At 44.8% G+C, this 72,089-nt stretch overlaps 2 protein-coding genes and 2 pseudogenes across 4 annotated transcripts; 1 reads left to right on the top strand and 3 right to left on the bottom strand.

Moving 5' to 3' along the window:
* Positions 1-24,081: 24,081 nt before the first annotated feature.
* Positions 24,082-28,354, bottom strand: LOC140215867 (uncharacterized; annotated as a pseudogene).
* Positions 28,355-41,194: 12,840 nt separating this feature from the next.
* On the bottom strand, positions 41,195-43,489 carry LOC129387196 (uncharacterized; annotated as a pseudogene).
* Positions 43,489-48,146, top strand: LOC129387197 (uncharacterized). 3 transcript variants are annotated; one of them, XM_055075938.2, is made up of 6 exons: positions 43,489-44,276; positions 44,379-45,044; positions 45,107-45,215; positions 45,489-45,591; positions 45,989-46,152; positions 46,615-48,146. In XM_055075938.2, the coding sequence occupies exons 2-6, from the start codon at positions 44,773-44,775 to the stop codon at positions 46,774-46,776; spliced, it is 810 nt and encodes a 269-aa protein (XP_054931913.1). In that variant the 5' UTR covers positions 43,489-44,276; positions 44,379-44,772; the 3' UTR covers positions 46,777-48,146. The 3 variants fall into 3 exon arrangements, with proteins under 3 accessions (XP_054931913.1, XP_054931914.1, XP_054931912.1); XM_055075939.2 differs by having other exon boundaries at positions 43,489-45,044; positions 45,492-45,591; XM_055075937.2 differs by having other exon boundaries at positions 43,489-45,044.
* Positions 48,147-48,768: 622 nt separating this feature from the next.
* On the bottom strand, positions 48,769-51,366 carry LOC126540792 (putative nuclease HARBI1). Its single transcript, XM_072286571.1, has 4 exons — positions 51,357-51,366; positions 49,932-50,344; positions 49,717-49,858; positions 48,769-49,250 (listed from the first exon to the last, which is right to left on the bottom strand). Exons 1-4 carry the CDS (start codon positions 51,364-51,366, stop codon positions 48,769-48,771), a joined length of 1,047 nt encoding a protein of 348 aa, XP_072142672.1.
* Between the last annotated feature and the right edge of the window lie 20,723 nt (positions 51,367-72,089).

Raw genomic sequence — 72,089 nt, 5'->3', positions numbered from 1 at the left:
ACGTTCGTAGGATGCAAAGTTGAACGTGGCACCGAAATATACACAGATCGAATACTCACTCGTGCATTTTCACTGGGTTGGTAGTTCTTCCTATTCACTGCAGCTATCCACCGGTGGCGCAGCTTGTCATTCTTCGTTGCGGATGGAAATCGGTGCAGGCTGAAAACACCGCACCGGCACGATTTCCTACGTGTGTTGTGCTCCTCGCAAACAGCGCTAAGTCCTTTTGCGCTGGTTGTTTTGTCATCCAAACACGACGCAATGATGCCCAGATGACTTCTTGTACTTTGGATCCGCGTGAACGGGCACATTGCCGCACTTTGGAGTCCTAGAGCTGGCGCTTGCCATGTCTACTGGTCGCCGGCGAACACACTTTGGCAGCCCAATACAAAATGGCGCTGATCGACCGGGCAATCCGGGTGCGAGAGTATGCGTTCGGTTAGTCTGGGTGCGAGGCTAGCGTGTTCTGGTCTATACGAGACGGTAAGTAGTGGCACGTGGGTCACGTGCGCAGCGAGTTTCGCGAACCAAGACAGTCCAAGCCAAGACACAGCTCACACTGCGAAATGGTGTCCACCATGGCATGCGCACCGTGTCTGCCCGTTTCTCGCGTGCGGTTTACGCGGACAGACGATTTGATATTACTTCAAGTCGTCAACGAGTTTCAGCCAGTGTGCGACCCGATGAGGTGGCAAAAAGTCGCCAAAGTCGTCCAGGAAAAAACGGGCAAGCCGTGCACATCTCGCCGCGTTAAAGAGAGGTTCGACCTCCCCCTCATCCAATTTCGCCGCAAGGACAGTAAGAACCGTGGCAAGTGAGTATATTCTATGCACGTTACTTCAAAGTCATTGCTTTGCCCCGGACCTTCGATCCTGAAAGTGTGTGTTTCGGCGTAGGTCGGGTGTGGAAGAAGTAGTTGACGAATTTGATCAACTACTACAGTACATCTCCGACTTGGCCAGAGAGTGGGGATACAAGCCGCGCGCAGTGGACCGCCAGAGCAGGCAGCGAAAAGCCTGTCAAAGCGCCGCAGAAAGCGACGCACCGACTGCAGCGCACACGCAGCCTGCTGCAGCCCAGTCGGTGCGTACTTCAGCTGCAGCAGAACGCAAAGCCAAGGCTGTGCGAGCCTACTCTGCTACTCCGGAATCCGCCGGCGGCGGCCAGTCCAGCTTCGGTAAGGATCTAAGCACACATTTGGTGTTGCGTTTTTTCCGATTTGCCCGAGTTGTCATATATGCTATGCTAAACTTTAAGCCTCGAAATGCTAATGTAAGAGCTGGAAACTTAAACGTGAAGTCCATAGTTCCGGTATTGATAGGGAGCAGGAAAATGTCAGTTGTAGATAGTTCAACCGAAGTGGTGACGTTTTAACTGGAATAAAATTTTCCTGTTTTTAGTACAAATGTACTCGCTATGGCCAGAAATAAAGTTCAACAAGTTGCTACACATTTATTCATTGTGATACTTTGTTTGCACATTTCAGGGCTAAGAACAGCTCGCAGCAGAGCAATGAACAATGATGCGACTTCAGTCATGCTGTCACTTGAGTAGAACTGTAGTCGTAATGAGTGCAAATACACCGGATGATCACAAACCTAGATAGTTATCAGCAGAATAGGACTGTAGGTATAGCGTGAGGTGAAGATAGACAGAAGAAACCCACAGCACTTTAATTTCACCTGCCTTTAATACCAGTATTTAAGCTGTTGTATCAACAAATCCCCTGAAAAGCATGCAATCTGCTTGTGCCAGCCTAAGTGGAAGCTTAGCAGTAGTTTATGAATGAGCATCTGCATTTGGATATGTTTGAACGTTCATACTATTGTGAGAATGTGTGACTGTTTCATGTTGCAGAAGTCTTGTAAACGTCCAATGAAACTAATGCTTCTGTCATGCTTCTGTGCCACATAATGTTGAACAGCTATGTATCTCTCTTATGCAGATGGTGACACACATGTAGTGTCGCCTGCAGCATCAATGCTGCATGGGATGTATGCTGACGAAAATGATGATCCGGGCATCCATGCAGACTTGGAGAATTTCACGCCATCAAGACCACACAGCTGTTTGAGTGCTTTTGCTGACACAGCTGAGCCACAAATTAATGAAAGAGGTCAGAGCACCATTTGTGGTTATGGTACCTGTGACAGCAACAGCCCTCAAGCATCTTGTATGGGTCTAAGTGGTATGAAGGAACCCATTAATGCAGGTATGGTTTAACATATCATATTAGGTGCTATAATTGGCTATGCCACCATGCTACAAAAAATTTGTGCAGTGACTAACTCTGAGGTGTCAAACACTAGGCACATGTCTAGCAAAATATTTTGCACTTGTGTCAACCATTGAAACCTATCATCTTCCTTGCATTCGCATTTTGGAGAGTCCTTCCACCCAAAAGAAGCAAATTCAAGTTAAGGTGCAATCACACAGGCAACTTGAAGGGGTTGTGCGACCATTTGCAACTGGCGACAAATGTTCCTTGCATTCACATTTGGGTCATTCCACGCCAAATCAACTAGCGTTTTTTCGACCATCACAGATATAGCTGAAAACATTTCCACATGTTTCTTACAGTTCAAAACTCATCCTCCATATTTATTTTTCCTTGCAAAAATTTTGTATAATTTTGACGACAATTTGTTTTTTCTGCCAAGCTGAGCTAGACGGCATCAATCAAAATTTTTTCTCAAAGACGCACTGCATGATCCACTCCTTCATATTGCGTTTGCGGCAACCCAAAGATGCGATGTGACTGTTAAAATTGCAAATTTTATTAATATTTGAATACTTCGATTGGTTCTGGCCCTAGCAAAAGCGTGTAAATTTGCATAGTTTGAGTTTTTTTTCTCGGAACGTAGAAAAGCCTGGAAGTCACATATAAAATATATACCGGTAGCCCAGTTAACATAGTACAGCTGAAAAATATTTAAGGTATCGAAGGTTTAGCAGTTCGCATGGAAAAAAATTGTAAAGTTCAATTTTTTTGCAAGAAGCTCCATATTCAAGGTAAAAAAAGGTGCCTTGGTGGTCGGCCTAAACATATATGCATTACATCATTAGATAGCCCTACGTGTCTACTATGCATGTGGGAAGTTATAAAAAGGTATTATTTTTTAAATGCTAAAAATGATTTTTTTAAATTATCAGTATGTGGATCACGTAAACAGCGTACATATATGAAGCGTAGCCGTCCTGCAAAGACACATTGGCAACAAAGTGAGACCAAGAAACTATTCAGGAAGAGGCTTGTGGTTTTTTTAATGTATGCGAACAAAGACAGGCGATTTCCAACGCCGTATCCCTGACTTTTTTTTCCATGGCTACGAAAATTTAATGTCAACCACGTTTGTATACATTAGCCTGAACATAGCCCGTATCACTTTTATAGCCGAGCAGGTGCCGGCTGTCGAACAGCTTTAACACTTCTTGTCTTCGACGAAGACGTGAATGCAACTTTTAGTTGAGAAAGTGACGTCGGCTGAAAATAATGTGAAGACCAGGTTCCTTTAATGCACATAGCATTCGCAAACCTCGACGACAGTTCTACCTCCCGCTTAGATATTGCACTCTCCGGCACCCAAAATGGTTTTATATGTAAAAGGCTTTCACGTGCCCACTCGTACAGCTCCAACAGTAAAAATCTGCCTTGAGAAAGGCCTTTGTAGGCTTGCCTTGGCAGCCAACCGTTTCAGGGTGCCACCCACCCCATCACAGGCACTTTTTCCGTGTTATGTAGCAAAAAAAAATGCCATGTAGCATCCAATCTAAAATCTTGCTTGTGGTAGCACAGGTTTGCAAAATTCTTTCTGTTCTTGTACTGGGAAGCAGCCCCATCCGAAAAGTAGTGCACATGTTCTACTAGCGGCATGTCTACTTTAAGTTGATCCATCAGCACCTGCTGAAATGTCGAAACAGCGGCAGTCGTATGGTCGAGGCAGTCGGATATCACTACGTACGATTGTACATGTGGTTCATCACCAGAGTTCGTCGAGCGAGAGTAGACTACGATCGGGTGTACTGTTGCTTGAGAGTTGCCCCAGTATATTGACTGTGGGGCGCTCTGAATGAGAAAGCTGTAGTTTTCAGAGAAATTCATTATAACTATGGCTTCTGCAGGCGTGAGAGCGGTCTTCAAATTGCGTAGGTGCCTAGCTTGGAGCTTGCTGACAAAGTGATGCGATTTTAAGTCGCTTATCATCTCAAGGAGACGGTCTACGAAGTCATTATGGGTAAACAAAATTGTTTACAATCGGCAGCGCACTCCACTAGCCCACTGACGGACAGAAATATTTGCTGCCAAATCCCGGTTCAGTGCAGGGGAGCTCAATATCAGCGATTTGAGCGACGAATCTCCTGGGAAATTGCTGCATATACCGGTCAAACAACACTCATTTGTTATCTCACACACAGTCATCTGAAGGAGCGAATCGATTGTTTGTAAAATGCCAAGGACTGCAACATCAATTTTACGTTTTGGTGGTAAATGCAAACACAAACGGAGTGCGTTCCCGGAACACCGGCAAGTAAACAGTGGCGTGGCCTCAGGTAGGCGAACTTAGAAAAGCCGCACTTCAGCTCTGTGTTACTTTTCTTCCACTCCTCGTGCGCTTCCTTAAGATTCATTAACAGCAATCATTTTTGCTTGCCTTGGATGACGTCTTTCTTGCCTGGAAGACAGACGGATGTATGTTCATCCTCATAGAACTTTATTATGCTTCTTATTTTTCTGTCGTCTAGCGGTCTACTTAACTTTGATGTAGGAGAGCCCAAAATTCTTCCCTGTTGCCTAATTTTCATAGCAATGCGAACTTGACTTTCCGATGCACCAAAGTACTCAGCAACTTTTTTTCGGGACCATGAACGAGGCGCCAATGCCAGAAGAGAAATCTTTTTCGAGCGTTTTCTTTCTCGTACGAATCGATCTCTCACGTCTTCAAGAAGCTTTTTATAGTCTTCCGCAAGTGCAGTGGTTGGTGCCATTTCATAGGCTACGCCTTGCACTTGAGCATCCTTACTATCATCATTGGGCAAGGTGCCACCTGCGACAGCCGCTTCTTCCTCATGGCGCTTCCGTTTTCTGCTCGAGGTCCTTCCAGCCCCATCTCGTTGTGCAGCACAGTTTGTTGAGGTGGATGCATTCCCTTCAAATGTAGACTCGCATATTGTTTCACAATCTGCCGAGCTCTTATTGGCTGCGTCTAACTGCGCCCGCATTTGGAAACACCTGACTTTACATTGTGGACAGAGTCACCAGGAACCAGCCGCAAGAGAGACACTGCTGTAGCGAGGCCCAGAGATATGACCCACGTACCCCGACGGTTTGACCCATGGTCGGAGAAAGAGTCCGAGCACATCTTTGACGCACATAATGTCCTGAACTTCTTAATATAGACGTAATAATGGTGTGCGCATACTGTTTCTAAACTGTCCTTGTCGCTTATCGCACGCAATACCAGAAGACTAAGTTCACATTCATCTAGGCTGTCAGTTCTAATCAGGAAGGTCTTTTTAACTTGTGTCGTCTTATGACAGTCTTTGGGTCCCAGTGAGCAGGGCAGAAGGTGTTCATCTGAAGATAGAAAATAAGTTCACCGATTTGAGAGCGAGGTTTTATTTATAATGCTTTGCGTGAATGATGCGAGTGCTCTCTCTGTGTTTAATTTATACTTATATGTAAATATATCAATATATGAATGTATGAAACATACCTTTCAAATGTGCAAGATTCTCTATGGAAATTAAGCGGTCGTGAAGTTCCATGTGCAATTGGAGGATGCTTTACCTGGCACACACCAAGCACAAGCCGCATTGCACTGAAGCGTGCGTCTCTTCGCAATGAAATGCAGATGATCACACCGTCTCCCTTTCGTCTGCGTTGCAGACGATGCTAGCTTTGTCGTCTGGATCCCAGGCCAGCAAGCCTGGGCCGCGGAGCACCGGATTCAGTGCTCTACCTAGCTTGACTCGCGTCGGAAAAAGGCCGGCGCTGACACGAAAATTCAAAAAATAATTTCTTGCGTTTAAAAAATATTACCTTACTATAACTTCCCACATGCATAGTAGACATGTAGGGCTATCTAATGATGTAATGCATATAGTTTTGGGCCGGCCACCAAGGCACATTTTTTACCTTGAATATGGAGCTTTTTGCAAAAAAAATGCACCTTTACAGTTTTTTTCCATGTGAACGGCTAAACCTTCGATACTTTAAATATTTTTCAGCTGTACTATGTTAACTGGGCTACCAGCATATATTTTATATGTGAATTCCAGTTTTTTCTACGTTACGAGAAAAAAACTCAAACTTTGCAATTTTACACGCTTTTGCTAGGGCCAGAACCGATAGAACTATTCAAATATTTATAAAATTTGCAATTTTTGCAGTCGCATCGCATCTTTGGGTTGCCACAAACGCAATATGAAGGAGTGGATCATACAGTGTGTATTTGAGAAAAAATGTTGATTGATGCCATCTAGCTCAGCTTGGCAGGAAAAACAAATTGTCCTCAACATTCTAAAAAAATTTTTGCAAGGAAAAATAAACATGGAGGATGAGTTTTGAACTCCAACAAACATGTGCAAATTTTTCCAGCTATATCTGTGTTTGGTCGAAATAACGCTGGTTGATTTGGCGTGGAATGACCCATTTGGGAGTGTCCTTCCACCCAAAAGAAGCAAATTCAAGTTAAAGTGCAATCACACTGGCAACTTGAAGGGGTTGTGCGACCATTTGCAACTGGCGACAAAAAAGTGACTGAATCCGACCGATGCTCACACCGGCAAGCCCGGTTGAGCGTGACGTGCAAGTCACAATCCGGGAGATTATTGTCCTCAACGAAAACTCTATAGGGATCCACGCAGTTTGCGCACACTTCGCTGGTTTTGTGTTCCGGCAACAGCTATGGAGTTTGATTCGAGCAAAGAGGAAGTTGTCATCACTGTGCTGATGTGCTCTGCCATGGTGTCAGCTGTATCATCGCGAAATCCTCTGAAAAAGCAACAATAGTGCGTGCGCTTGTGCCTCCATTCTCGATAAGTGGCAGGCCATGCTAGCCACATCCTGGCAGAATTCCACGTGCATGACGAGGAGTGTTATTGAGAGTAAGTTCTTATGTCTAGTTAACCTTGTGTGGGAATTGGTGCGTACTTTTAGTGCTTTCTTTTGCTGCTGTTTAGCTCCCTGCGAATGCTACTGTGTACATTCAACACATTGCTATAACTGCTATCACGAGGCAAGACACCAACTACATTCCTGGGAAAACACAGGGAAGGCGAGAGATGGAAATTTAAGGCGATGAGCTAAACGAGAACAAGGTGAAAGCAGGAGCCAATGTTTTCGTACAAGAATGTATGGAAACGTTGGCTCCTGCTTTCAACTTGTTCTCGTTTTGCTCATCAAGTACATGCCTGTAATCCGTAGCGTAAACTTTATAATTACATTCCTGTAGTCTGCTGTGGTGGCGTCGACTTTCTACGTGCGACCTACAAGGATGCCAGATGAAAACACCCGCTAACATAACTTTCACCGCACTGCTGATTAGTTGAGCAGGAAAACACATAAGGACAGGGTGGCTACCGTCGCTGTCAGCACTGCTATGTTTAGCAAGCACACTTTGATTCTTACTGAGGTGTATGTTTTTTGCATCAAATATATTGAAGAATATTATGGTAGGAGCATTAATTATGATAGCTACAAGCGTAATTAGAACTTACATTCTTGTACTTGTACAAAAACCAAACACTGCTGAATGTGCCTCTGGTGGCTACTTTTAAAAACTCATTGACCTTGTGACACAACCACAATTTCCTTGAGGTCAAAGCCCCTTAAAAAGTCTAGTGCTCCCTTATACTAAAGGAGTTTGTGGGCGACCGTGTGACATGGGTATAAGAGAAGCAAAATAATGAGTTTCTTTCAAACAGCTGGGCTTTGGAAAATTTTGTGATGCTAGACGGAAGGTGAGGGTGAGAAAGTATGTGACTAGGAATGGCAGCCAATGGGACGCGGAATAATTCTCACATGAAAATAGTTGCAGAGATGTCTTTGGCAGCAGAACAAAAGAATGTTACCAATGCCGGTGCCACAGCCGGAGCCACAATCACATAAAAAATATACAGTGCACCACGGTAGAGTCCACAGCGCCGACTCCCGATAAATTGTCCGAAGAAGGCCGGCAAGTGGTTGTGACGCTTTGGTCCCTTATAACTACCCTTCGTGTCTTTTTCAGCAAATTGAATACTCTGTCAGCGCGAAGTGCAGTGGAAGTACTGGATGCTGTTAATACAGTGCTTGCAACTCTTGAGTAAGCCCCATAACTCACCCGCAGCCTCCTATTCGCACAACGACCACTGGCCCTTTAGTTGTCCCAGATGTGATCAATGCAGATCACCAGCTATAGAACTCCACTTTGTTGTCATGGTGCTTCACTGCACACAGTCGTCACTTCCTTCTTTTTTCTTCTTTCATTTCCCTTTCCCTCACCCCCAGTGTAGGGCAGCAAAGCGGATGTCTGGTTGACCTCCCTGCCTTTCCTCTCCTTGCCATCTCTCTCTCTATATAACACAATCGTCTTGCACTCTGGGTGTTTTCGGAGTAAACTGCAACAACTGCGCACTGTAGAGGGCGTGAGAACAGCACATGAACTTCATTTTAAGGTAGCCCTCACCACAGTAACAATGAAACTGGAAATAGGCTACACTTGCATCACCACACGATGGTGTGCCCAAGTAGGTGAGACAAACTGGTGGCCACACGATGTAAAAGTAGAGGGGTAATGCCGTGTCTTTACAGAAGTGTATTGTTTAACCATTTGTAGCTGCTTATTGCAATGCACTGGCAAAACATCTGTAAGAATGCATGCCTTGACATATACTCGTGTCTAGGCAGTACTCTTAACCAAGACAAAGACTATTTCAAAGAGCCTTTAAACTGTCTCTTGTCATACAACTGTTGCTTTATTCGAAGTGGCAAAACTCACCATCTTATTTTGTATGTTTCCCTTACAAGCTTGAGTGCACTTTATTTTATTTATTTATATAAAATACTTTCAAGGCCCGAAGGCATCACAGAATCCTGTGGGCGAACGTAACACAAAAAATTGCGCCAAATACAAAGACATATTCAACATGGCGTTTCATGAATGGTGGTTTTAAAGGTGTCAGTATCCAGGGTGGCTACAACGGTGGTGGGAAGATGGTTCCAATGTTCACTTGTGCTAGGCACGAATGCATTACTACAAAGTTTAGTACGTGAAGACGGCACACCAACTTTGAAACTGTGGTCAGAGCGAGATGATATGTATGACGGTTGGGTGATAAGCTGTTCTTTCAACAAAGGGTTGTGGTGGTAGATTTTATGAAAGCGAAAGCATCTACGAAGGAAAGAAAGTTCTGGCAAGTTAAGTGTTTTCATTGAGCTAACGCTAGCATATTGGGAGTAGTTTGATAAGATGAAACGCGCTGCACGATTTTGAATGGCTTCTATGCTGTTTATGAGTGTAATGTTAGCCGGGTCCCAAATGGCGCATGCATATTCTATATTGGAGCGAACTAATGTTTTGTAGAGAGTTAGTTTCAGTGATGATGGTGCAGATGAGAAGTTTCGGCGTAAATAGCCCAACATGCGATTGGCATTGCTACATATGTCGGCATGCATGTGCCAGGAAAGGTTGCTGGTGATGTTTAGACCGAGGTATATGTACGATGAGACAACTGAGAGAGGGCTATTGAGGAAATATGTATGCAGATTAGTAGTATTAGTACGCTATGATACGCGCATGCTTTTACATTTGCTTACACTTGGCCGCCATTGGAATCTGAACCTGGCAACGTTTAACGCTAGAACTTTATCTAGTGAGACGAGTCTAGCAGTCCTATTGGAGGAGTTAGAGGGCAGTAAATGGGATATAATAGGGCTCAGTGAAGTTAGGAGGACAAAAGAAGCATATACAGTGCTAAAAAGCAGACACGTCCTGGGCTACCGGGGCTTAGTGGAGAGACAAGAACTAGGAGTCGGATTCCTGATTAATAAGGATATAGCTAGTAACATACAGGAATTCTATAGCATTAACGAGAGGGTGGCAGGTCTTGTAGTGAAACTTAATAATATGTACAAATTGAAGGTCGTACAGGTCTACACCCCTACATCCAGTCATGATGACCAGGAAGTCGAAGGCTTCTATGATGACGTGAAATCGGCAGTGTTAGGTTAAGTCAAAACGAAATACACTATACTGATGGGCGACATCAATGCCAGGGTAGGCAAGAAGCAGGCTGGAGACAAGTCAGTGGGGGAATACGGCATAGGCTCTAGGAATAGCAGGGGAGAGTTATTAGTGGAGTTTGCAGAACAGAATAATATGCGGATAATGAATACCTTCTTCCGCAAGCGGGATAGCCGAAAGTGGACATCGAGGAGCCCGAATGGCGAGGCTAGAAATGAAATAGACTTTATACTCTGCGCTAACCCTGGCTTCATACAAGATGTGTGCGTGCTCGGCAAGGTGAGCTGCAATGACCATAGGATGGTAAGAACTCGAATTAGCCTAGACTTGAGGAGGGAACAGAAGAAACTGGTACATAAGAAGCCGATCAATGACTTAGCGGTAAGAGGGAAAATAGAGGAATTCCGGATCAAGCTACAGAACAGGTATACGGCTTTAACTCAGGAAGAGGACCTTAGTGTTGAAGCAATGAACGACAATCTTATGGGCATCATTAAGGAGTGTGCAATAGAAGTCGGTGGTAACTCCGTTAGACAGGATACCAGTAAACTATCGCAGGAGACGAAACATCTGATCAAGAAACGCCAATGTATGAAAGCCCTCTGACCCTACAGCTAGAATAGAACTGGCAGAACTTTCCAAGTTAATCAACAAGCGTAAGACAGCTGACATAAGGCAGTATAATATGGATAGAATTGAACATGCTCTCAGGAATGGAGGAAGCCTAAAAGCAGTGAAGAAACTTGGAATAGGCAAGAATCAGAGGTATGCGTTAAGAGACAAAGCCGGCAATATCATCACTAATTTGGATCAGATAGTTCAAGTGGCTGAGGAGTTCTATAGAGATTTATACAGTGCCAGTGGCACCCACGACGATAATGGAAGAGAGAATAGTCTAGAAAAATTTGAAATCCCACAAGTAATGCCGGAAGAAGTAAAGAAACCATTGGGAGCTATGCAAAAGGGGAAGGCAGCTGGGGAGGATCAGGTAACAGCGGATTTGTTGAAGTATGGTGGGCAGATTGTTCTAGAAAAACTGGCCACCCTGTATACGCAATGCCTCATGACCTCGAGTGTACCGTAACCTTGGAAGAACGCTAACATAATCCTAATCCATAATAAAGGGGTCGCCAAGGACTTGAAAAATTATAGACCGATCAGCTTACTGTCCGTAGCCTACACAGTATTTACTAAGGTAATCTCAAATAGAATCAGGAACACCTTACACTTTTGTCAACCAAAGGACCAAGCAGGATTCAGTAAAGGCTACTCAACAATAGACCATATTCACACTATCAATCAGGTGATAGAGAAATGTGCGGAATATAACCAACCCTTATATATAGCTTTCATTGATTACGAGAAAGCGTTTGATTCTGTCGAAACCTCAGCAGTCATGGAGGCATCACGGAATCAGGGTGTAGACGAGCCGTATGTAAAAATACTGAAACATATCTATAGCGGCTCCACAGCCACCGTAGTGCTCCATAAAGAAAGCAACAAAATCCCAATAAAGAAAGGCGTCAGGCAGGGAGATACGATCTCTTCAATGCTGTTCACAGCGTGTTTACAGGAGGTATTCAGAGACCTGGATAGGCAAGAAATGGGGATAAGAGTTAATGGAGAATATTTTAGTAACTTGCGATTCACTGATGATGTTGCCTTGCTTAGTAACTCGGGACCTGCAATGCATGCTCACTGACCTGGAGAGGCAAAGCAGAAGAGTGGGTCTAAAAATTAATCGGCAGAAAACTAAAGTAATGTTTAACGGTCTCTGAACAGAACAGCAGTTTAGTATAGGTAGCGAGGCACTGGAAGTGGCAAGGTAATAAATCTACTTAGGGCAGGTAGTGACCGCGGATCCGGATCATGAGACTGAAGTAATCAGAAGAATAAGAATGGGCTGGGGCGCGTTTGGCAGGCATTCTAAGGTGATGAACAGCAGGTCGCCATTATCCTTCAAGAGAAAAGTGTATAATAGCTGTGTCTTACCAGTATACTCACCTACGGGGCAGAAACCTGGAGGCTTACGAAAAGGGTTCTGCTTAAACTGAGGACGACGCAACGAGCTATGGAAAGAAGAATGATAGGTGTAACGTTATGGGATAAGAAAACAGCAGATTGGGTGAGGGAACAAACGCGGGTAAATGACATCCTAGTTGAAATCAAGAAGAAGAAATGGGCATGGGGCGGACATGTAATGAGGAGGAAAGATAACCGATGGTCATTAAGGGTTATGGACTGGATTCCAAGGGAAGGGAAGCGCAGCAGGGGGCGACAGAAAGTTAGGTGGGTGGATGAGATTAAAAAGTTTGCAGGAACAACATGGCCACAATTAGTACATGACCGGGGTAGTTGAAGTGCGGGAAAGGCCTTTGCCCTGCAGTGGGCGTAACCAGGCTGATGATGATACTTGTGCCTCTCTAGTACACTTTCCTGGCAGCCATGCACTTGGGGCTCATCACGTCAGTTGACAAGACTGATTTGGCTCTCATAAGCAAGTTGGACACACAATGTTCATTTTCCTACATGCACCCAAGATTCTGCTCACTTGTCCGATGACACAACACTTTTGGTTTTTTTAAATCTTAGTAAAGCGTTTCAGTAAAATTCAGTCATAAAAAATTTATAGTTTGCATTCAACGTATCACCACTACATTTTGAATGCAGTACTTATTGCAAGAGCCAGCTTAGGAACTGACAACCTGACAATAAACCCTTGTATGCTACCTCACAGCACCAAAACTGCCAAAGTATAGGCCTTTGTTATGTAATCTGTGAGAAGAACAGGGGGTTTGCAGGTGCTTTAGTTTCTGTTTTTCGCAAGGTACAGTATCATAGGTGTAGGAATCACGATGACTCGGCAGTGCATTTTACGTGCTATTGCAAAAAAGTGAGCTACCAGCTTAAGTTGGCACACAACTTGTAATGATCAGAAGCAGAACATCGTTTCCCATTTTTATTCATACAAGCTGACACTTCTTAACAAGGAGCAGCAGCAACCTTTTTACAAAGAGAGATTACAGGACATTTGGCATTCCCTTGGCTATTTTTGTGGGAGAATGGTAGTTTAACATATAACAGTACAACATGCAAATGATATCATTTGTGCACTCGCAATGGTAATCTTTTATAGTTCATGACCGGGCAGTCACGACAGAGAATCGAGAGAATGCTCGACGATGCACGACCACACGGCCACCACTCAGAGGTGAGTGAACAATGTTCTGAATAAACCTTTTGTTACAGGGTTATTTCACAACAAACTGCAACAAAATTTTTTTACCATGTAAACAAATGTAGTTTCCAACAGTGTAGGTATAAATCAAATATGTCCATGAAATTAAGTTTTGAAATAGCAGATGCATAAAAAATTCTTTAACTTGTCAAAGTTCGAGTGCCGCAATTACTGCTTGCATGAAATTACACAGACAACCCGGACCACTGAGGATAAGTTTCTGGGTCTCCACACACGACAGCAGGATCCAAGTCCATGCGTGGTTCTTAGATCTGTGTCACATATGCTTACTACTAAGTTCCTGCGTAATATGTTGTGGTGCTATTCAGAGGCTACTCAAATACAAATGTGTGCATAGAGCACAGCCCTTCGCCTGCTGTTTTGTAGAAACTTGGACGAAAACATAATATAGGTAACAATGCCTTGAAGGTGGCACCTATCTTTGGAATTGCCTATATATCTGTGAGCAGATATTTTGTTTAGCAACTTCAAAAAATGCTACTGCCATCTGTCTTAAGGATATCGATCTTGGAGACAGAAAAAAAAAACAATATGATTACTAATCTACATATCATGGTACCACCTGCTGGCTAAACACTAGCCCAAAATGGTGTGTTCTTGAGGAATACAACAATGTATCCTACGAAATGTTCAGCTTTGCCCATAAGGACCACAATAAATGGCCCATTTTGCTCTGTTCGTAATTCCAGAACTGTTCGCCATAGCCAAGGCATCTTAGTTTCATATGAAGGAGCATCTTTGCAGCCAAAAATAAACCCTAATGCCGCTTCAAAAGAAAGCTAGCATGTTTTGTAGTGTGAAATGTACATTTGTGCACTGTTCGCTGTGTTTTTGGTTTTTTCCCTAATTTTGGGAGTGGCACAGTCCCCTTACTACTCATTCTATTCACTCGGTTGTATTTTACCCGTTTCAGTCACTCAGTGAGTCAGAAAGTGCATGCTAACAAAATACAGTGCCTCAGCAAAGTGCAACATTTAAACATCTTGTAGAAATCTACCAAAAGGCACATTTGCAAAATTGTGCTATGCACTTTCATACCTTTAGCTAAAATAGATACAGACATTAAAAATCAACGTAGGACCCATTGAACATGCAGGAATATTCCTACCTAACCTTAGGTCTGTCTGTTAAAGCCGCATTTTTTTCCCCATGACATCCCAAATTTGCACTTTGTGTAGATTAGTTTAGAAAAAAATATAATTGCACATTTGTAATTAGCACACAAGATTAAATACTTCCTACAAGTTTATTCGTCTAACAGGGAAAAAAAATGGGGTGGTGAGGACCTACGTCCCCCTTAACCCCTAATGTCGTGACAAATTTCAAGAAATATTTGTAGAAGCATGTAATATTTTTAAGGACCTGCATATATTGTGCTCTTTCTGAAAGTTCTGCTAAATTTTTTACTAGCCTTTTTTGCCTAAATTGCAATAGTTCACAAGTTAACTCAGTATCAGCTTAAGAACATGCTCCGTGTGGTGGTAAGTTATCTCGTCATTGGCAAGTAAGGGGTTAAAGAATAACATGCCACTACCTTTTCGCACTAACACTGCCCGTTCAATACAAATATACAGCATGTCAGGTGTACCAGAATATGTTCAGGAATAGCAAAATCTGCATGGGTGTAACGACTGAGGGGTGGGGCATTGTCACATGGCTTGGAGCTTTTGCTCTTCATATCAAGCCTTAAGAGCATGCCTTGTGTTCAGTTCATTTGAAATACAGTGGAGAGGATGCGAGAACAATGCGTACCTGCCATTGACTATTTGAATTGCCATTGAATTTTGACTATTCCATATGATTGTATAGCCAAGGCAGATATCCCAGAAATGCTCCTGTTTGTCCCAAAGCATGCTTCTTTTCTTTTCTGGCAACCTAGCCCAAGAGCACCCGCACAGTCAGCTTTGTGGAGCGGTTCCTGGCCTTATTGCCACAGCAGAAACAAGAGACCAGAGATGTTCTAGAAATGCATTTTGTTAACCCACAGGCTTTTGAAATTCCTTTATATGTGCCAAGTGTATTCGCCCTAATATGTGGTTTTGTCAAGAGTAACTATCCTGGAGTAATCTTGTCTCGCAAAAGAGCATAACCTGTGACCACGAGCACATGCGGACCCTGTGTGTCAGTCATATAATTGACTGACCAATGTTTTGCAATGTTCCATGTCCGTGATTTTTTCCCCCATCACAGCAGTCGTACACTGCAATAATTAGCAAGAATCAATGGTACTGACTCATATTTTTAGAGCCATAGCCACAAGAACTTCATTGCCAGCTAAGTGAAATTTGCAGGAGGCGCCTCTGCCTGACTGGGAGCTTCCATATCTTCTTGGCGCAAAACCAAGATTGAGTATTGTCTTGCCACTTTGGAACCAAATATAGCATTTTCATTCAAAATACAAATGGTCGCCGGACATGCCTGGCCGAACTTATCTTACCTTGCCCAGCATACATATTCAATCGTCAGTACAGTGTAATCTTTAAGTAATGCACTGCCATCGTAACTAACAATTATCACTATTTTATCCCGCAAGAGCTGCCAGTAATGGAAAATCAGCTGGACCCAACCAGCCAAAGTACAAGATCCCCCTCCTATTTGGATCGTGTCCGTAGGGACTACCCAGCCCCACAATACAACAGACGGACCCCAATAAGAGGTAAGACCAAACATGTTACCATGACACAGTAGCTTGTGTTATTAAACGCCTTGGGAAGCAAGTCATGAGAGTCAGAGGCGCTTCTTATGCCACAAGGAAGAAACGGTGACATAAATGGCACACGAACATATATTTAATGTAAAGAGAACAAACTGCAAATAGCATACACCACTGGCACATACAAGGATTAATGCAAAGTTTTTTTTGGGGGGAAGGATTTGTTACTCGAGCTCAGTGTGCTTACTCAGCTGGCATGGCTGCCTCACACCAGGCACTGCTAAGGAATGGACAAGGGAATCTCGCAGATTTAAGTGTCCGATGACAGTCGGGACAGTTGCACTGAAACCCAGGCATGTGTTGGCACTTGACCATGCCTTTCCCACATTCATTGACGCCTGATATAGCCAACATGTCTTCCCTTCTGCACTTGTCTTTGTCTCCCTCAGGCGATATCTACCTCTCTTTATCACAGCTCAGCTGGTGTTACAATCATTGCGTACTGACATTAACTTAGCAGCCAGGACTACATATGCCACTAAATGTGGGAAACATCAATTTCTTAAGCTGAATATTTCATATTCCCAAAGCTGGACATGTTTGTTTGACAGCTGTTACATAAATCTGAATTTTTGAGAGCTTAACTATAACATCCAGTTCATTCTTATTACACTGTAGGTGCAGTGCTACGACGTGTTTGACAGAATACAATTGCAGGATGTCTTATGCTCCTCTTGTCTCTTCATTTCTACAACAGATTTCTTGTAACGCATGGCTGACATGATTCTGGTTTATCATCGACCATAAGTTCTAAGCTAACCTGCACCATTCAAGTCTGGCTATAAGTGCACAAAAGAAAATGAATAGCATTTCGACTACATTTTATGTCAAAATTGCTTCGGTTTTAGATGATGCCTCTGTAACTACAACAGATTGAGAACATTTCCTTTAAACATTCAGGAAGCACAGTATGCAAGATTGACAGTGAAGTCAGCATTGTTTCACACACCAGTCTTTTAAACAGTGTAGTCCACCGAGAGACGAGTCAATTTTTTGGACTTTTTTCCTTACTACCTTCATTTGAGGATAAACTTGTCAAGAGGAGTGGCAATGAACAATGCAGTTGGATCGGCAATCCTCCAACATAACCACACGCTGTGACATTAGCAAAGAAGGCAGTGTATTCCTCATCTGGTGCACCCAAAGTGCTCGGAATTATGTGGAACACAATGAATAACACTTATTTGTTCAGCACATAAGCCTTTGAGGACTACAGTAAAACCTCGTTAGACCGTACCTGCTTAAACAGTAATATGGTTTTAAAAGTAGTAAAGTCGAATCCCCGACTCAGCAGCCACTGAACATAATGTGTTTTGTATTCGCATAAACCGTACCAACTTATTGCATACGTATCGGTTGACAACTAGTGTTTCCATTTTTCGTAACGCAAACATGGCGGTGCGTCGCCACCATTGAGTGGCCTAAGCCTTAGAGAACAGAACGGCCTCGAAGCGCCTTGCCAGAGGAGCGTTGTGCCGTCATGCAAACAAGCACTCGCGTCATGCTGGATCTCAGATAAAAAGACATCGTTCGTGGTATCGAATGTGGCACGAGGAGGTCGGCGCTCGCACGCAACTGCGGTTTAATTGTAATCATTTGGGTGCTGAGTCGTCATAATTGCTTCTTTGTCTTTGCAGGTGTGCAACGGCACAATGATATGACAGTTCCATATCTTGAGTCGCGGTCGCAGCGGGAGTATGAAGTTGACACCCGTCGCCTGCAGCTTGAGGAAAGGAGGCTGGAGCTGCAGATAAAGCAGCACAGCGACAAGATGCGGCTCAAGGAAATGGAAATGCAAGAGCGTCAAATGGAGTGAGAGTCGCAAGCAGAACAGCGGCGCCAAGAATTGAAGTTCCGCCAAATTGAGCAAGAGGCCCTCGCAGAGGAGAGGCGCCTCATGGCTGCAGAGCGCCAAGCCTACATGCAGCATCAACGAGTGCAGCTGGAAATGCTGAACAATTTATTCAGTCAAATAAAGAAATAATAATGAAAATAATTATCCACTAGACTGTATCATGAAGGTACAAGAGAAACCCAATACTGGTTTCTTGCAAACTTCATTCTGATCCAGACATCAAACCAGGGACAAACTTTCCAAAACAGTTGCTCTATACTACTTCAGTTACCCAGGAGGCTGTCCATTAGCAGAGCATGATAGACTTAAGTGATAGTTTGAAAAGAGACAAAACATCCACATTTGAACTTTTTCCAGCAAATACACAAGTAGTCTTTCAATAAAGTAGTTCACTCATCTGTGTTTATGAAGGCACAACATAGCAACCACATCAATACTGCTCAAGGTGCAACTTTTATTACGTAACTGCCGACGCCTCACAAGCAACCATTGCAGCCTGCATAACACCCACTATTAAAGGGCCCCTGAAACAGTTTGGACAGATTTTGTAGACATGTAGTGTGCAGCTGAAGTGAATTATTCGTACCACAATTTGTGTGAAGCATCTCGCGTTAGGAGAGCTACGAACGATCACCAGCTACCCTTCTCCATAGCCATGCATTTTCTCAACACAGTCACCAAGTGATCGGGGCTAAGCTCCGCCTTCACTGGCTCTACGCCATTACAGTACTCCATGTTGTCTAGGACCGCGCGTGCAAAGCCTCTCTGTCAGCCGCATGACAGTCGACCCCAAGCAAGAGCAATTGAAGCAGTGTGCATTGCAAGCATTCTGTTGCAGCACCGAGTGTCAAGTATTCCTCTCACCTCGGGCGAGCTGGGAATTTCAATGGATTGGTGGAGGCATAAACTCAAGCGACAGCCTGATGGTGCTGTAGTCACCACGCTCGTCTGCTGCCTTGCAGCATGACAGATTGCCAGTCGTTATGTTTGGGGGCGACAATGTAACAAGGGAGAACCGTGGTGCTTGCAAAAATAAAAATAAAGATCAACTCTGACGGCGGAGCTCTCGTCAACACAGAGCATGTTGTAACACAAGCAAACAACACTTGCTTTGTGCTGGAAGTGCTTTTCAGTGCAGTGAGAAACTGCCCTAGAGCATTCTGTTTTGGTTACTTGCTTTTCATAGAAACAAATTAACTAACATTCCAACTATAATGAACATTTGTTCACCATAAAGTTGGAAAAATTATTGATGACGTGCCCTGGGCAGCCAATTGGATAGCTCGCCCTACTAGAGTCATTAGGGAAACTTTCATCAAATGGTCAGGGGCAGCTGAAAATTTAGCCAAGTGGCGTGCTGCGATCGGTAGCGATGTACATTCTTTATACTTTATAATAAGTTACAGACTTTATGTGGAGCACTTAGATGCATCAATTAATTATCAGGATGACCTACTAAACAACACAGTATGTTTGTACAAAATCGTCAAAATCGTTTCAAGGTCCCTTTAACACTGTGTTACGCTATACAATCTAAACTAATACAGCTGAAAAGCCAGATGATGGAGCTGCACATCTTGAATGACCTGTTCCAGCAAATAAGCATTGGCAGTCTTTAAACACGGTAGTTCATTCAACTGTGTTCATGAATGCACACCATAACCACATCAACACCACTCTGACAGCAGTTGTGCTCAAAGTGCGACTGATTGCATACCTATAGGCTTAAGCATACAAGCAGTCATTGCAGCCTGCAGAACACCTACTTTAACACTGCACTATACAACCTAAACTAAGTAACATAGCAGAAAAGCCAGATGACAGAGGTGCACATCTTGAATGACCTATTCTAGCAAATAAGCATTGGAAGTCTTCGAACACGGTAGTTAATTTATTTGTGTTTATGAACGTACAACCATATCAATGCCGCTCTGGCAGTTAACAGTTGTGGCTCTCAATGTGCAACTGTAAGCATAAGCATATAAAGCCAGAAGGGGACACAGGGCTTGCAACACTGAAGTAATACATTGCTTGGGCTATGGCAGGAGAGAGGGCATGGAAGGATCGTCATCTGCAGATGCAAGTTGCAGCTAAGGGGGCAGTTTGGCTTACATCTTGGCATATGACAATGCAGTATTTCAATTTTTCTCGTATCCTTTAATAATTAACATTATTGAAAAATTATTGCAGTACAACACTTCCAGCATGGTGCCTTACAGCTTGCAGTGTATATAAGTCTCGTGATATCATGATGCAGGTAGTGGTTACGCAATGGCAGAACATTGCAATGTTTTGATGCTTGCCACGACTCGCTCTGTCGCCTCCTATGCTGCTAGTGGTTGCGATGCCTAGGCATAGCCGTAAGGCCCACCAGACATGAGACTCCAGACACATTTGTAGGACCCCGATTGCCACGGCTGTATGTCTCAACTATGAAGAAGACTCACTGCACAGCCACATCGCCAACGCACGGCTTGGTTCTGCTCACGCTGCTGGTTGCTGGCATCTTTTTGGACCGCCTCGACTGCCTTGCCATTCTCAGTAGCTGTTCGCGGCGTTGTTTATATTGTCGAGTTTATTCCTGCCTGCTCGCATGGCGTCATCTTCGGATGGGACTTCTTGTCCCGTCATAAAGCCGTAATCGACTGCGCACGCACTGAAGTTGAATTTTCACCTCTGTGTGATGCACCATTGTACGAAGATCGTGATTGCCCTTCTAAACCTGCCATGCGCGAGGATAGATATTCCGCCTGGCTCCTTCGCCGTCGTACCCATATCCTGCGATGTCATCACTGATGCAACAGTCCTCTTCACGCCGTCCGACGTGTTCATGAGCCATAAAGCTCTACCACTACCCTTCGCAATGCTTGAGATCGCTGGCAGCTGCAGCAATATATACCTTTACAATCTCCTCTGTACACCTATTATGCTGCTCGTTAGTGAATGCCTTGGCTTCGTGGAACACCTCAACTCTTCGTCTTTGGTTGACGTCCCCAGAGACACTTTCGATGTCGACTCCAGCCATTTGGGCACTTGAGGAGACGTCCAGGGATGTGTTCTCGAGTGCCATCACCGATACCATCACACATGCCGAACGTGTCAACCTTCTTCATCTCCTGCACCACTTCAGAAGTTCATTCTGTTGTACATGCTGCCATCTAGTGAAAGCGGGGAGACATAGTTCCCCGTGACTGCGCGTGGTCGGTGATCTGGCAGCGAGTGCTCTTGTTCTTCTTGAGCTAGAACACATCTGAGAGACCATTAAACATGTGCGTATGCGACTCCTCGTCTGGCCGTTTCGCTCTTCCTTCCTACCTACAACATGGTGTCAGAAGAACGGGTTCTACCAGTGGACATCGGCTCCTAGTCCTCCTCCATGTAAACGATACCAGCAACGAAACGCTGCCGGTGAGCTGCTTCCTATATGCACATCTCGGTACTCAAGCAAAGCGAACCCTTAACGTTCAATGCCATGGCGTCATTCGTAATTCGACTGCCGGATGCCTTCAACTTTTCGTCACCGAACAAGTGGCCGAAGTGGAAACAAGGATTTCAACGTTGCCGAACCTCTTCAGAGTTGTGCATAAAGTCCGAGAAGCATCAAGTAGACGCGCTACTCTACATCATGGGCGAGTGAGCCGAGGAAATCTTCGCCACTTTTGCTCTCTCTGAAGAGAAGTTCAAGAAATTCGATGCAGTCGTGGAGCAGTTCGACAAATACTTTATCCTGTGACGCAACGTAACCTATGAACGAGCCAGATTCAACACCAGACTGCAATAAGACGGTGAGTCGGCCAAAGATTTTGTTACTGGCTTCACACACTTTCGAAAGACTGCGAGTTCGGTGCTCTTCGAGAAGAGTTCATGCGCGACCGCCTCGTAGTTCGGATAAAAGATAAGCAGCTATCCACCAGGCTACAGCTCGACGCAGACCTCACTCTTCACAAGGCTCTTGAGTCCATCCACCAGATTGAGAGCATCCATCAGCAATGAGTCGAGCTCCGCCAGGAAGTGCTATGTGTGAACAAAGTTGCGTCCGCTCCCCAATTCGGGTACTTCGAAACAGGACAAAAGCGGCAGCTATTCACGTGGGGCAAACAAGCCATCTTCATCCTACGGCAAAAACAGCATGCAGAAACCATGCTGTTGGTGCGGTCAAGAGTGTCACCTTCGTACTCTGTGCCCAGCACGCTCGCAAGTCTGCAGAAATTGCCGGTAAAAGGGTCATTACGCCTCCGTATGCATGTTGCGGCGCCTCGATTGTGTCGAAACGCAACTTGGAGTAATCAAGACGTCTGATGCTGTAACGTGAGAGGCAAGTCTTGGTTCAAAGTCAGCCAGTAGATTTCAAGATTGACACGGGCACCGACGAAACAGTCCTCCTGAAGCAAGTATTCCAGACACTTAAGGGGCAGACTTTTTCTTTCAGCTCCTCCTTGCCAGCTACATGGTCCAGACAGAAAGCTTCTTCCAGCCACACGAGTGGCACAACTTATTGCAAGATTATTCAAGGTACCCTAAACTGGCTCGGCTCGAGAAGCTCATGTCTGCAGCTGTGGTCAACCACTGCAAGTCATTTTTTGCACGCCACGGGATTTCTGAGGAAGTGGTTTCCGACATCGGCCCGCAGTTTTCGTCAACTCAGTTTTCACTCTTCGCTCAGAACTACGCTTTCAAGCAAATTACCTCTAGCCTTCACTATCCTCAGAGGAATTAACTTGTTGAGGCTGCGGTAAAAATCAACACCTCCATGAAAAAAACGAAAGACCCTTACTTGCCCCTTCTAGCTTACAGGTCGACTCTTCTGAAGAATGGGTATAGCCCTGTGGAACTACTGATGGGTCGTCAGCTAAGAACCAAGCTTCCTCTTAATTCCACCAAGCTGACAACCCAACTGCCGGATCAAGAGACCCTTCGGAAGTTCGAGGAACAGTCCCGGAAACTTAAAAGAAAAGACTTTGACAGACGTCACGGAGTGTGTTACCTGCCGGATCTATTTATTCTGCGGAGATGTCTGGTTGACAGACTTCAAGTGCAAAGTGACAGTACAAGCCCCAGTTGATGAGCCTCGGTCCTACTGGGTTAACACCGACACTGGTGCTGTACGCAGGAACAGGACCCAGCTGGTTCGCTATTCCCCTGCTAAAACGCACAGCTCGACTCTGCTCACGTTGCTGGTTGCGGCACCTTTTTGGATGGTGCTTCAGGCTGCCTCGCCAATCCAGGTCGCTGTGTCCTTTGCATAATAAGCCGCTAATAAACCTCTTCTCACAACGTTCAAGGGGGACCTCAATAGGTGGACAGGCTTCTGGGAAAAATGTGATCAGACCATCTGCCTCAATGCTTTGATGCAGCAGCAGCGATCTCTGGTTTGCCCACGTCCGAATCATGCTACGCAGATGCCATTGTACTGTTGAAGGAAAGGTTCAGCGATCGAACAAGAATTATTCAGCACCATGAGACGGCACTGCAACATCTTTCAAACGTAAAATCAGCCAACGACATAGCTGGTCTTCGAAGGTTATATGATGCAACATAGCTAAACATCTGCTGTCTGCGTGCACTTAAATGGACACTAAAGGCAAGTATTAAGTCAAGATAAAGTGATAGATTAGTGCTACTTGTACAGTTCTATTTCATTTTTAGAAAAAAGAACTAATTGAAATTGCCCTTGATAATTACAGAGGCGGTCGAAAGCTTATGTTTTCGCTCGACTGTGCCCTGCCCACACCTTCTCGTTTCAGTAGTTTCGTTATCGCATAGTGCTGCGCTGGTTTTGCTGGCTTGCGAAACTCGCACAAAATGCAAGTAGCGGAGAATCCACCTTCCACGTGATTTTGCGGGATTCCCGAGTGGTCTACGCCACTTGACCGAAAAGCAGCTGCAGTGGCAAATCCACTGCTCTGCCTTGGCTTAGTACCGCCGTCTGCCGGGTGCCGTTTCACTCACCGACTGCAGCAAAGGGTGGTGAAGGCGTATGTAACGTCACCACTCCCCCAGTTGGGTGGTGGGAGATATTAATTTCGAAAAAGGTATTTGGGCCCTTAAGATGCAATTTTCTCGTAAGCTAAGTCTTTTCTTGGCTCAAATCAAGTGTTGCAAGGTTTCCGAAATGGTATTTGAACAGTCCACACTGACTTAGTATTTGCCTTTAGTGTCCCTTTAACATGCCATCCTTAACATTATCAGTGATGCTCTGTTGCACAAGTAAATGCTAAGGACATTTGCTCAAGTATTCTAAAGGGGATTCTAGCTGTAAAATCTCATATGGAATGTGGCACCAGATACTCGTCAAGTGACGGGGGGCAAACATCAAAAAAGTCAGACACTTGACTGCCATACAGACACGTATGGCAGTTGGCAAGAAGGGTTGCCGCACGGTACATGCGCCCCACTCTCTGATATGACATCTTTTGATTTTTGTGGAAGTCCACAAAAGCAAACTCTGGCAACCTTAGCAAAGCCCCACTCCACAGCTTGTCGCACCCTGCTCATGCCCTTGTTAAAGAACGCTTCATAAGGCTGCAGGGTAGTGCCTCCAAATGGCTTGTTAGGAGTGGGATCAAAGGGTAGTCTGGGTCGCCATAAATGACAAACTTCCTGCCCATTGTGATTTTCTCAAGGTTCTCGTAGAGCTTGGTTTCTTTGAGAATGCCTGAAATGCAAGAATGTTTTTTTTAAGATCGTGCAGAAACAGTGGTGATGCACTTTACATTCACATACTAAAACAAATATTTCATGATTAAGTAGACCTATGTAGATTCCAGGGTTCAACAGAAACCCGTCTGGTCAGGAAATATTGAGCGCCGACAAAGCCTTTTTGACCGATATTAAATCAAACTGGGTCACCCAGTATTGCAAATAAAATATTAAAATTTGGGTTGTATCTATAACACAATGTAAAACAGTAACTCTTTAGAAGATTTTTCTTTTTAATCTACACTTTCAAAAAACATGTTCTTAAGCTGTCGCTTTTTTTTTAACTGTGAGCGCTTTGTTTTTCCGTTTAGCACCACGTAGCCTAAAGTCCCGTCCCCATAAGTGCATTTAACTTGCCCGCTTTAAAGGGGTATAACTGTTTGTATTCCTGGAGTAATCTCTAACTGCAAAGTTACGACAAAAGGCTTACTTAAAGGCTCTACAAGTGGACCGCTTCGATTAAGTGCCTAAGCATTTCTATGCTTACCCTATGAGAAATTTATCACATAACACAATGAATGGCTCATAGCCCCTTAAGCAATGGTTCATAGCCCTTAAACAAGCAAAAAATGCAACTGCTCATACCTATGTAAGGCAGAGGCTACAAGCACTGAGCAAAGTGAGGCGAACAGTGCATACATTCATTCAAATCACCCATACAACACAGAACATCATATGTTTCAATAAAGAACAAGCTCAAAACAAGCATTCAAACCATCAATAAAACACCGCATATCCCCCCCAGCAAATGTAGTGATAGTTTTGCAACACCTTTGCTAAATTAACCATAAGTTAATTAACACCAATGATCGTGGGTTTAAGTGCTGTAATGAACTCTATCTTAATTAAACCTGCCTTATGTTCGCTATCAAACGTGCAGCAAACAATCAATGAAGGTTGATAAGAGTTTATACTGGTCAGATGACGTTCCATAATGCTGATAATGACACCAGGCTGCGTGGAGCTAAGCAAGTGGCACAATGCTTCCGCATACTTAGAGAGCTACCTGAGGAAGTTCTGCATGAATTTTTAGTCATCTACATTAGCGATATCGCCAACTGTCTTTAACTCCGCACCTATGCTCTATGCAGATGACAGGACAATAGTAGGAATAGACTCATCAATTCTTTCCCAAACTACATACATTATTGACCGCAACAACTTGACAGAATGGTGGAATCTCAACTCTCCAGATTAATAAATCTAAAACTGCATTTATGATCTTTAACTCTACCTTTAAAACTTCAGCCTACTCTCTAGCAATGACATTCTAACAACTTAAATTATGTGCTCTTAAGCAATGTTCCTTCCTATGTGTTATTTTAGACTCCAACTTTCTTCATGCACCTCAAAACAGGTCGCCTTGCGGCTATGAGCTATGTGACCTCCTTCCGTATATTTCACCCAATATGTACCACCTTTGCAAATAATAAACATTCTTTGATTTGATTGGAAGACACACTGCCGTTCCCATGTGGCATTTTGCCAGGTCTGTTGTTTAGAAACGAACTCTTGTGCTTGTCAAGATGTCAATATGCAGAAGATGCATGTATATTTGAATGGTCAATGTGCAGGTCTGCACTGCCAGCACACAGTTACTGCAACAACTGTTTTATTCCTGCTGAAATAAAGTGGCCCATTGCTCCACCGTGCTGTACGATAGCTTTATTGCTACAGCCAAAGCACGACAGACGTGCAGATATGAAGTTTTCCTGCATTAAATTTTCCACAACCCGATGCCCGTTTCCCTCTTTCTATTTTCACTTGACATTTTAGGTTGTCTCGAGCCAGTGGTTGCCACACTAATTCTCATGCAACAGTGAAGCACTATTCTTTACTCATGGGCTGAAAAGTGGCTCTGTTTTATGATCTCGCCACATATTTCAACTGTAAGGCCAACAACCTAAGGGTCAAGTTTCAAACCACTAAGATATGCACTTCTGTGGTGTTGTACAGCAAGCCTGATGTGTAAAAGCCAGAAATAAAACCAATGAGCTCTTCAAATGCCAACAAACTTAATTCAGAGCTTTCAGTAATCATAAATGAAAGCAGCTACTTTGCCATAAAGTAAATAAAAAGATTGGCAAATTTGATACCAATGTCTGAAAGCACACCGCAAGTAAATTAACACAGAGGTTCAATTACCTGTGCAACTACATGCACACAGTTTCTCGAGCTTTTGGATCACACGCACTTACCCGCATCATCACGTCGCCCCTTGAATGGCCCATCCAGTTGGCAAACTATGCCATTTGGGCACATCACCGCTTGATATTTTTGCACGTGGTGCCTCTTGTGCCCTGAATAGTGCTCTTGCTGGTCCACCGTTGGGCGACAAATCTGACGTGCCGTTCCATCGATGAAGGCCCAGCAATTATCAAGTGGGGCACCCTTTGCATGGACAGCCTGAGAAAAAGAATAACAGCTGAAGATTGAGCACAGGAGGAGGGTTGAAAAGATATGTTGTTGCATAGAAGTTAAGGGTGGTAAAGTGAGCAAACCTTGGCAAAGCGAGTTCCTCACTTGCAATGCTAACATAACCCCCCCCTTCCCTCCCTCCCCAAGTTTTCTAATGTGCAACCAGCACATTTTGACGTGCATCTTCTCTGATGTGTTAAAAATGGAAGCAGACAAGGTGAAACAGCTTAACTGACTTATTTGAGCGAGGTCCTCAAGAAAATTAAGCTGGCATTTTTTCCTTCACGCATGATGTGCACATTGGTGTCGCCATTTGTTTTGCTCAACATGTCCAGTGGTAGCAAATAAAAAGCAACGTGCATCGAACTGTGGGTGTAATGAGCCCCCTGCATCCTTTCACTTCCATCTGCTAGATATTGCTACAGGCAACCATTCTGCCTAAGGCACTACAAGTTTCTCGATCGTGACTGGCTCCATCCAGCGAGTAACGCAAAAAAGCGAATCTCACTCGAGAATTTCGATGCAGACTGGGCTTGATTTCAATCGAGTGCCCGTGAGGCCGAGGTATCGGATGGCGCGTCCAACGTGCCGCGCTCAACGGAACTTTTCATTTCTCGTAACGCTTAACATGCGCATGTACTTCGAGCTGTTGAATGTTATGCAGAAAAGCAACTTTACTGACTGCACAATAGATATACTGTAATTATGATGAATCATTAGGCAATGCAGAATTTAATCTTAATGCACGTCTGTTTATGGAGTGTCCGGTGCCTTCGAATAAAGTTGCGTAAATGTGACTCATGTATCGACAGTCCATCGCGATTCGTGCCTGAAGGAGTTTTACTAGGCCGACTCACCTCGGAGAATTTCTCGACGGCGAGCAAGTTTAGCCACTTGTGCGTAGTCATGTCAGCCAGCAGGTGGTCGAAGTAGTGCTCTATATGAGCTAGTACTGAAGACACGACGCTTGACAGCACAGAGCTGTGCCTGTTGAACAAGAGCTCCAGCTCGCACAAACGGTTGGGGTAGGCCAGGCGTCGAAGTGTCATACAGAGCGCCTCGTTGCCTGGAACCCGGACGCGCTGGGCGCGGACGACCTCTTCGGGAATCAGCTGAGCCGATGCAAGGTCTGCCAAGTCCATCTTTCGAAAGCGAAACAAGTGGTAAAACTCGTCGCTGTCCATCGCCTCCACATCCAGCAAACCGCGGTCGTATAAATTACGGCGTGGCGCTGGCTCCGGTTGCAGGAGACAAATGTCGTCTGTTTCTCTGCATGACAGAGAGCGCAGTAGGAGATCGTCGCTAAACAGGCCGCGATGTGACATTGGCACTTATTCAACTTCACCTATGCGGTGCCCAAAGAGAAAAACCTCCAATACAACGCAGACTAGCAACGCGGTCCTGCAGAAGCCTAACCACGTACAGTGAGCCGTAGCAGTGACCCAGCAGCCAACCGGCTAACCACGGGCACATGCACGCACCTATAAAACAAGGCTTGGGCTTGACAGCAAAATTAAATGCTGCTAGTCAAAGGTTTATAGACGTTTTGCATATATGTATATATATAAATACATATATATAAACTAACTATCTTGGTCTCTGCACGCAGCACTTTTAATTTGCAATAGACACGATCATCATCGTCATATTACCGTTCCGTGTCGAGCAACCTGCACAGCTAAAACGTTTTCGGTCGACGCGGTACGGTAAGACGGAACGCTAATACCGTACCGTATACCGTACTTTCCGTAGCGCTGCTAAAAGACTCTATTTTCGAGAGTTAGCGGTGAACGCTAACGTACGGCAACATGGCGGCGCCAGTCGAAGTGAGAGCAGCCCGCTTCTGGTCTATCGAGTCGTCAGCCTGCACTGTTCGGCTCATTCGTTCCCCACGAATGCTCGTGTTTGCTTTAGATGTGTGTGATGATGCTTCGACGGTGGCGCACAGGTGACAAATTGGCGTTGTTTACGATATACGTTCTCGATTAGCGGCGCAGTAGGCTTAACGAGAGGGTTTGCTAATGTTTGCTCATGTTTGCTGTATCCGCCTCGAGATGGCGCCCACGTGTATTTCGCTCGTTCGCTTGGTGTAAAGCCGCATGTCACGTTTTCCGCGGGAAAACACAGTAGTGTGGTCGGTGCTGTGGTCACAATGCGTGTGCGTTTTGCCAACGACGACGATATGAACCTCCTGAAGGAGGTTTTCGCCTTCAACCCATTCGGACGGACGTCAAGATGGGCGTCCGTTGCAAAAAAGTGGAAAGAAGTGGGAAATCCGCTTTCTGGAAGCGAAATTGCCGGCGAAACGTCCACTCCGGCATAGCTTCGATGTTGAGTGGATCTTGAGGACACGTAGAACCTGCGCGGTCGCTCTCGTTCCTGAGGCATGTGGGCGTCTATGTCATCCCAACTTCAAAAGGACACGTAATATGGGTTCCACAGAACGGCATGCCAAGAATAATCGGTGTGTTTCGCGACTCTCGACAAAACAACACTCAAACCAAACACCTGCATGCGTAATTAACGCAGCGACTGTGGCTTTCGATAAGCTTGACTTAGGGACACACTTGCGGATTCGGCATTGGATAAGCTCGCCATTTCGTGTGGAGTTGGCTTTCCAGTACTTTGTGTTTTTACATCTAGATGGCGCTCTATTTGTTTGCGTTAACGTTAACGCTTTTCTCTGTTCCGCTATTCTATAACACTACCTTGTGCCGCGCAGTGCAGTCGTTCTTTGCGTTAGCGTTGCTTCGCACGCTAACGCTAACGCAAGCATTTTACGCTGTACTAAAACTGTCTCCGGCGCCCGACAAAGGCGCCACGCGGAGCGCCGGCAGCCCGGAGCGGCATTCTAACTAAGAGTGGACGACCCTGTACGAGAACTGGAGCTGAGGCCACCAGGTGCTTGCAGGCTCTGAATGCATCTTGCTGATCCTGCCCCCACTCCCATTTCTTTCCATCACAAGAAAAGAGTGCAGGGGAGAAAGAAGTGCAGAAAGATTGGGCAAGAAGCGCCGTTGAAAATTGACAAGTCCCAAGAAACTCCGAAGTTCTTTGACGTCTTTTGGCACAGGGACATGCAGAATGGCAGCCACCTTGTCGACGTTCGGGGAAAGGCCTTCCTTGCTGATGTGTCCAAGATACTGCACTTGTGGCACGAAGAAATGACACTTTTCGAGTTTCACTTTGAGGCCAGATTCTTAAAGCTTGCGCAGCACAGCACGAAGGTTGTTGAAATGATCAGCATCGTTGTCACCCGTGAGAAGAATGTCATCGAAATAGACGGCCACATGTGGTAGTCCTCTCAGCAAGCTCTCTACCTCACGTTGAAATATAGCAGGAGCTGACAACATTCCAAAAGGCAAGCGGGTGTACTGAAACAACCCCATGTGTGTCGACATTGTGACGTACTATCGGAGGCCTCATCAAGAACTAGTTGCTGATACGCGGCCCGCAAATCCAATTTCGTGAATTTCTCACCCCCTGCAAGGACAGTCCGCAGGTCCTCAATCCTTGGAATTGGATATTTGTCCACTGTCGCTACTGGGTTGATGGTGACACTAAAATCTCCACAGATTCTGATGTGCCCATCCTTTTTTACCACAGGAATAGGTACAGCCCAGCTTGATGTTTTCACTGTAACAAGGATGGCATGTCTTCTTAATCGAGAAGAGATTAAGAAGACTGTGATGAAGTCACAGTCTTGTGTGACTACATCTGTCAAGGCATATGGAAGAAGGCGTGCCTTGGAAGAACCAGGGTGGGGCATCTGAAGGAACATGTAATGACGCTTTAGCACCTTTGAACGTACCAAGACCTTCTTTTTTTTGAATGAATGGTTTATTTCATCATCAGATTAAGCATATATATCCAGTGGTACAGCGAGAAGGGGTGGCGAAAAGGCAACTGAATGCCTGATAATGCGCCAATCCCCGCCGAGACCACGATATTGCACAACACTCAGCGTGTCACTGTGTAATACGCCAATGTAGTAAAAAAGGAAAAAACAAAACAAAACAACAAAGGTATTGCAGTACACTCAGCCTGTAATATATAATACGTCAATATGATACTACATAATAATACATATAGTAACACATAAATGCAGTAGAGAAAAAAAGAACTAAGCCGTGGTTTTAATACGTGAAGTCGAACATACTTGATATCAAGAGCTTATCGACAGGAAATTTTCATGGCTGAATTTTAAGGCACAATACAGCTCTGGAAGAAAGTATACAAGATAAGCAAGTCTTACACAGAAGAGAAAGAGAAAAAAAATGTAATGTTTGAAGCGTCATTAGATGAGCGTGTATCTTTTTTTTTTAATTGCTACTGATCGTCTTTCATTCACTATGCTCATGGCCATCACGTTATAGATTAAAAATGAAGGAATAAGGTGTGTTAGTTTTTGCTTGCCCTAGTTGTTCAGAATCCTTTCACTGTATAGGTGGTTTTCCTAAGATTATACGTGGTTGTTTTCCGGGAATAGGTATCCTGAAATATATCTGTGTTCGATTTAATTTGATTGTCGATGACTGTCGTTGGCTATCTATAAAATATATTTTCGCACATTAATAAGCTCTGCTTATGGAAAAGTGGAGCATAAGGCGTTCGGCGCAGTACATTTCCGTTTATATGCTAGATTCTTTTTTGCAGCCTGTGAATACTATCTTTTATTTGTTTTTGTTGTTGTGCCCCAGATTAATAGGCAGTAATGTATGCGCGAGTAAACTAAAATGTAGTAAAGCTGCTTTTTCACCCAGAGGGGCTATAAGCATCTGATTTTGCCAATTACGCAAATGGATCACGATATGTAGGTGCGAAGATTATCTATGTGATTGGACCAACTCAATGTTTCGCGAAAAATAACCCCAATAAATTTTTGAGTCAGGACGCGCTTAATCAAACTTCCTCAGAATGTGAGCTGCGTATTGCGGAGAATACAATGGTTTCGTGGCTGAAAACTAATGTACTTTGTTTTCCTAATGTTTAATTCCAACATATTTGTTCTCAGCCATGGCGACAAATTGCTAAGCCAAAGGTTCGCTTCTTGTGCTAGAGTAGACATATCTTGACCCGAAAAAAAGACGTTAGTGTCATCTGCATATAACATCTGGTGTCAGGTACGTTTACGATGTCATTTATATAAAATAAGAATTGAAGTGGCCCAAGTATAGAAACCTGTGGAACGCCGTACTTTATCTTGGCTATTTTTGACTTCGAGTGCTGCATATCCGTATACTGAAACCGATTAGTACGGTAACTTATTAAATTAAGGGGCCTACCTCTTATTCTATATTCATTCAGCTTTTGCAAAAGAATTTCATGCTTGATCGAGTCAAAAGCTTTCTTAAAGTCAAGAAATATTCCAATTGTGTGATGTTTTTGCTCAATGTGTTCAATAATTTGACCTTTGATGACTATAAGTCCTTTTCAGTACACTTGTTCTTCGCAAATCATATTGATGTTCTGTTATAATTTTTTAAGCTACAAAAGTTTGCAGTTCGTACATATATGGCACGTTCCATAATTTTTGAAAAAATGGTCAAAACAGAAATGGGCCTGTAGTTATTCATTTCATTTTCATTACCACCTTTGTGAATAATGCACATTCTAGCGACTTTCAATTTCTCCGGGAACGTTCCAGTGCTAAAAATAAGGTTGCAAATATGTGCAAATGGTGTGCTAATGTGCTTTGAAATTGCTTTTAGAGGTCCTGCCTTTATATTGTCAAAACCCACAGCACATTTGTTACTTAAGTTCTGTATCAGCGAGGCTACTTCCGATTCATTCGTGGGAGTTAGGAAAATAGATTCCGAGACGCGTGCTTTAATATACGATTTGAAAGACTGGTCAGCACCATTTGAAATATGAGAAGCTGCTGAACTCAAAAAATGCTAATTGAACATATCGGCAAGTAAAGTACCTGAACAAGGGGCCCTATAACGTAAAACTATTGCAATATGTTTTTGTTCCGATCTCCTGACGTCAAATTTGCGTACCCGCCGACGCAAGCATCGGGCGGTCACCGGGTTGTCTGAACAGACCAATCAAGCGCTCTCCTCGTTCATAGGAGACCACTTTTGTTTGCTTGAACGAATAACATTGCCTACACTGAGCGGCCTGTCTTATCTAATTGGCTCACAAGAGGCGAGGAGCACGCTTAAGTGGAGAGGGAGTCGATAGGGAGAGCCACTGCACTGAAAATCGATAACCGGATGAAGAGGGTGGTGCCGGCATCTGTGGTTGGTCACTTTCCCTTACTTAGCTTACGGTGGCTCGTCGACCGACAATCGCGGCGGCCTGCAACGAAAGCTTAAGAATGACGCTGAAACGGATCCTCAGCAAAGAAGAGTTGGCAGAACGAGGTCTTAAACGTGTCGAAAGTGCTCGAAAGCGTTACACGGCCATGCGAAAAGTTTTTTATACGCACATAAACCCATGCTCTCCGGCAGGTGCAAGTAGCCAGTGCCTGAGTGATCGGCGGCAGCCATCTTTTCTTCCTTTCAGAACGGGGCAGCCTGCGGCTATTCAAAAGAATGTTTAGTTTTGCTCAATGCATCTTTAACGCGTACACGTCACTTTGACGCGGTGAGTGTTTGCGGTTTTGTGACGTCGCGTGACAGGCAGGCGAAGTGGGTGCAGCCCGAAAATTCGACCAATAGCCGAGGGCTAATGGCTGAAACGCGTCGAATCAGAAATAACTTTTTCTTTTGTTCGGTCAAACCATGCATAATCAGTGTGACACGTCATATCAGATGGGGAGCGATCGCGGTTTTCGTGACGTCGCGTGACAGACGCCAGAAGTGGGGGTGGTGCAAACAAGTTTTTCACAAATCGCTGAGGGCTGACTGCAAAATTGGAATAGAAAAGTTTGGAATAGTTTTACGTTATAGCGCCCAAGATCTGCCCTCTATTTGAAGCTGAGAGATAGCCTTCGTATTCTTCTTTTGCAAAAGATCCTTCACAGCGTTCCAAATGGCTTTCTGATCATTGAGTATGTTTGCAAACTTTTTTTTTTTCGTAGTAGCTAATTCGCGCCTTTTTAATATCAGATCCTATCTTATTTCTGACCTGCTTAAATTCGACCAAGTACTCTAAGCGCTTTGTTTTTACGAATTCAGTGAACAGCTTGTCTCTCGCTTTCATTCTTTTCAAAAGTAAAGCGTCTGTCCATGGATTTCTTGCCTTCTTGTTGATTTTATGCGCCACAATCGGAAAAGCTAAAAGGTCTGTTAACCTTGTTATGAATATGTCGTAGGCATTCACAGGGTCAGTATTATTGAAAATACAGCTCCAATCAGTTTCGGCAACAACATTGTGGAAATGCTTCATTGTTTCATGGTTAATTTTCCTACGCTGCGTAGGATTTGCTGGATTTCGTTGTTTTACGCACCACAGAAAAAAATCCAAGAATCTTCAGGTGATCGCTGACTCCAGGTGTTAGAACCCCTGTGCATATCTCATTTTTGTATTTAGTGAAACATAAATCCAGGGCAGTTACAGTCAACTGTGTTATCCTTGTAGGTATATGAATTGTGTTTTCATAGCCAAAAGAGAGCATTCTGTCTAGATAGTTTTGTTTGTTGTTTGGTGATAGCATATCTATGTTAAAATCTCCTGTAACAATTGCGCGTGCGCCTTTCTGTTCGCAGTACTGAAGCATTTCATCCATGAAATTAAGGAAATCAGACACAGTTCCAGAAGGGGGCCTATATAGCAACTACTAAAAGGCTTTGACATTTTATCATGTCAGATTCAAAGTGAGAGGATATTACAGTATATTCTTTGACAATATTGTATTTAACGCTCTCATGAACATAAATCGATACACCACCACCCCTTTTGTTTTCCCTGTAGATTGATGCGTAATTGCAGTTCGAAAATGGCACGGTATCATGGTTATCAGTAGACAACGTTTCAGTGAAACCTAAGAAAATCAAACTGGTGATTTAGGTTGCTCAAAAAGAAGTCAACACATTCGTTTTTTGTTTTGAATACTTTGCACATTAAGGTGAATCGGTGATAACCGTTTTTTCTGGCTTGAAGCAATTTTCTGCAAGGCCTCAGCGTCATAGCAGTTTGTTTGTGAAGAGAACGTAATCACTTCTTGCGATCAGCTATCTTTCATTTTATCGTACCTTTTCTAGGTCATGCACTGATGCAATTTTAATCACCTCATCACTCGCGCTGCGGCGCACGAGAAGTTTGCCATTCTTGTGCCATGCGAAAACGTATTTATTTTAAAGAGCCATATTTTTCATTTCCCAGAAAAGCTTATTAATGCATGCCGTGAGTTTTGCACTGAAGAATATAGCTGACTTTGTTTTCTTCAATTCCCCTTTGTTTGCAAGCCATTTTTCTTTAGTTTGACGAGATGAAAACCGCACCATCACAGTATTGGGCTTGTCTTCCTTCCCCTCATTTCTTGAAGCTAGTCTGTGGGCGGCTTCAATGTCAGACTCAGAAAACTGTGGAAGCCCAAGATCTGTTGCCATTTGGTTGAGCTTTACCAGAAGGTTCTCATTTTCGTGACAGGCCAAGCCATTCACTTGAAGATTTAGGCGCCTGCTGTACTGATCTAGCTCGCTCAACTCAAGCTGACGTTTTTCCACGTCTGTTTCTTTAGCGTGGGCCTCAAGCTTCACAACCCGCTTTCTGAGGTCTGAAATGTCTGCGGACTGCCGTGTCATCTGATTAAAAACTTCATCGTATTTACTGGACATAACTTTCACAGATTCCTCAATGCTATCGACAGTTGTTTTAATTTGGGACAAAGCGTCAACCTTTGATGTCCAGCAGCTCAGTAAGCTTGCGATGAATTGCCGCAAGCTCTGAGGTGAAATTCTTTTCTAAGGTCTTATTCTGTATTTACGCGGAATTGGCGCCACGTGTCGACGCTTTGCAAGTGATGCATATCGAAGATATTTTTGCAACCACAGACTTCTTTTTGTAAGCATTGTCAGTTACCGCAGAGCATGACCCGACATGGTAACTACTCTTGCATTCTGAACATAGCAACCACAACTCTGAGTCGTGAATCTTGCCGTCGCATGCTGGACATATGTCACTCGTAGCACCCAGCACACATACACTAGTAAAGTTCGCTCACAGAGTTCACCCAGCTGCAGCAGGAAACGTAACAGAACAAAAATTCCGTCCATAGGCTAAGAGAAACCAACCTGTAACGTCCGTGAAAAGCGTTTTTAGCCGCCGTACAACTGTCAGCTCCCCTGCTGCTGCCAAGTGCGTGTGCGACAGTTCAAAGGGGGCGATGTCCTTTTGTAGGCAGCAGTGGTGGGTGCACCCCATGTGATGGTCCGCGTGGCCTCGTGTTGATCTAATCGCTCTCCTGTCCGCTACAGCTTTCGTCGTCACAGGCACTGGTCTGAGGCCACAGTTCCAACCTGTAACGTCCATGAAAAGTGCTTTTAGCCGCCGTACAACTGTCAGCTCCGCTGCTGCTACTGAGTACGAAGTCTGCGAAGCCTTGGACTAGGTGTTTGATGTCAGAAAGTGCATGTATATTTACTTCAACATTGGAGAGGCCGATGGCCAGCTCGCGCATCCAGTTGCGTGCTAGCAGAGTAGGTGAGCTGTCCCCTGTCAGAAAAATGGGTAGACCCGCCTCCTTGCCATGAAACTTCACAAGGATATCAGCCTTGCCTTCAACTTTTTTCGGTTCCCCAGAATAGCTTCGCAGAAACACTTGCGACGGCTGCACATTAACCGAAGGCAGAAGCTGTAGAATTGGCGACTTTCCAATGACGGAGACGCTTGCCCCCGTGTCCACTTCCATGCGGAGCGGCTTGCCGCAAATGTCAACGGTGACGGTGAAAGGCGGAGGCAGTTTGGCGTAGTTAATTTGCCACATGTCGTAGACTTCTAAAGGCGAAGCTGTAGCGGCATCTTCATCTTTTACAGTGTGCACGCGAAGGCGGTTGCTTGACGACTGCGAACTTCGTGCAGTGGACGAACGCTGCTTGTGAGGAATGCTGGTTCGGGCTTGGCTGTCCTTTCGTTTCGTCTTGCAAACTTCCGCCAGATGACCCCGTTTGTGGCAGTAACTGAAAACGGTCTTCACATGCTTGCATTCGGATGCAAGGTGTCCACCCCCGCAGCGATAGCAGGTGACGGCGACGGAGCCTGACGAGACGCGGTGGGTCGAAAAGGTGCCGTTAGGGTTAGCTTGTGCAATCTCCCCGGCATCCTTTTTTGCTCCTTCCATTGCTAGGGCTGTCTGCACGGCATCCTGGAAATTGAGGTTCGCCTTTCCCAGCAATCTTGTTTGAATGTCTGCGTTGTTCACACCACACACAATACGGTCGCTTATCATGTTTTCTAGTTCGGCACCGAAGTTGCAGTCCTCAGAGGCTGTTCAGCGTTGCAATGAACCCGCTGATAGATTCGCCTTCCGCGCGAACTAGGCAGTTGAAACGGAAACGCTGCACGACTGCAGACGGCTTCGGGCAATAGCAGTTTCCAAGAACCAAAAGAATCTGTTCGAAGGTTTTGTCACTTTTCTTGTCGGGTTTTACCAAATTGCGAAGTAACGCATACGTCTACTGCCCTCAACAACTACTAAATACGACGTTTGCTTGTCTTCGGCGATATCGTTCGCCGCGAAAAATGCTTCGAGTCGGTCCACATAGCAGGGCCAGTCGTTTCCTCCCCCCTCGAATGGCTCGAGACTGCCGAAATTTGGCATGTTGAACGGGTGGACGAGCCGTGCGGGAACGCAGACTGACTTAAAACTTTTCACGTCGTCACCAGTTGATACGATTGCGTATGGCTCAGTGAATGTGAAGCTGGTTGGCCCGCGAAGCGCAGCCACCAAAGAAACAGGCCCAGCACGCCTATAGTAGTAACGAACTCACGTGTTTTTTTACTCTCTCGAACGCGACTACTGCGGTCACTTATAACTTGCCCGCTAGGCATGGTGCAGCAGCAACACAAAAAAGGCAGCGCTGCTCGGGGGCGCTGCATTTCAGCAACTTTAACATTGTATCAATGAGTCCCAGCAAACCCAAGATCTGGAATGTATAGTTGTTTGTCATTGTGCAATTTTTGTCAAACATAATATCGGTGGTTTTCTTGTGGACGTTCACGGCTCGGTGAAAAGAAGCCGAGAAGGTGGCGGCAACGACCCCGCGCTCGGAACCCGACCCTGCAGTCATCTGCCCACCCGGCCGGCGATCAGCGGGCACCGGCCCCGGAGGCGTGGGCGCACCGTTCTCACGCCGGTCGAAGTGCACATCCGCCAGTAGATTTCCGTCCACCGAAAAAACAGAACCGTCCGACCGCGGGTAGCTATCTACCGAATCAGGACAATTCCCGGCAGGTATGCCAGCAGTGGGGACTACACTTTCCGCCATGCCCCTCTAGCGGGTATGAGCCGTTTACAGCGCGAACGCCGGCAGCCAGCCTCGGCGAAAGGTCTCGTCTCGTGGGCCCAAGACGTCGCCCCCCACCTGGGAGCCACACTAGGCCTACCTGCCCTAACTTCCTACCCTGCAGTGGCAAATAAAGTTGTCTCCCTCTCTCTCTCTCTTGGCGAAAGGTAGAGAAATAGAAAAAAGAACCCCTTTTAGCCCAAACCGACGCGTCTGACGATGTCTCTAGACGTTCAAAAGCAACCCCTGGTAAAAATTTGGAACCGAGAATCAAGAATAGCTGACCTTTCGCCAAAACACAATAGGCTGACGGACACAGGCAGCCGAGCACTTGCGCGGGCGGCTCGCGCAAGATGAGGGTCGGTTGCATTGTCGTCTACTGCAACAGATGCCACGAAGTGATCCTCGAATTAGCAAAGCTGGGCAAGAGACATCTCGCGTGAGAGCACTTGTGTCGTCAAGCCAAAACTGACCACTGGCAGGCAGACGCCATTGGTCCTAATAGATAAAACTATGACGTAACATGATAGTGTGTGCTAGGAGAACGTCCTGCATGGGAGTCGCGATGTAATGACCATCAGGCACAAGGGGGGGGTGACAAAGTCAAGATAAGCCAGTGCCGAAGGTGGCAGAGGCCCTCATAGAACGAATTTCCGTCGTCCAAGCGACGGACTTCGTCCGACGGCGGCCGGTCGACGTCCGGCGTCAAAAATCGGGACACGCGCCACTGATTCGGAGGTGACGGATATTTTCGCGCGCCGCCGGAAGCGTTCAAGGTGCGGCGACATGCCCGAGCCAATCACGAGCCAGCACTTCCGGCCGCTGCATCATGGAATTGATGGCGGCGGTGTGCCCACGATAATCGCTTGTGTGCTCCCGCTCATGATTTTTAAGGCGAAAGCGTTTAATGGCTCATACTCGCGGCGTCCGACCGTCCGTCCGTGCCCTGGAACGGTGCCAGCTGTGGCCTCTCGCCTTCACACTCTCTCAGCAAACGCGTGATGGCACAGCGGCGCATAGCCACAGTTGCGCCGCCACAGCTGTCGCCTCTCCCCCTTACACTCTTTCAGCAATCACGTGATGGCACAGCGGCGCGCTCGGCAACGCTCCTTCGTCAGACGTCTCGTTGCAGTCGAGTTAGTCGGATGGCTCTCAAGCGGCGTGGTGGTTCCACGGCAAGCGGTTCGTAGAAGCGCCCCAAGAATGTGGATTCCCGCGATACCAAATGGCCAGAAGAAGAATGAGCGAATGCGCATGCGGCGGGCTAGCATGTCAGCGGGCACCAAGGCCAGGGAAGCGTAACGTAAGACATGGCATAGTCAGTCGAATGGGCACAGGCTTTCGCCGAACACACTTTGGAATTTACAAAGTGTCCTTCAATTTTTTTTCTAGTGCCGCAACATTTCCCGTGTGTAGTGAACATGCAAGAAGTGCAGGACCAGCCGCGCATACGCAAAACAAGTAAATAAGGGCCGCACGCGTGGAATTCAATAAGACTGACAACCGCGGCGCAAGAACGGCCAGTGCTGTGGGACTGCTGCAGGCCCGACTATATACCGAGACCAGCGCAAGATGACGGCATGGGACGAGATGGCCGCCGAGTGTGGACATGACCCGGACGGTCAGTTAAATTGGTTGTGCTTGCCGTGCTTGTGCGCTGGTTTGGTTGTGCATGTTTTTAATGGTAGTAAATAGCAGTACACTTGATAGAGCTACTACTATGCATGTTATCACTGAGTTGTCGGCGTCGCGTGTGCAGCGTCGCACATGTCCAGCATGTGATAATGCGTATCGGCGGCTGATTCGAAGACACGTAGTGCATAGGAAGATGCTGCGAGTAGTTCCTGGGCCGTGTAGTTTTCGCTTTGGTGCAAAGAACTGGTGTTGCAGTCGAGAGGCCTGCCTACGCTGCCGCGCAAGCAGCAGCGGGGATGTAAAGCAGAGTAGAAATTAGTTAACACAGCTCTTATGCATGAAACATACTTGCCGGTAGCATTATTGTGGTTCACAAACTTTCACTGGTGGTCCAGCTAATCTCAGATTTGGAGCAATTTTTATGAGCAGGAAAAAGGCTGTTTTGCAGCAATTCAGGAGCAGCCACATTAGCATTTTATAGCAGTTCTGTAGTACAAAGTTTTGCGTTTCGGATCAGTTGGGGCAGGAGAAAAGCAAATGCATGACATTTGGTGCAGCTTATTACTACTGCACAATTGTTCAGTATTTTAGAGAAAATAGACACAAGCAAGACGGACTGACGCAGCGCAGCCATTTAGCTCGTGTGCCCACAGCAGGAAGCCATGGTATGTTGCTAACAGACTTTATTTGCCTCTGTAAATAGCACTTTTACACTAGTGAGAACAGTTTTATGCAATAAAACATAATACAAGAGTGACTAGAAATGCCAAAAAACAATTTTGTGACGTCGGCAATAAGAGAATGACTAGACATACACAGTTGTATCAAAATTGTATAAATAATTTTGCTATTTAGACGTGCCTGCATGCAGCATTTGAGCATGTCTTGTTTACACTGTAAAATAAGCTTTAAAACAAAAATAAAGATTTTTTTCTCTTTAACCCACACATATTGCACAATGAAAACATGGAAAGTTCTTTCCTTCAGTGGCTTTTGCTACTTCTTTTTCAGCTCGTCAAGTTCGAGAAGTGCAGTAGCCAGGCCCGCATTCCCTTCAGCTAACAACTGTTGCCCACTTTGGACCTGCTACATGCTCTTGTGAGCCAAGCCAGTAGAAATTGTCTCTTCTGCGCGTTTAAGAAATGCAGGGCATGACGCAGCCTTTTTATTTAAGCCCTTTTTCAGTCGTTCCACAGTAATGGCATTGGGCTGGGTCTGTGTGGTTGCAGGATTCGTCACCTCCGAATCTTCACTTTCCTTTTCAAGCCTATCTACATAACAAGTCCTTGCCTTCTTTACACATCGGACCAGCTTAGGTGACAGGGGTACTTTGGTGGCATCCCCGCTGTACCTTTGCGAATACGTCTTAACCTGCCGTAGTCCATTCAGGCTATTCAGAGACAAAGAGGCATGGTCCTCAAGCAGACGCTTATTTATAGTAAACCCTCTCTCGCAACTTGCATTACCATGCGGGAGAGACAGGAGGGCTTTCATGAGTTTTGCAAGCAGTGGGTACTTTTGCTCACCAGCAGCTGACTTCCGTTGAAATACTTTAGCCCATCAGCTGTCAATCCTTTCAGGCACTGCAACTTCACTGCTGTTCACTGAATCGCATTTGAGCATCAATTCATGAAGACACTTCATTTAGCTGTAGCACTTGTGGCTGTTGCGAAGCGAGGTATCGCAGTGAGCGGGCTTCCGAGTCTGCATATGTGAAGTGCAAGCCAAGAATGCTTGCATGTTGCAGCAGTTTGTTTTCAAGAGGTAGCTTTTGCAGCAAGTCTTGTGAGCATGCTATGTAAAAAGCGCGGGCCCCAAGCCGCAAGCGCTTTCTTTTAGGGATGTCCCAGGTCCGCATTGCATCATCTGTATCCATACCCAACTCGGGCTTTGTCTTCCACAGTGTGGAGTCTTGCAGGTTAAGGCTCTTCAGATTATCAACAGTCTTGCCCTGGTAGGCTTACTCTTCGTAAGAAGCGGCTAAGAACTCGCTGAACTAATAACAACAATTACGCATGAAGAATGTGCAAAAGTGGCTCTTGTTTCTGAAACAGCTTCTGAAAGCCAGTGAATAGCTCAGCACAGTTCTTCAGGAAAAGTGTCTTAGCAGAGTGGTTTGTACAAGAATGCCGCAGCCAGTTTGTTACGATGACTTTGGGTGGCAGACCGCTGGCCAGTCTTGTTTGCTTTTTCAAAGTAGTGCTTAATGGCATCAAGCTGCTCCTGAATGCGGCACAGTGATTCTTGTAATGTTAGCCACCTGTTCGACACATGTCGCAAAAACATATGCGACGGAATACCTAGGACCTCCTCGCTTTCTCTGAATAGCTCTGAGCAGACAACAGATTTGAAGTAATAGTAAACATTTCTTACCATGTCTTCTACATCAGATCCAAAACGTCTAAGCCCTTTGCAAAAGCATTGTGGACTTTGTGTAAACTGCAGTGACCAACATCGGCAATGCTTGATGTCAGATGCTGTTCTAGCTTTCTTCTGACACTCTTCATGACGTTAGGACTGGCACTAAAAAAACAAGTGATGCCCTGTCGTGGCAGCCGAACAAGTGCATCTTCTACACAGCCGAGAAGGATTTCAGCGGTGGCCCGTCGAAGATTATATGACTGGACAAGTTCCACGATAACATGCTGTTCTGCTTCAGAGAAGAACCTTACAGGCACACCAAGTTGCTGCACTTCCTGGTCAGGTTTCAGAGTTTCATCCACTATGATAGAATAGAAAACACCCGGATGACATAGTTCATTCACCACTTCGGACTTGAAATATGAGCTTAGTCCATCAAACACAATGCGTGACAGCTTCGACCTGCCACATCTGAAGCCCTTGGTAACACTGCTGTCTGGAAACATTGTGCGGTAGATTTCCGTTGAGGTGTCGCCCCATGAAAATGGGATGCACTTGGTTGGGATACACATCGCAAAAATTGCTTTGGCCTTGCAAACGATCTTGTAGAGAGGTGCTAGATGCTCCCGGTCAAAAGTTCAAAGCCGCTTGCACCAATTTAGGAGGCTGGATGTTTCTATTTTTGTCTCTGTTCTTTGCATTCGCAGGGATGTGCTTCTTCATTGTCCCATGACGTTTTACTTCAGCAATACCGTGTTATGAGCAATCAATAGTGCAATTCCAGACAACACAGAGTGCTTCTGTGTCTTCAACTCCATTTTTGCACCAAAGATTAATGGCGTCATTATCGTTACCAATTTCATTTAGGACAGACTCCTTGAACTTGGTACTTCGCCCTAGTAGAAAGAACAAGAAAATACACCAGCTAACTTATTTTCTAGAAATAAGAATTAGGACACCCTCAACTCTAATAACAAAAAACAATCTTTCCCAATAATCGCACTGGCGACATTCTTTCCCAGTACACCAAGCTAAAAAGTTAATTATATGAATACTGTTTCCTTACACTTGAACATTCTTTGCTCTTGAACACCATAATGATTCTTGCGCAGCAAATGCAACATGCCGTCGCAAGACTATCAACCCTTCCGGTAGTACGCGACCTAGAAGAGCTGGGGCGCGATAACGCTACTCTATTCCAAACGAAATGTATTCCAAACTCCGGACGTCAGAATGACGCGACTATTTCTGCGTAGGGGGGCGGGAACCTGCGACGTTTTTTAATCTGCCCAATCAGCAACCTCCATCGTTGCCGGAAGCATGTTTTGCTTGTTTTTTACTTGCAAAGGGGCCGTATAGCAAATAACATTTAGATATAACCACCTAATAAAAGAACAATTGTATGTCGCTGAGAGCAACATTCTTTTGTAATCTTTTGACGCAAGATAAGTTGAAGCGCGCTTGAAAGTAAACACAAATATTTTAATTTTTCGAGTCATAGCCACACATGTGCCAATTCCGCATCCAATCCATGTCGCTTCGCACACGTCAGATGGCTACGTGAAAACAGCTGATCGGTTCTGTGGGCCGCACTTGGTGTATGTCTCCCCGTAACGCTGCCCGATTAGATGAAATCTCGGCGTCCCAGATGTACTTTCGCCCGAGAATAATTTTGGAAGCTGTGAACATAATGGAGACTGTGAAAGCGTAGTGCTCGGTGAGTAAACACATCATTCTTTCTTGTGCTTAATTACTGAGCAGTAGCATATGAACATCTGCGGTGATCGCATGGTGCTCACTTTTGCTTTTATTCACATAGGATACGGAAGAATCGATGAAGGTTAGAAGGCATCTCAACAGATAGCTGGTAAGTAAACGTTTTCTCTAAACGATCGTAGCTATCTCCGAATGTAGGTCCTGATTTAAATAGAAGGTGGTCTGTAACAGAGGCTGTTTTTTTTCTACCACACACTACTGCGCAGTGATAGATTCCCCCTGCGGGCGGTACAGGTATGCTGGATATAACTCACGAGAAAAGGTTATTTTTCTTCTTGTTCAATTGTGTTAAATTTAACGTAACACTTATGTCGTGATAAAATAACACAATAAAGAAATGTAACCGTTATGTTTTAACGGCATAGTCATATCTCAAACGGTGCGATTTGCTGCTATTAATTCGCTGCAGTCCGGCGAAAATTGAGAGCGAAGAAGAAATGGTGGCTCAACCGAAAAGCGCGGGCGTTTCGGCCGCGCAGGCCACTATGTTGGTTCAATTCATAGATCAGCATCCATACTTGGCGAGAGGCGCCACAAGCCTTTCGCCAAGTATCAGTGCTGCTAAAAAGAAAGCACTCTGGGAGGAAGTCGCCGCGGCGCTCAACGCGATCGGTCCGGCAGTCAAAACAGCCCGGCGCTGGCGCCTGTATTGGGCCCGGCTGTGCTACGACTGCCGGAGGATTGCGGCCCAGGTGGGTGCCGAGATGAGGTGAGCCCGCGGCTAGCAACATCTTCGGAACGTATAAGCTCACGGTGTTCATCCATTTGCAGGAAAACGGGAGGCGGAAAGGTGGGCGGTCTAGAAGGCCGCGTGCTTGACGTGCATGAGCGAACCGGCCCAGCTTCCGCTCCTGTGGACTTTTTCGGCGACAACGCCGAGGTGCGTAGCAATTTTCGTTGCTATGTGTACCGATTTAGGGCAGCTACACCGTTCGGTGGTGGTGAATATTTTTCCGTTGTGTGCTTCTGTGTTAATCTCTCGTTAATCTCGTTAATCCGTAAAGCATTAGCAACGAGTTGTCAAAGCTCTAAGTCACTAGTATGTCGCATGCTGGATTAAGGAATTTTCTGATTTAAAAACTATAAGTGAAATTGACGTTGCAACCAGTTGATGGAACTTAATCACATTATGTCCTGTACTTTATTGTTCCAGCAGGACAACTTCAGTGAGGAGGAGCCTGCACCTCTGCCCCCTGCCCCACCAGCAGCTGCTCACGTTTCCGTCGGGACGGAGCCGGGGACAAGTGGCACTGCACGTAAGGCACTTCAGCAGCTATTGCAATACGAACACATCACTCAAAGCAACAAAGCAGTATCTGTTAAGACCTTTCAAACAGAAATTGTGTATTTATATTATTTACATGGCAAAGAAAAAGTGCCTGCCTAAACGTCGCTGCAAAATGGTACAATAATCTGACTATTAACACGATTTGTAATGCAGCTTGCGCAGCGTACAAGCTGAAAGTACTATCAGTGTAGTATTTTATGATGGTGTAGTGCCTTTTTGTTTATGCAAATTTACTGTTCATATTGTGAACGGTGTGTTGCTGGAATTATTTTTCTGGGCTTCCACCTGATAGTGAACCAGTAAAATGTCTACGCAGGACGGAGCGAAATTTTTTTTTTATCCTGTTTACTGATTTTATTCTTAAGGACCATCAGCTCGGCAGCAGCCCCGCAGGCCACCCCGCCAACAGCTGCTGGAGGACGCGGCCTGCAGTGCAGCCGCCGATAATGCGCGGCAGGGGCATCTAGCTGAGCCGGCAAATGCGGAGGCCGCCAACTTCCACCAGCTGTTGCTGCAGCAAAATAGGCAGGTGTGTACAACTTGGCCGGGTCATTTTTTGAAGAGGCGATTAGTGCACATGGTAATGTACATTAGAACCATGTTACACATGAGAGGCATCTGTAGTCATTTGGCTCATTGGCTCAGGCACGTTTATACATCTCCTTTGAGGTGTTCTTTAACACATAGCAACTTACAACACATTTCCATGGTTGCATGTATCGCCACAGCATGATCATCTTTTGTTTAACAATTCAACTAGTCACCAATACTGTCTTCTGACAGGCAGAGGCAACTTGGTAGGATTTGCTACGTTTCACATGTTTTTAACATAACAGACCATATACGTTTGCACGGCCATTTGTCATGTCATATGTAAATGATCTCGCTGCCCTCAAGAGTAACCTTGCTGAAACTGCAACACTTGCAAACAGTGCAACTCGAGCATTTACATTGCATAACCTGTAGCTGATTAAGTGAATTTGTTTCGCAGCATCACCAGCAGCTGGTGGTAGAGCAGAGGGCGACCCGGCAGGTCCTGCAGCAGCTGGCAGCTGAGATGCGTGGTTCGCGAGAGGCCACTAGTCTCATCGCAACCACGCTGCGCCAGCTCCTGGCTGCCCTGGCTCACCTCCGCGAGCCGCCTCAGCCATGAGGGACAGTTTTTTTTCCCATATCCTTTAGTGCTAGTGGGTACAAGTGTTGCCTATCTTTCCGTTCAAATCACCGATGCAGCATTTGGTGGTGGTGCCCATACGTCCTCGGAAGCTGTTGTGCCGCCGAGTTGTAGCCAGTCTTGTGAACTGATGTGCAGGTCATGCGTGCCCATGGTAGCTAAGACTGATAGTGCTGTGATGTCACTTGAAACACGAATGCATGTTTTTTTTTTTTTTTTGGTATGTAGCACTAAAGGATGATATGATTGTTTTCCGTACATTTCGGTCGCTAATCATATTTTTTGCAAGATAATTTCTCTTATGTGTATTTTGATTTGTAGTGAAAGTTTGCCCAAGTGAGGCATTATATAACTTATATGTAGAATTTTTGCATTTCTGTTCCTAACCGTATTTTTTCCGCAAGTTCATTTCTTTTCGTGCGTATTTTTATTTGACCAAGTGAGACGGTATAACTTATATGTACAATTTTCGCCATATTTTCGTTAGGTGTTGTTCGCTTTTGTTTTGCTGTTACTGATATGTTTCAATGTGCACCGTTCTTCCACGGAAGATACACTATGCAATCACTTTTACGGCAACTGCGACATTGTCTCGCACACATACAGGTTCACTTAACTACAATGCTGTGATAACTGGAAATCAATTTTCATGCCATATGTATGTCATGTTTGCAATGTCAAACCATTCGTGCCTACGCAAAGTGGCCGAATTGGTATTTTTGTTAACACCAAGAGCCTGTTACTTGTGATAGTTATTGTGATATTTCAGGTGTCCTTACCTATGATAGCAATACAATCTAGTCCTCGTTGTAGTTGAGCACAGTTTGCGACATACGTAACGGAGCCATCAATGTGGCCGCTATTTTGACATTCACTGCCAGGCTGCTCTAGCAGCCGTTATATGAAATACCATTGAAGAGCCAAGCATTTTCTCACTTGTCGTTCCTTAAAAGCATGTCATGGGTGTTTTATATTGTGATCTTATTACGGCACTAGTCATTGAAAAGAAACTGTTTTGTACTACAAACATGCCAACTACATAATAGAAAAAGGCACCTTTTTTGCTGTTAAGTTGCTGGATGAAGATAAATGGTTGTCCGCGAGTTAAAAAAAAAAACATTATGCTCGTGTCATATTTATGCAATTTGACATCTGCCAACGGCCCATTGGTAGTGTACTGGGTCCCATGTAGTGAAGATCACACGGCTATTTTGGCGCCCTGAAGCCATGCTCTTTGTACTTGTCTGTCATTTGCTTTGATGAAAGATGGCATTGAAGATGGATCACATGGTTTTATTTACAATGCAGATATAAATAAACGATTTCCAACAATGCAACTGGCACTTGAAATGAATATTTACAATTCGTGTTCCTTCAATTTCGGAACTATTTACACTATTTCTCCCTTGAGAATAATGCGCTTGACATGCGAGGCGATAGTTTTCGGCACAACTTGGCCTTCTGTCAAGGAACTGTGCGGTGGCTGTGTGGCAAAACAGCGCAGGGCCTACAAGGTGCGTGAGAACAGTACACATGGTGGAGCGAGAAGTGTTGTGCTTGGCAGCAGCCCAAATAGGAAGCGAGGAGACGAAGACCAGCCTCCCATGCACAGTGCAGATGGCGGTGACAGTGTCGGTGATGAGAGAAGCAACAGCAGCAGTAGCAAATCATTTGGCGAACCCCAGCTGCCCAGAGAAGTGGCTACAGCATTCTGCTCATGAACACAGTGTTCTATCCAAAGGTACTAAATGAAAGGCTCTCATGTAGTGTCACAGTGGAATGATGCAATCATCTCCGGTAGTGACAGCTCACTGGCAGAGGGCACGTGAAAACGATGGTTATGATTGAGCACATTCTATAAAAAAACAGCACGCTATCCACTAATTGCACAAATTTCTTCACATTGGTTCCTGCTCTCTATTAGGTGTGTAGACAGCAGCAATAAACATCTGCCTGCAGTGAGGCGCGTGTTTATTGCTGCTGTCGACGCAGCCGCCTTCGCACCCTTTGCAGGTAGTGCTGGTGCTGCTGCCGTGTCGTGCCGAATGAGCTAATAACATTATCCCGGGCAGCACAGCCTCTCAAGTACATCATGCGTGCTGCCCTCACTCGGGGAACTCTCTGTGGGGAGAGGTTGCCACTTTCATCGTCACTGCTGCTGCTGCTGCTGCTGTCATCACTAACATCATCCAACAACACGTCACCTTCGTCAAGGCACAAGTTGTGCAACACTGCACATGCTGCAACAATGTTGGCAGCACGGTCTGGTTCGTAATGGAGGGCGCGGTACCGCTGAAGGCAGCGAAAGCGGCTCTTTAGAGGCCCAATGCACCGCTCCACTACGGACCGCATGGAAGCATGTGCAGTGTTGTACCTGCCTTCTGCCGTGTGTATGGGAGGGTGGCCTGTGACTGGGGTCAGGAGCCATGGTTCGAGGGGGTAGCCGCTGTCACCTGCAGGATCATAAAACATGGTATGAAATCTCCACAAAGTTTAGTAGGCGAAGCATGGGTCATGTAAAATGCATTTACTACAGAAAGGCTGCAATAAAGGAATATACAGGCTGAGCACCTGACGCAGCTGTGATCACAGATAACAATAGCTGGGACATAGTAGCATCCCTATTTGCAGCAAGGCAGCTCTTTGTCTAGTCTTCATTCACAAATGACTGTCAGTGTAAAAAGGAATGTGACAACATGTGCACTGTACACTCACATTAAAAATTTGTTTAAAGTACAACGCAGGCGTTTTGTCACTTTGTTTCGTGCAAATACCATTTTAAAATTTCTACATCTCGCCTATACTTGATAACCTGACTATGACATAAGGGGTTCGGGCTTCAATATTCTCTTGCGGCGCGAGCACGCTTTGTTGCATGCTGCCAGAATTGCAACTGTACAGAATTTTCCCGCTGCTCACCGAGGAGGTGTTCGCTGGCCTTGGAAATATGCCCCTCCAGGAACCGACGACGCAACCACGTAGTTCTCCAGACGTGGGCGTCGTGGTCTGACCCCGGTCGCAGAGCGTCGACGGCGAGGATCCGCATTCCTGCGTCGCAGATCTGACGAGAGCGCGCACAGCATAAGCCACGCCTTGCTATGACGGGCAAATTAGACAAAAATTAAGATACTTACGAAAATTGTGTTGAGGGCGTAGCAGCCTTTGCGGCACATGAATGCCGCCTTCTGCTCGCCCTTCGGTGCGATGATGGCTATAAGGCTGCCGTCCACGCATCCGATGACGCCGGGAATGGAGCCGCGTCGAAGGAACCCTTCCTTCACGGCCGCCTTCTCCTCCGACGTCCTCGGGAAATGGACCCACTTGTTGCGGGCCCCGGCGTTGACGATTGCCTCCGCCACGCGTCGCACACACTTGCTGGCCGCAGGCTGGGTCACGCCGATCGTCTCCTCGCTCCCTACCGAGGCTTGAAAGCTGCCCGTTGCGAAGAATCGCAACACGCACAAGACTTGCCGCTCCACCGACAGCGCTGAAGTTCTCACGCCTCCAAGTTCCTCCGCCACTTCGTCGCACAGCCACCGCACAGTTTCTTTTTTTTTTTTTTTTTTTTTTTTTTTTTTTTTTTTTGAGCATTCCTGACGTCGCTTGACAGGCAGGAAAAATAGGCGCGGCCTCAAAAAATTCGACCAATGAGCGAGCGGTGTCGGCCATTTTGGAATAGAAACAGAACGGAATAGCTTCACGTTATACCGTCCCAGGTCTCCAGTGCCGTAGAACGTCTGCCGCGCAATAGGTGTCCAAAGATCGGCCGGTGCACCGCACGACCGACAGGCCATTCGACTACCGTAGAGTTACTCTATAATTGAGCCTATAAACTCACTCTAGACTACCGCAAATTTGCGCGCCTCCGGCATTGGCAACGCAAACAGCGGCTGCAGCTTCTTTCAAGCAAAATACTTTCCGCTAGATAAAGCGATGCCTAAATTGCACATTTTATAAAAAACGATATCCACTGTCAAGCATTAAACACGACCGAGAGCTCCGATACTTCTCGAGCTCAGCTGAGTACACGGCTACCGACTGCAGGCGACCCAGCCTGTGCACGCATAGCAGCCGACGGCGCCGCCGATATAAGCGTATTTTCTTCTTTCTATACAATTAATGCGATGAGCGACAACAACGCTAACAAAAACATTGCGGCTTGTGAGAAGTCGGTGATTAATTCCGAAGCGCCGTCAGCTGTAGCTGTGAAGTGAACCTAAAGAGGCCTAGCGACGATATCGGCGCTGTCGAGCGATCAGCGGCTACAAGCGAACAACACCACAAATGTTTTCGCTCGTAGATGCCGACCTGCCCGGTGCTAATCCCGTGAAAGTATCGCCGAAGATATTGTTTTATAATACTACTCCTTCACGCTATACATGCCGCAGACTCTGTCGTTTGCTTCGCTGTCGCTTTAGTACCAACGCGACGCGTTTGCAGGATGCGATTCACGGACAACTTCTTTGGGCCGCTGCAATGTAATCACCGGCTCGTTTGAAGTTTGCGATAACAGCTTCCGCCATAACAACGCAAGCGCCTAATGAAGAGGCCATACTTACGTTTGCTCATTCTCCGAACCGTGTGTTGGAAGGCGATTTCACGTTGCACAACGCTGGAGGAGGAGGAGGAAAAAAGTTTATTCAGCTGGACGAACGCGCGAGAAACTGACAGACAAGCGACAAGCAAGCCGATCGGCGTGCCTGGGGCTGGTTGCCAGGCCAAGAACAAATAGAAGCTGCAAACGTTCTATGGTTGTGTTATGCTTGTGTTAGCAAGGCAAAGGTGGCGCACTTGGCGCAAGTTGCACTTCATTGGGCGCAGCGAGGCGCAGACAAGTAGAATTGTAGCAAAATGGCGCAAATGACGCAGTTGGACCACCACTGCGTCAAAGGCATGTGACAGACAAGGTGTAGTTCTCACTACGGTCTCTCTCTGCTTATTTCTAGGCTGCACTGTCCAAGCAAGGTGGAAGAGCTTAAGAGGCATTCACAAAAAGCACCGTGCATGAAAAATCGACGCACCTAGTGGATCTGGCGCAGACACTCCAAACGACATCCGCTGGCTTTATTTCAAGCCGCTGCTTTTTCTGAAAGATCTTGTACACATTGGCAGGCAATTCTCATTTCTGTTGCCAAGCTTTCTTTATTTGTGTATTTTTGAATTGACAAGTTTACCTGCTGGTTACAATTTTAAACGGCATTATGATCCTATTGTCAAAAAAAAAAAAAACTGGAACAAGAAGTGATCATACAGTATGTATACCATTACGAAATCCAAGAAAAAACTGCGCAAAAAAAGGGACAAGACGAAGAAAGAACCACACAACACGGGCGCCCGTGTTGTGTGGTTCTTTCTTCGTCTTGTCCCTTTTTTTGCGCAGTTTTTTCTTGGATTCAGTATGTATAACCCTATCTTTTTTTTGCCAGTACTCAGGGCAACTTCGCACAGAGGAACACGGTGGACACAGACAATTCAACTGCAGAAGGGCTGCTGATAAGTGCATAGAGCAGTGCAGATAGTAACTGACCGCATTTTTTTTAAAACATGCAAATCACTTCTGATTTCCATTTTGATATCACCAAACAAGTTGCTTGAACAAACAGCTGGTGCTTTTACTTTCATTCCATTACTTTTATTTGCGGACTCTACTTATGACACTAAACCATAGGAGATTGATTGGGTATGTAGCCCCCTGAGCAACAGCTCCACCCCGAAGTAGCCACTCCAGAAGTAAACGTGCCTGCAACCTCGCGAGGAAGCGTGGCAAAGAGCGTCGCGAAAGGTTGGGAAGAAATCCAGGGCTGGCATGGAAATACATTCGTTACAGCAACTGCTGGAAAAAAATGTAGATGCCATGTTTGGCGAAGTTGTTGCACTTGAATTGCAATCATTCCCAAAGCGAATCAGGACGACACTTCAAATTGAAATCTTGGAAGTCTTCAGCAGACACTCATGTGACTAATGAAGTTCCCATAGGTGATAAGATTGATTTTATTGAAATACAACATATATTTACTCAAAGAAAGTATTACAAATTGAGGCTTCGTTTCTATTAACCTAATTTCATTTTCTCATCACAGTATGGGCAGGATGGAACTAAAATACTGAATAGCAGTATGCATACAGCCGCATTATTGAGGTTGGTGCTTGCACACCCGCATGTGCCCACTGCCACGGCACAGCTCCCTCGTTCGTGAAGTCCCGCAGAAATATGTTGCCCGCTTCAGCCACACTTTTGGAGTAATTTCTAGAAGCCGTAGTGTCCAGGTCGAGGAGATCACTGGTCTGGGCGCTGTCCCTCCACTGCCCAGGAGTAATGTTCCAGTATTCGTCTTCGCTGTCTGTGAAACGATATGGCGTGTATTCTTTCCCTGTACATAAGGTGTTGTGTAGGGCACGGCAAGCAAAGACATACAAACTGGGATACATAGCGCAAGAAAAACACAGGGACAAGTAAGAACACGGGACTAGTGCTACATGTATTGCTCCATGTCCCTGTGTCTTTCTTGCGCTAGGTATCTCAGTTTGTATGTTTCCCACCAACACGTCCAAACTTTTTCCCTGCTAAAGCTAAGACAACAAACTCTGCATTCTTTGGCAGCAGGCTTATCAGCTTCAGCAAGATTCTCCACCTGGCTTACCATACCACATACCAAATGCATTTTCAACAATGCGCCTGCAAAAGAAAAAAGAAGCCAATAATTATACATGCCCACAGCATGTATTTGCATGTATTTGTATAAAAAACATGTATTTTTTCGTAAAAGAATGTACTCGTATGTCCCAAAAATTGTACCCGAAATAACTGATATCAATGCTTCCATGTTTTCTGTGTTTAATATGTAACGAAAATATCACATGATTGAACATAAGAACTATATCAGTTTGAAACCGGCAAAGCAGTGCATGCCGCTCATATGACAAATGTACAGGCTATGGAATGAACAAGTTCAGGACAAATATTCTAATGAAACTGTGGAACTTCTTGCCTTTCCCTCATTTGCATCTCTTTCTCTCTATCATACCTTGTTTACATTTTGTGCTTGTCCAACGACCTGGGAAAACTCTCAATGACGCTGTCCTTTGTTAGAATGTATTGCGCAGGAGCAGCTGTCATCGGTCGTGTATTGTGAGTAATTGCACTGAAATTATAGTCGTAACAGAGAGCACGTATAACAAAAAAGAGTTCTGCAAAATATGCGAGGGTGAGTCAAATGGAAGTGAGCCAATGCGAATATATGACTAACGGCGTACTTTATTTAAAAGTAGTATCCATGAGCATTTAGGCATTTGTCCCACTGACTAACGAGTCGCGTGATTCCCGTCTCATCAAACTCCTTCGGTTGCTGCTTCAAAAAGGCTGCAACTGACTCTTTCTCGTCATCCTCCGACACGAATTTGGTTCCATTGAGCTCTGTTTTTAAATGCTCCAAAATGAGGAAGTCGCAAGGCGACAAGTCTGGGCTGTATGGCGGACGTTGCAGCGTTTCCCACTTGAAGTTTGCCAGTTTTGTGTTAACTGCGTCAGCGACGGGGGGACGGGCATTGTTGTGGAGCAAGATGACTTCATTCCTCAATTTGCCACGTTGTTTGTTCTTGATTGCGACACGCAGCCGATCCGGCATTTCACAATATCGAAAACTATTCATAGTCCCTCCAGGTTTAGCGAATTCGATCATTAATGGCACCTGGTGGTCGCAAAAAAAGTCAACACCTTTCCGGCGGAAATCATGGCCCTTGCTTTGTTTGGGGGTGATCAATTCGAATGTTTCCACTCTGCTTTGCCGTCGTGTTTCAGGCTCGTATTAGTGGCAATATGATCAGTCGCCGCTCACAATTGCAGACAAGAACTCGTCACCCTCATTGTGATACCGGATTAGTTGAGTCAAGGCAGCGCCGAACCTCTCCGCCTTCTGGCGGTAGTTCAAAATCTTGGGCATCAATTGTGCACACAAGACCCGATAACCGAGGTGTTCATGAATTATGGTGTGACCGGAACCGTGACTGATGTTCACACGCCCTGCCAATTCATCGAAGCTTATCCTCCCTAATCAGCCTTTGCAGTTGTGTTGGGGTGATATTACGCTGGCTTTGACGCGGTCTTGGATCGTTTTTCCAACGTTCACGTCCTTTGAATCGTTTTCTCCAATGCTTCACAGCGGCCAATGGAATGCAATATTCAACGTACACGCCAGCCGTAGGGCGACTAATCTTTCGGCGAGAAACATCAGCTGTCAAAAACCTCACGACACCACGCTGTTAAACTCTTGGAGCGTCCATTATGCCACGAAACCAAGTTCAACCTAGTGTACGAGAGCATTAAAGAACCTTTATCCTCAAACCTGCGGGTCACATTTGTAAATTGGAGATGGCTCTGTGCCACGCACATGCCTCCTGCATAATGAACCGAACCATTATTGCCCGGTGTGGGTTGGCTCACTTCCATTTGACTCGCCCTCGTACATTATAAATGTGAAGATACAATGGAATATAGAAATGCGAAGATACAGCTTAATAAAGGGCAAAAAGTGTCACCGGGAACAAAATTCACAACACGTATACACAGAACCTCGCAACAAGATATTTAAGTGTACGTTTGTCTCCAATAAATCTACGTATGTAAGAAAGTCATTGTAATGCGTCAAACAAGGCAAATAAACATCTTGCGTAACAACAGATTCACAGATCAAAGAATCCTAAGGCCCGCCCCCGTCCTTCCACTCCTTCTAATGTATCGCGCACAACACGAGGCGGCACGTTTCCTCCCCGCTTTTCTCCCTTGCGCACACAAGACTGAGCCACCATCGTTGGCTCACCCATGTTATGGTGTCTCTTTCTAGAAACTATACTTATGCCATTCCCGCCCCCTTACGCTTTCACTCGCACATACAGCATGCGGCGCGCTGTCACGATGTTATCGCCCTTGCGCTTTATACGGAGCATGAGGGCGACGGCGGTGGCAGGAATGTGCTGGGAGTGACCATATAATTGCTAACGCAATAACATACGAGTATCCGGCAACTGAAGCGTCCGTGGCCCATTACTTTCCGCAAAAGAAGGAGCAAAATTGAACTTTCACCATGTGACAATTTGCTACGCCGCAGCAATGTCTTCATTTAGGGGGGGGGGGGGGGGGGGGGGCGCAAAATTGAAAAGAACGCAAGGAGGGCATGTTGGCCGCAATCGAATGCCTACTTTGGACACCTAATGTGGCTACGGAAAGAATATTGAAAGAAAACGTGAGACGCTTGGTTCACAGAGAACCATAGGCATACTGCTCGGCATTCTACGTCGACGAGACAAAATTTTCCTGAGAGGTTGCGCTCAAGCGAACGCGTTGCAACACTTTGTGTCCCCGCAGTGATTGCGGCGAGCTACCATGCATTGTTTTTTCTCTCGCCTGCTACCGAGAAATCGTCCAAAACTCTGCCAGGCGAAAATCCACTTGGCCAGAGAAAAACGAACACGCATCGAGGTGCGCCACGCGGTGGTCAGGGCAACACGACAAAAACGCACTGTAGCTGTTTCCAGCCACCCGCAGGTAGCGAGAACAAAAAAAAAAATTTAAGAGGCTCAATGTGCCCTCGCGAATAAAAGTAAAATAAAAATAAATAAGACCGTAGTTACCTTTGCTGGCTTTAGTGTGTAGACTTGGAAGCTTTGGCGCGTGCGAAAAAAATGCTGGTATTCTTTTCTGAGACATGACGGAACCAATGAACCACCACAGCGCTTCGTTTTATCAGACATCGCTGCGTGCTTTGTGAACTTGTGTGATAGTGTGTTGATTTGGCTTGTCTCGTTGTACGATCTGACATACGACTTTAGAAAAGTGAATGCACATTTGGCGTCAAATGTTTATAACAACATTAAACCCGCAAAGTTCTGGAGGTAAAAGTCTAAAGCACGACTTTGGAAATGCCACTGCACCTTTCGCATCAAACGTTTATGAGAATATTGTACCCATAAAGTTTCAGAATTGAAATCCACGCGCTCCATATAGATTCCGCGGCGTTCGCAAGGTGCCGCGACGAGCCCGCTCGCCATCGAAACGCCCTTGAAACCGTGCTCGGCCTTGCGTTACCATATGTGACTTCCGGTGCATGGGCGTTGCCGCCAAATCCAGCCCCATTCCGCAATGTTAGCGCTGAAATGTCTTTTTGAGCATGAAAAGGACATTCTAGACGAAGTGCAGCATGATTTCCTGCGCCGGGGGTTGTTTTGGTCAGCGGGGCACGACAGCACGAAAAATTTTCGGGGGGGGGGGGGGGGGGAGGGGCTGAAAACCCCATAAGCCCCTGCCTACAGCAGTCGTTAGTATCCAATACCTCGCTCTGATCAGTCTGTAGTGGAACACCCGGTGGCTGGGGACATGTCCTTGCCAGGAAAAGGGTGCAGAAAATCATGGCAAAGTTCAAACACGTCGTCCCCCATGAATACATGGGGTGTCACTCTGGTACTGTTCGGCAGCCTTGAAGGATTTGCAAAGGTAGGGTCCCCTTTTCCAGCTGTCTTCCAAATGCACAGGCATTATATACGCCGCCGTCGCTGTGCCGACCAGGTGAGCGCACGCTGACCATGGAAAACTTGTACTGAGGGTCGACAACGGCCATAAGTACAATAGAGAACCTCCTCTGTAACAAAAAGGATGCGTGAAGCAAGTCATCACCTTATTTTTATTTTATTCTAATCACATGCAAGCAAATTTAGGAGTGACTTAGATCAAATATTGTGTGTCTGTAGTACATTGTATGCCTTCTAGTTGAAGTGGTTGCTTCCCGAATTCAGCGGTGCCATTACTGCAACGTGGTTGCCGTCAACGGCGCCAATGCAGTTGGGAAAATTCCAGCGTGTGCCAAACGCTTGCGCAATTTGCTGCCATTGCTCGTATCTAAAGAGAAGAAACACAAGTTCAAAAGCAATGTATATTGCTGTATGTATATGCATATTGCGCTTATGTTGCTTTGTGGGCAGTGCACAAACAGATGCAAAACGATAAAATGGCCATTCAGTACGTTGTTTGACACCAGCGACTCTGATTCATTCCAAGTCTTGAGGACAGTGAACAAAATTCATAAATTTAGGTTGGTGTTCCTTCACATGTAACTTTGATGTTCAGACAGCTTTTACAGTGTTTTTTTTTTTTAGAAGTATGTATTTGCATAAACTTGCGCTGGTATATAACCCAAGAAAATAAGTGCGGGAGTCGTTTCTCTTGCAGACATGTAGAGCGGCTTTAGCTGTTCCCAGATTGCTGTGCATGTATGGTGAATGATGCTTCGACATGTTTCATGGCCGACCCGGAACAGCATGGCTACGTCCTTAATTGCCATCCCAGATGAGAGGTACTTGAAGAACAACATAAATTTGCAATCCACATTTTCCTTAAACATAATAACCTTGGCATGGTTTATGTGGTTAAATATTACTACACCTGAAGGTGATAGCAAGCCTCTCTTCGAAGTAGACTGCTTCTCTGCGCAAGAAAAACTTGGTCAAGGTGTTCTTAACAATGCTGTGCAGATCAGTGAATTTCTCTGGAGTCATGCGGTGGTATTTTTTAAATAAAAAAAACATAGCTTGGTCATCCCCTGCACCTGTAAAAAATGAAGCAAGGTTGAAACCCTCACCACTGACTAAAGTAATCGTGGAATGAAAAACAAAGAGCGGAATTTTTTTTTTTCTTCTCTGATATAGTGCCCCGCACAGCGCAGCGGAAAGCTGATTTTCTTTTTTTTTTTTTTTTTTTTTTGTGCGGAGAATATGTGAGACGCTATAGCGGCATGCAGCTTCATTCCCATCATTTGAAGCCAACAAATTGGTGTTGTGCCACGGAAGACTCGAAAGCAATTTCTGTGTTATCGACCGCACGAGCGAAACGCGTCGTTTCTTTTTTTAGCCTTTTCTTCACTTGGCGACAACGTGGCTTTCTTGATTTCTGTGTGTAAAAGGCACCCTCGAGAACGCAGGCGTATCGTTACATCTCGTATTGAATAATTAACGCACACCATCTAGAATTCACCACTTTAGGAAAGCCTACTCACCGCAGTGTCAAACTCTCATGACTTGCGATGCATGCACACTGGATTCACCCAGAACCATTTCTTCTTTGCTTGCTTCTTGTTTTTCAAGATGAGTAGCTTAAATAAAGGACGCCGCGGGACGGCTCCCATTGCAGCAAATCTTGGTTAGGGACCGTAGCACAAGACACCTAAACAGATCCTAGACTGTCTACCGATGTGTGTGAGCGGTGCGCACGTTGTAGGTATTCTCTGACCGCGCTAGCCACTTAATACGCATAGACACAATGTTGGTTGAGCTAAGCTGTTTTGTGGAGGCTGCGAATAGCCAGGCGTAAAAGTAGAATTAACTGCGAAAGAATTTTCAAACATAAGTTATCGCCTTATTAAGTGTCGCAACATTCTAAACATTACTGTCGGTTACATTTAAGAAACAGTAATCCCCTGCGTTACAGAGGAGGAGGAGGTGTAGATTTTAATGAAAGGAAAGGAGAGGTCGGCCTGGAGAACGTGTCTCTAACCTGCTACTCTTCACTGGGTAAAGGGGATGTGGGAAATGCTGGCCACATCGATAGTGGCTCGGTGGCTTTGGCCGCTGGATCGTCGCATGAGTGGCGGTGAAGCGAAGACGTAGCGGCGCGTCTCCCTGCATATCACGCGCGATCTTAGTCGGGGAAGTTCGCTCCATGAGTGCCTGGCTCAAGTCTACGGGACTGAGGCGACTGGGGGGTGGTTCAGCGGGGTCCAGGACAGACAGGTGAAGGCGGAGAGTACGGACTGAACAGTATATCCGAGCGGAATGCGCGGAGAGGAAGTATACGCCGAGAATAATGTCGTGGGGACAGTGGTCCATGACAGTGAAGAGAACAATTGTAGAGCGATCGGCGACGGAGAATCGGGCGGCATACATACCAATTACGGGTGCTGTTCCGCCGTCGGCGACGCGGACAACAGGCGTCGGGGTGGGTGTTGTTTTCTTCAGGCGGTTCCGAAGGGCAGCGCTCATAACAGATACATGCGCCCCAGTGTCTAAAGAGCAGAGACAGGAGCACTGTCGACTTGCACGTCAAGAAGGTTCATATGAGTGAGTGGGCAGCGTCAGTAGAGGAATTGGGTGCATAGGGGGCAATGCAGCGTCACCTCGAGGAGCTGCATTGCCTAGTTCTTCGGCCTGCGAGCGTCCGCAGGGAGTCGGACAATATGAGTGACGGGTCTGGGGCGAATGATATTGTCGGCGTTGGGGCGAAGGCTTCCGTGAATAGGGGCGGTGGAGGAAGATGGTGCTGGCAAAATGTACGGACTGACTTATCAGCGTATGTTAAGTTCTGCGTAGTGTAAACTTAACAGTTATAAAATTTTTTTCTAGTTGTGTGTCATATGTTGGCTGCAAAAAGTACTTAAGTCTATACAGTAAGTCTATACTGTGTGTCAGCCAGCAAAATACGAAGCCTATTCGTCACCTCTAACACGTCTGTGGGAACAGACTTAATGATTGCCCTCTATATACAGGGTGGTCAGCAGCACTGTATGTCACACATGTAGCCAATACACTCAGAAGTAGTTCAGAAGTAGTTCAGGGGCCTCTTTGATGCCCTAGCGGCTTGCTATTGTCTACTGGCTTGGTCCCGTTGGTAGTGATAGCTCAGGGACGTTCCAGTGTAAGTGAACCCACCTGAATATCCAGGCAAGGCATGCTCTCAACTCGTGTCCTTTGTACCTCGATGGCCTGGTGTCCCTATCGGCCCGATGGTCTAGGATCCTAGAGCCCCTTCCCGAGTTCGATGTTGGCTCCCGCTCTGGTGCCCTTACCCATTCAAGTCTTTGTGCCACAATGTAGCCCTGGCCATAACAACAGTTGTTGAAGGCCATGCGCTGAAACAACCATACGCGCAACAATGGCACCAATTGTGGGATGTTTCACACGTGTTTATCTTACAAAAACAACTGTCTCCATAAGTGTTCTAGTTATCTGTATATAAAATGTTCCTTAATGTTACAATTAAGATTGTGGTGCGCATGTCCTCAGACTGCCGTGTCGGTTATTGTAATGATCCTGAGCCCAACATCCATCACAGCAAAAAGCGAAGGGGAAATTAAGTGTTATGTTTCATTGAAATGTAGAATCACTGAGCAAAAAGGAAATTAAAGCCAACAAAAAAAAACAGCTTCCTATTGGTGGGAGCCAGAGCCACCCTTCTGCATTACACTTGCGATGTTTTACCAATTAAAGCGACACTTAGGATCAGTAAATGCTAAATCGGGTTCGGCTGATAAAGTGTTCTTTCAAAATACTATTTTCTTTAAATCGCCACTTCTGATAATTCTTAACATGTTAAATAAATAGGCACATTGCGTATAGTATGCAGTGATGATGAGCTTGCACAAAGATGTGATCGGTACCTGAAATAAAAAAAAAAAAAAAAATCTGCTCTTCAATTAGCTTTTTCTGCTGCTTCTTGGAATGTTGTGAAGCCAGCAGGATTTTGCATATGGCACCAGGTTCCCGGATCTGATGTCACCAGCTGTTATATCAAAAGTTGTCAATTGGTCAGACAGCTAGGCACAATAGCACTGTGAGAAGAGCCGGCTGTATATTCTGGGAAGGGTGGAGGCTCGCCCTTCTGTGCCACCGCACCATTTATGAAACTTCCGTTCTGTCAGTATTTTACTGAGGGCGATTGCGAGCATACAATAGCAGAGCCATTCCTCTTGTGTGTTGATGTTACGCATTGCTTTCTCTGCATTGCGTGGAGTTGATGAGAGTATGTTTTGAGAAGAGAGGAGGGTAATGAAGGTGGCCGTGCACTATTTCATCCAACACCTGAAACTTTGCTGTCGCGGCATCATTAAAAAAATTCTTGCAGCGGTATGTTTATTGTTGACTGGTACATGGCTGGGTCTATGTATAAAATTTCGAACTTAAGTTGATCGGCGTCTTTTAATTTCATAGTAAAAGGTTGATTATTAGAAAGAAAGTGAAAGCTGAATGTTTTGAATTCATGGAGAGACAAGTGTGTGTCTGTCAGTTTGATGTCATGGATTACAAAGTATTGTGTTTTCGCTGTTGTGGCTTAGTAAAACTCCTTGAAACTTGCTATGTTCATTCTTTGCCTCCAACATTGTAATCCATCTTCGCCAATAAAAATTACCTAGTCCTGAGCTGACACCGTCGTCACAGTGAGCTGGGGCAGGAACTCCAAGGTGGAGTCACCACCAGTGTTTCATTTTTGCCCTTTTTTATGGTTTAGCGAACATCTCATGGTAAGAGGGGCATTTTTTCATTGCATAATGATGATTTACCAATGCAGCTCAAGCAGTTTTTCTTGATATGTTTACTCTTTAAGCTACGACAATGATCGTCCTGTCCACATTGCTGGGTGTTCATGTGTAAATGATTAGCCCTGAAAGTGTCCCCCAATGCTTTCACGGCTTTATATGAATGAACTTCAGAGCCCCTTTCTACATTGCAGGCTGCTGCTGAGCAAACGAGCTCCAGCAGACTTGTGATGCGAGTAGACAAACTAAGGATAAATGGCTGCTGGTTTATTGCAAGATACATTCTCAGCATGTTGCGAATGCAGTCTCCCCAGACCATTCCCTTAGGTATGCTTTAAAACCTTCTTCCTTGCACTGGATCTCCTGTACTTCATACACAGCTCTCCCATCTGTATTTTGTCACAGTCCAGCTGGTGCGATACATGAGTATCTCTACCCATATCATATGAACGCCACTGAAGTTGTCCAGGTACTTGAGCACGGTAGAGTAGTAGCCTGCAGCACGCACCCGGAGGGTTTCAAGTTCGCAAACAGGGCCTTCGCTGCTCATGTTGTAAACAGCCACCGCCACTGCGAGAGTCCCCTGTAGTGATCCATGCCTATGACACGACTGCACCAGCTGTTGACAAAGACACTTTAGTACGGCCAGTGCCGCCATGGTAGTCTGAATGGACACTCCTATTCCCGTAGGAACAGAAAGCTGCATTTCATTATGAAGATGACATTCTGCTACCAACAAGCTGTTCTTTATGGAAGCCACCCAATACTGATGTTCCTGCTGCTCCATTCGTGTAATGTGTGACGGTGCTTCACCTGATCAATTACATTCTCTCGTACTTTATGTCTGCATAAGTTATTTCGCAGATTCCTTCGTCTCAGTGCACAAAAGCATTTCTCTTGAATTGACTACATGTTTAAGCTCACAAGACTCCACTATAGCATCGGCAACACTAAACAGTGTTCTTCGAAATGTTAGTACTTGGTGTAGTAACAACAAACTGGTGCTGAAAGCGAAGGCTTTTTAACTTTAGCTTGCTGTCCAAAAAGCGTTGTAACATACGTCCCATTTATAGAAAAAATGCTATATTCCTTTCTGGCAAGTGCCAATTATTTGGTACCATGCGTGACAGTATTTAAAGCTTTATACAAACTAAGAAAAATGCAGCATTTCCACTCTTCTCTAAGCATCTCAGTATGTTGACCCCCACATGCTGACCGGGACGTTAACCGCACCACACAACACTTGTGTTGGGTGTTTTTCACTTTAATGCTTGTGTAGATTTTTTTTTTTGCCCTGAAATGTTACCAATGAACGCGAACCAACTTGCCCCATTACCCTACGTTAAAAAAAGTACATTTTCCTTTTCACTCAAAGTAAGAGCTTTCAAAACCTGAACCTACCAGCAAATCTGCCTCTGAATGAAATCAGCTAATATTTGTTGTTGCCACGCTGTCACCACACTCCATAAGGTACAGTGGGGTTGCAGTGTGTAAGAATGAAATATCTGCCCTTGTCTTGATCGCATCAATTAAGTAAGTCAAGCTCACCATCTGATAGACATAACCTGCAGACAGTTGGAGATAATGCATGTGGTTCTAAGGTCATGTATGGACAATGACGCTATGGTGGCTACATTTTACACAAACGACTTGGCAAAAAAAATCGAAGTGCCTGCCACTTCTCTTTGTACAGTGTGCACCCAGTTCAGTTATATCGTTTTTAAACGCAGGACAAGATGAAGCTGCTTGTCTTCATTGGATACTAACAGACTTGTGAAACTCATACATTGGTGGCTGTCTTCATTTGTGGAAGATATTGTTATGGTGTAGTTGGACTTTGTAGTTGGAATGCATTTCATCTTTTTTAATGCAAACCCGCATCAGTAATGGATCATGCTATCATTTGCATGTTCACTTGAGGTGTCGACAGGCCACATGTTAATTCAGCACCATGCGTCAGTGCTTGGTGCACACATGGTTGAAAAAGTTGAATTAACCTGCCAAAACCACAATATGATAGGACTACCGATTAATTTTGACCACCTAGGATACATTAATGTGTGCCTAAATTGAAGCAAACAAGTGTTTTTGGATTGTGCACCCCCTGCACACACAAGTACTTGTTATTACTACCAGATATCACAAGAGCACCAAACTCACTCCGCTAACATTGACTTGATAATGGTGCCTCAGTAATCTTGCTCCTGCCCAAGTCTGAAGCAGGGGCAGCAATCTTGCTTTGCTCCAAGTGCAGATACATTGTTTGCATGCACACCAAATGAAGCTTCACACACCCTCCAACTTACAGATTCACAGTTCCACACGACATTTCTCCCTTTTATATGGTCCTCGTATATGACTTTATTTAACTACACTTCATTTAATGAAAAATAAACTTAGTTGGATATTTACGGTATTGGAGCTAGCTTAATTACAGCACTATTACTTACAAGGGTGATTACAGTAATTCAATTGGATGAAGTTTAAAGGTGATATGCTTTATTTCCTTTATATCCATATCACCACTGCAGTCCCCTTGCACGAAATGACTAGGGAAAATATCTGTTTTTCTGAGTGTGTATTATTGATTTAAAGTAGCAGCAGTATTGCAGGCGTGGATTGGTCAGTATAATCAGGATTACTATGAGATTTTCTATCTTTTTCTTTGTGCACATCTTTTAAGACAGCAGATTGCCTGAAAAAAAGTTCATGTAAATATGCACTATATTTTATTTATTTTTGATACCCTCAGGGCCAAAGGCATTACAGAGGGGAGTGGTGTTAATATAAAAGCAAAACGTAAAAGAAAAATGCAATATTCGCTCATTATACAATGTTGGTTATATCACTGGAAAAAATACATATCACAATAACATGAAAGACCAACATTACAAAGACCCTGTTTATACATTGTCATGTAGAAAACTTCGGAAGTGCTGGTTATCACTGATACATACAGCATCAGACGGAAGGTGATTCCGATCGCGACTAAGGTGATATACAAATTTTATATGCACAGGAAATCTGCAGTGCACCTGTGGTATCGGAATTCACACTCCGTGGGCCACTGTCACTTCAGTGGTTCAAGGGGCAGTGCAGCGCAGAACCGCATTCTGAAAACTAAGGAAGACTGTTGTGTATCACGAGCAAGTTCCTATGTAGGAAAATGTTAAAAAATGGTGCATTTTATCTCACAATGACCAACACATCGTTTTTTGGTACGCCGACTTTTACCACCTGAAAATGTTGAGGCAAAGCCGATCGTAGCATTTTTTATATGCTGAAGTTTCACTTGATGGTACAGAAAGCACATTCCTGACTAACTATTAATATGCGAAATTTTTAACCCAACATTTCGTTCTTTTTCGGTGATAATGTACTGCTCCATGACCAAAAATAAAGGTGAATGACTTCTAATTTTTTTTTTCATGTGGAATGGTGTTCGGACTGGACTAAATATGGTGAAATTTACTTTAAGTAGTTGACTACACACAAATTATTAACAGGATATTGGATGTCCTTGGTGGCAGGTAAAGTATCCTGACAGTGGCCACACCAATCATGTCCTACATGCATATAATTTTCTTGCTTACGAAAAGTGCTTCAGAAAAGTGATGCTTTGAAGATTTTAGAACACTAATTTGTCACTTGAACATGAGTTCCCCTTATCACGAAATAAATATATTAAGTTTTCACTTTTTATTTATATATACTGCAATGCAATTGCTGCTGCCAGGCATTAAACCTGCAACTTCAGGTTCTGTAGTAACATGCTGATTGTCATTCAGCTGGCATAATGTGCATGCGTTGGCGATGGTTTCATTTCGAATTGATAAGCATAAAGCAAAGGCGATATACAGATCAATAATAAATGTGACCATTGTGGTTATAAACCAGGGTATATATGCTTGTTGGTCCGCGGGCATAAATGCCTGCACCATGAAATGAAGCAGCTTTATGCACTTCCATATCATGGAACGTTTCTCTTTCCGCTACCTGAGAACGCGCCTGTTAGCGGTCAGGCTCTGCCAAGAGACTTTAGTAGCTTGAGAGTAATACAGGCTGTGTTAAACTATTGTATCCAATTGCAGACAGAGTAATGACATTGAACTGCTACAATATCCTTCCTAATAAGAAACAGGATATATTAAATATGAATATTGTATTAACAGTGATGCTTTGTTTGAAAAGGAATTCTGAATAAATTGGAATATATATTGTAATCTGATTTTTAAACATTTATTTCCACCTGTAAATAGCAATATAAATTTTCACCTGCTGCTTGCATTAGCTTTCAGCCTACTGAAGCAGAATCCTATCTTGCAGCTCTTGGCTGATGGACTCTTTCACACATATTCACATAGAATCAATTGTTCCCTGCTTTTCTGCGTACATATGGTGGCCTGTGTTTCTATATGCAAAACTGCTGTAATAAAATTTTACATGCACTGCTGCTTTATTCTCACTCAAATACTGCAATAGAGTTGAATTTCTTGGCCTGCACCATATGCATAGCTTATTCGGAATTTTGTTTGCCAATAGGTATCAAAACTAATGAATGCACTCTATGCAACATCTTACTCAATACTTCTTTCTGGGCGAGTTGGTTCACCTTGAAATATATGGGTAACAGCGCAAACAGACGACCACTCGTCTCCCTTCTTGTGGTTGTCTGTTTGCTCTGTCAGCCATATATTTCAACAGCTCACGTTTCATAAAACAAGATGAACATACTATAGCCATATAAACTTTTCTAGACGAACCAGCCATGCACAGAAATTGTCGTATTTGATGGTGTAAACCAAAAAATATGAAATTTGAAGGATTAAAGCCGTAATATGAGCAAAAATACTTCTTTTAGATGTCGAATACAAACGCAAGTTGTCATACATCAATGCAAATATAGTGAACCGGTGCGCCCGACATGTGACAGGACTTTAAGGAACCAGGAGACAAGTAACCCTCCAATTAAATATAAAAGAAAGGGAAATCCACACAATGGCTCTGTTTGAAAACATTGCACTTTTTGTGTTAAATGAAAGCACTGCTGGCATGTTCTGATTGTAGCCATTATTCTAGTTCATTTAATGTTAAATGGCCATGACCCAGTACAGTAGCAGTGTTACTTTCTTCAATGCCTTAAATTTGGGTTCATGGGTTGGGTTCATGAAAATATTGGAAAAAGGTATCAGAAAGCAATGGTGTTCAGTGTAAAAGTCACTCACTCACTTTTGGGTATCACTGAAACTAATGGCCATTGAAATGCGCATTCCTGAATTGGCTCGTTCGTGTGAGCTAGTTAAAGGGAGCCAGTGGAACGAATGGATGTGAATGATTATTCATTTCTATGGCCCTTGAAAGAGCACATGTGACTGATATAACTTCACATATGAGTTATTTCTCAGGTTGCAGCTCTTCAAGAATGCCAATTTCAACTGCTCTGCTGAGCAAGTGCCTACAACGTCACTGTGAATAACTTACGAATGGCAAAAAAGATTTTGGAAGTCACTCCATATGCAATTTTAATATCGCAGGCACTTTATTAAAAACAGTTTAATATTTAATGCTAATCTCCATTAGCATACGTAGAATTATCATAAACAATTAGACTTCAGCAAAGTCTTCTTTTTCTGTTTGATTTTTTTCTAGTTTCATGTCACAAGTTGTACCTGCTAACCTGTGAACTATAATATTTAGAGAAAATGCCGTGGGCACAACGTTGGAAGGGAGAAAATTGCCCAAATATTGTTAAAGCTTGCCCTGAGCATGCAGCTTCTCAGGGATACATGTGTGCCTTACTTAAAATGGATTACCTTTAGACGCAGCACATAAGCAAAACCAAACTTGGAAGAACGCACACACAAACACACAGTTTTTAGGTCACAGTAACTTTTTCGCTGACGTTATCTGGCCACATTTAAGGCAGGCTGGTTTTAACCATCAAAAGACCTCCAAGGGTATGGTGAAATGCTGAGCAGCAAGGCTTTTTAATGAACAGAATTTGGTTCTAGTAAGCTAAACTTGCAAAGACAGCTGTACAACAACCCAAAATCATGATAACAATGTAAAATATACATGCAACCACAACACGTAATGTATGAGTAGGGTCCTTCGGCTATGATGTTAAACTTGACGGAAACACTTTGGCTGCTATTTTAGAAGATAACGTCCGGGGAGAAATTTGGATTTTGCACTGCCTGGCAGTCTGTAAAGTTACTATATTTCCTGCCAATAGTCAAACCCATTTTGGAACAACAAAGCAATTCCGCTTTGCCTTTACCCTAGGCACTGGAAAGGCAGAAGGGAAGTGAACCATTTCATTATCTGCTAGACATGATATTAAGTGCCTGCGCAATTGGGACTTGTCAAAAGTAGCCGTGCATGAGTCGATGCCAGATCCAACAGTAAATGCATTTGCACTAGCAAAAACACCGTAGTCGTAAATATTCTCTTGACGCTGAGCTGCTTCAGTGTGAACATTAAGAGTATTTGAAGAAAGATGCGTGATGTTGATTAATTGATTTACTGCACTATCTGGAATGGCCTCATCCAGTTATTCATATAGAAAAACAGTATCCTTGGGGCTCCACAGTTTGTCACAGTGACCTTTTGTCCACAAACATTTAGAATTTGAATAAAGGTGTTTTGCTTCTTCAAGTTAAAGCTCTGTCCAAGAAAAACATCCTGAAACCCACATATATCTGAAACTTGACGAGATGATATAATGCTGCATTAATAATTGTATCTGACAGCCACGGTGTACCCTGCAAGGCATTTGATTCAGAGGTGTTTATTTTGTAAAGGTTGCAATTATCCGAATTACAAATTGCTTTGGCGACGTGGAGGCATGAGGCTTGGGTCTGATCCTTTGCAAGAACCTGACATATTTTTATCATATGAGAATATTGTACAGTTATTTATGTCTGGTAGGTCTTGTGATTCATCTGCAATGCAGTCTTGTTGGTGGAGTTATCATTTACAGATTTCACTGGAATGCAGTCATCAGGTCTACATCACTTTGAAATGCTCAGTTCTTCACTTTGTACATCCTCCCATATACTCTTTTTTCACTGCTTTGTGCCATTTCATCAAATGTCGAATGCTCTTTCTTGTTTCTAGAACAAGTCGCAAGGTTGTGAAAGAAATCCTCACACTCGCAGTTCTTCATTAAGTTCAGTTTCGCTACACTGTTAATACGTTTGCAAATGCCTTTGAAAGTTCTAAAAGCCGTGCATGTGCATATTTAGATGTAGCCTCTGGGTTATCGAGCTTTGTCTGTGCCTTTTTTGCTATGCTCGTTGTGCGAATGTTTGTTTGACGACATTACCAGACCAGTGTCTAAAAAACCGGATTTAAGCCAGCGCTGTGGTACACAACACTCAAAGAAAAGTTTTTCGTTTTCTTGACATAACAGCAAGGATGTGCCTGCAAGGTAGCTTGAATTGCATGGTAAATGTGCATATGCAGGCTCTCATTCTATGGCTGACTTGATAGCACTTATTGTGAAGAGGAACAATGTGCTTGTCAACAGAAGTTGAACATCTTCCTGGATTTTTCGTGTATATTTAGTACTCTTTACGTACCAATTGTTTAGCATACTCTGTACATTTTGCTGAATCTTCCATGTAAAAGTGGGCCAGTCTTGCAGGTGTGAATGCATATCTTTGTTTCTCTGTACTGGGCATGGCTAACTGCAAGAGCATCATGGGTAACAACCTATCGAAAGCTTTCACTGCTTCAACCAAGTGCATTTCACACCTTAAATATCTCTTGAGCTTTTGATTATGACTTTCGATCCGATTGTTAGTATTATTTCTTAAACTGTGCACGTTAGAACAATAAGCATGAACCCACATGCTCTTGCAACTGTGCCAGTTTTTATAGACATACTCCAGCAGGCTTCTGTCATCCTAAGTATGTCCACAATGTGTGTAAAAGCCAGCTTAGCTGGGTAGTGACACCTTTTACCCTCATTTTATCAACGCTTTTTGAATTATGTTGCATAATTTTGGTGTGTAAGTATCTTAGTACATGACATCAGCACAAGTTCCTACATTCAGGTAGAAACAGATAATTATGTTCATTTCATTTAGATATTCGTCCATTACTGCAACTTTGCACTTGTTTTTTTATGACAGGATTCAAACACAGAAATGTCTCCAGGAAAGACTTTAATATTTCAGATGTCTCTAGCTAAACAAATGCATAATACACGGGCCTGCCAGGGCTAGTTCCATCCTCACACAGAACCGAATGCAAGATATACCCTTCTTGGTTTACTTCATAGGTGCCATAAAAAAAAACAATACTTAAGGGTATTTTTCTAACTGGGCCATATGCTTCGACTGCAGCAATATGCACAAACCATCATTATCTGTTTTTTTTTCTAGATGCACCTTCCACCCAGTGTTTTCGGAAAACAATTTATTTTTTAGCAGAAGCACTGCATGATGTGCACCGTATTTTATTTTTTGAACCATTGCTTTCCTTAAGTTTCTGACATCCTGTGAAGTAATGAATTTTCCAGTTTTTTTCCAGAACAACTTCCTTAATGTCTTTGTAGTTGCATTACAGGAAATGAAATCTTTAAGTTGGTTTTTTTCTGAAGCACTTAGTGCACGGTTCATAACATACGATACATAAATTTCAGGGCCTGTCTTGCGGTTGTGCACCTTTGATATGTTTAGCACTTCATAGTAAGGCTGTGGCATAGACCGCAGCACAAGTCTTTGTTCAACCTTACATCCTGCCCCATTGAATCGCTGATTGGGCCGAATATTCTGTCCTTTCGGAGTTGCATGCCCTGTATGGCAACAGGCGAATGTAAGTCGAATGTGCGGAAATTCTGCTTCACTTAAGTCTTTGTCGGTGCAAAATCAATTTTTATCAGACTGAAATACGCATAGGGTGGCACCTTTCCTTCCACTCCTCATAGCTAGCCCTTAACTCCTTATATGTTGTAAACTTGCTCCCTACAGAAAGATTTCCTCCACCTCTGAACACAGCCCTGCTGTAATTTTGAAAGCTTACTACGTTTATTATGCCGGCGTTTTGCCTTACTGCCACACACCGTGGTGCTACCCTCTAAGCTCACTGCTGCTTGGCTCTGCTCAAGGTAAGCACTTTTCCTCTATCTGGCCTTTACCATAAGGTCTGGAAAAGCTGTTTGCTGCCGTGTTAGTTCCCTTGCTTAGCACTTCAGCTTCTTGCTGGGGGCTCACTTTGGTTGTCATGCAGCAAGCATAAAGTGTCCTGCAGCCAGAGGCCGGGCTCGGCCTAGCAGCAGTAGAGGGCGGTGGCACAGTAGCTGGCACAGTCTTGCGCACCCTGTAGTGCACCCACACACCACCAACAAGTGCAGGAACACATGCAGGCCGCTTCTTCATGCCATTCACTGCTACATGAGTATTCGTTAATGTTGCTGTGATTTGCTCAAGGTCAGCACTTTTCTTTCCCTCTACCTGGCCTTTACCACAAGGTCTGGAAGAGCTAGCTGTGTGCTGCAGCAGCACAGCCCTCGCTTAGCACTTCAGCTAGTGGCTGGGGGCTCGCTTCGGGTGTCATGCAGCAAGCATGAAGTGTCCCACGGCCAGAAGCTGGGCTCTGCTTAGCGGCAGCAGAGGGTGGTGGCACAGTAGCTGGCACAGTCTTGTACACCTTCTGGTGAACCCACACAACACCAAGTGCAGGAGCACATGCAGGCCACTTCATGCCATTCACTGCTACATGAGCATTCGTTAATGTTGCTGTGCTTTGCTCTAGGTCTATACTTTTCTTTCCCTCTACCTGGCCTTTACCACAAGGTCTGGAAGACCTGTTTGCTGCTGCAGCACAGCCCTCGCTTAGCACTTCAGCTTGTGGCTGGGGGCTCAATTCGGGTGTCATGCAGCAAGCATGAAATGTCCCACGGTCAGAAGCTGGGCTCTGCTTGGCAGCAGCAGAGTGGTGGCACAGTAGCTGGCACAGTCTTGCACAACTTCAGTTTGTGGTTGGGGCTCA

This window comes from Dermacentor andersoni, chromosome 2 (genome assembly GCF_023375885.2).
Source record: "Dermacentor andersoni chromosome 2, qqDerAnde1_hic_scaffold, whole genome shotgun sequence".
In the NCBI taxonomy this organism is placed as follows: Eukaryota; Metazoa; Arthropoda; class Arachnida; order Ixodida; family Ixodidae; genus Dermacentor; species Dermacentor andersoni.
This window is presented reverse-complemented; position numbering and strand designations above follow the sequence as displayed.

Coding starts and splice junctions, on each gene's coding strand:
- LOC129387197 (XM_055075938.2), top strand. CDS start 44,773: ATGGTGGCTCAACCGAAAAGCGCGGGCGTTTCGGCCGCGCAGGCCACT. Junction 45,045..45,106: donor CAGGTGGGTGCCGAGATGAG/GTGAGCCCGCGG, acceptor ATCCATTTGCAG/GAAAACGGGAGGCGGAAAGG. Junction 46,153..46,614: donor TGCTGCAGCAAAATAGGCAG/GTGTGTACAACT, acceptor TTTGTTTCGCAG/CATCACCAGCAGCTGGTGGT.
- LOC126540792 (XM_072286571.1), bottom strand. Junction 49,859..49,931: donor ACGCCCTCAACACAATTTTC/GTAAGTATCTTA, acceptor CGCTCTCGTCAG/ATCTGCGACGCAGGAATGCG. Junction 49,251..49,716: donor GGCCAGCGAACACCTCCTCG/GTGAGCAGCGGG, acceptor ATGATCCTGCAG/GTGACAGCGGCTACCCCCTC.